A 72089-nucleotide genomic window follows, 5' to 3' on the forward strand; every position below is an offset into this window, starting at 1 on the left:
TAGTTCTCCCTCCTCGAGGTCGGATGCCTCACTAGCCGTGGATGGGGAGGGAGACCTGGCCTCTCTTACAGCCGAGGTGCTAGGGTGATCACTCAGCCCTCTGGGGGGTTCCTGGGGGGCCCTGCTCCTGGGAGCCTGTGGCTGCTGAGTTAAGCTAGAAGCCATAACCTGGGCCAGAGCTCTGGCAAATATGTCCTGAAAGCTGCTGGTTAGATCAGGCAGCTGTGGTTGAAGCTCTGGTGGTTGGGAATATTCCCTGGATTCAGGGGATAGAGGGGCTAGACGAGGCTGGGCTGGGCTGGCTGCTCTGCAGCCAAAAGGATCCGCTCTCGAATCCAGTAAGGGAGCAGGGGAGAGAGGAGGAGAAAGAGAGCTGTGCCTTCTCAGAGATCCCCCTGGAGAGGCTGGGGATGGAGATCTGTGTGCAGCCCGGGCAGAGGCCCTGCGTGGGGAGCGTGATCTGGGGGGGGAAGGGCTGATGGTTGCCCTATGGTCCCTGGCCGAGGCCCTAGTTGCTCTGGCTTCCTTCCTGGGAGCTGGATTCTTGGGAGCCCTGGCTTTGTCCCTCCTAGATGGGGATCTGCCTCTGGGAGCAGGGGAAATCGCTCTAGAGGACCCTTCCTCTGGATCCGCCCCCCCTAGGGCTCTGGGCCTAGAGTTTTTGCTCCTAGTCGCCTCCGCCATTACTCACAGTTTGTTGCTCACCCACGTGCTCCTTCTGCAGCCGGCTGTAAATAAATTCCCTTCCTAGGGATAGGATCCGCCTCTCTCTGATCGCTTGCAGGCTCTGCTGCTGCCGGCAGGCAAGGCCCTGAATCTCCCCCCGGATCACCGGTGGGGCAGAGCAGAAAGGAAGCCTCTTCCGGCTTCCTACGGCCTCGTGAGCGCTTTCAGCATCGGAACGCTGCTTATGCGCTCCCACGTGCTCCTAAAATGGCGACGATCCAAAATGGCGACTGCTGGTGCCGTCTGGAGTCTCCTTCCTTCCTTCGCTGGAACCTTCTTCAGAGTCCTGGAAGTGTTTTGGGTTCTCCAGCTTCCCTGGACTCCTCCGATCGTGGCCTGGAAGTTTTTCTGTGTTTCTGGGCCTTCCTGGAGCCTCCACCCCCTTTGGGAAAAACGGGTGGCCCTGCAGGCCTCTAAGCACGCATGCTGGCAAGCCGAGGCTTGAATGAGCGGCAAGGAGCACAGCAGAAGTCAGGTGAGGTCGCTTTAAATTGAAATTCCTTGCTGAGGCTTTTCTTGAGAGTAAAAAAACTCCTGATCTCGGATAGAGAGGAGAGCAGGAAAAACACTCCAATTAGGCCGAAGATTGAGGTTGAAGTGGGTAGCCACCGGACCAGCAGGAGGTGTGGCTTCCAAAGATTTCCTCAATCTCCAATAGGCAATCAAGATTAGGTTAATACCCAATGGTTACTCCTCCCACACCTTCTCTTCGGAAACGCTCCCTTTTCTCCCCAGCTTGCTCCAGAACTCTGCAGAGGAGGCTTCTGTATTCTTCTTTTTCGAATTCCAGTTCTTTTTGTAACTCCATTATTCTGTAAAAGAGGAAGGCAAGAGCGAAATTAGGCCCCTCTGGTTTTCCCTTGAACCATCCAACCTATTTAAAATTAAAACTACCTAAAAATACCCGGCACTTCCTTTCCCTTCCTTGCTAAGTGGTTTAGTTTTACCCTTTTGCCCAAGTCAGGGTTGCTGCCAGAGAATGTCTCACCTCCTGTCCTTCTTCTCCAGCTCCCTGCAGAGTTCTGCGTTGGTACTTGCAAGCTGGGAGTTTTTTTTAGGAGCTCCTCATTCCTCTGTGTTTGTGTTGCTGTAAATATGAGGACCAGAGAGAAATTGGCTCCTTGATTTTTTTAACCTAAATTTTGGATTGGTGGCTTCAATTTACTTTGCGCTTTCAGAAAAGTAGTTATGTAGCTCAACTCCGACCTTGATTTCCCTTTTCTGAGCTTGTCTGTCTGCATAGACTCATCCAAAAAATTTCTTCTGTAAAATATCAAAACCCGAGTATAATTAGTATCCTTGGGTTTGTTGAACCGTTGTGGCTCCATGGAAAAGGGAATTGAATTAGAAAGCCTAGGGCTGCCCCATTGGTTTTCAGCATTGGGGTTTGTAGACATGCAGTGTGGTAGACATGCACACGTAGACACGTAGACTGCCTTTAGATTGGCAAGCGTCTTTCCGGCCTCCCCAAAATGCTTGCTTGGAAAGAAGAACTAAGAATGGGAGTGAGGGGCTGGATCCCTCTGCTCCTCACGCAGGGCCCTCCTGGAGGCTCCTTGTAAGAAGCATTGCTCACAGAGCATAGAGCCACCCAAAGTGGAACACGGTCTCTTTCTAAGATCTAACCAGCCACTCATGAAGCCCCTTTGTGTTGCTTAGATTTAGATGGCTTACCTGAGTGGGATGTTTGCAGGTGGATCACTGAGGGAGACACCCTTTCTGGATTGGGGGCAACTGGCCGCCACATGATGTCTTTGGCTGACAAACAAAGGAAGATGATAAGGACATTTGGGCTGAGCACAGGGAAATCCCTCCTGCCCAGTTACCCCAAAGAGCCTGTTTACCTTCATGGCTCATCTCCTATCTAGTCTTGTAGCTATAGGTTACCTACCTCAGGGGGTCTCCATGGCCCAAGGGACGGATGCATCTCCGAAACCACTGGGAAAAAAACAGACCTCTTTAAAAACACAAACTTATTAAGGTTAGCATCACTATGTTTATAAGAGTTGGATTACTTAATGCTTTTTTACTTCAGTATTTAGCAAAGAAAGTCTACACACCCCTGTTAAAATGCCACATTTTGGAAATGTAAAATAAAAAATCAGACCAAGACAAATCACTTCTGAGTACTTCTTCCTTTCATATAACCTATAACAATAATGGCTAACCTTTTTTTCCTCACGTATCGAAATCACACCCACACCCACAATGCAACGCACCTCAGCATTCTTTGCATGTGTGCACGACCCTCCTGTGCTCCCCCCACCCCCCATCTGTGTGACCCCTGTACATGTCTGGACAACCTGCCATACATGCCCACATGACCTACTGGCCTCCCGCGCATGCAGGTGCAACTCCTGCATGTGCAGCCAAGACCCAAAAATCAGCTGGCTGGTGGGAGGCGCATGGTTGGTGAAGCTGAGCTGGGTGATGGCTTGCTTGCCCACAGAGAGCCATAGGTTTGCCATCGTAGACATATAAGATGTACAATTCAAATGGAAAAACAAACTGAAACCTTTGAAGGGGTAAAATCAAAATAAAAAAAAATAGGAACAATTTGGCTATATAAGTGTTCACACCCTCTTAGGAGGAGGAATCTGGCTGGCTTCAGAATTCACTGATCACATTCAAAGCGATGTTAAATTGTAGTAATTAAATATGTGAAAATCAATTAAGGGGAACTCTGTTCTGTCAAGTTCAGCTATTGGGACCAAAAAGGGTTTTCGGACATTTATTCAGTTGCCTCTTACAGCAAAAGTCTTGGTCTCCAAATCTTATCAACCGACTTCCGGTTTGGCATCATGCCGGTGCGAGCTACCGACAGATCCTCTGCTCGGTTCACCTGGCCTTTTGCACGATCGTGGCCGTAGCAGGCAAGGTCTTTTCAAGGTACGAGGACCAGGAAGGAGGGGAAGCATTGGAGCAATGGAGGGAGAAAGGCGATCCCCCCCCACGAAGCGAGAGGCTCCCTCAGATCGAGTGCAAAGGAGGTCGGCTGATTAATGGCCGACCAGAGGACATGACTGCCAGCCCTTAATAAGGAAGGGAAAGATTTATAGATTTATAGATTTTATTAACATTTGTAGGCCGCCCTTTTCCCTGAGGGGACTCAGGGCGGCTCACATAAAATCAGGGAGGGGAAATACAACAATGACATAGACACATATAATAAAAGTAATAAGCAACATACATTCATCATTCGGGAGGGGCAACTATCCTTGTCCCCAGGCCTGACGGGCTAGCCAGTTCTTCAAGGCTGTGCGGAAGGCCTGGACAGTGGTGAGGGTACGAATCTCCACAGGGAGTTCGTTCCAAAGGGTCAGGGCTACTACTGAGAAGGCCCTCCTCCTTGTAGTTGCCAGCCGGCATTGGCTGGCCGATGGAATACGGAGGAGGCCCAATCGGTGAGATCTAATTGGTTGCAGGGAGGTAATTGGCAGGAGGCGGTCTCTCAAGTATCCGGATCCACTACCATGCAGGGCTTTATGGGTGACTAATAGCACCTTGAAGCGCATCCGGAGATCAACAGGTAGCCAGCGCAGCTCGCGGAGGATAGGTGTTATGTGGGTGAACCGAGGTGCACCCACAATCGCTCGCGCGGCCGCATTCTGTACTAGCTGAAGTCGCCGGATGCTCTTCAAGGGCAGCCCCATGTAGAGCACATTGCAGTATTCCAGCCTAGAGGTCACAAGGGCCCGAGTGACTGTTGTGAGTGCCTCCCGGTTCAGGTAGGGTCGCAACTGGCGCACCAGGCGAACCTGGGTGAATGCCCCCCTAGTCACAGCCGTCAGGTGGTGGTCAAACGATAGCTGTGGATCTAGGAGGACTCCCAAGTTGCGAACCCTCTCTGAGGGGTATAAAATTTGACCCCCCAGCCTGAGTGATGGAATATTGGTCGGATCTTTGGGAGGGAAACACAACAGCCACTCGGTCTTTTCTGGGTTGAGCACAAGCTTGTTAACCCTCATCCAGTCGATAACGGCCTCGAGGCCTCGGTTCATCACGTCTGCCGCTTCATTGAAATGGCACGGGGCGGACAGATACAACTGGGTATCGTCCGCATATTGATGGTATCTGATCCTGTGCCTACGGATGATCTCTCCCAGCGGTTTCATGTAGATGTTGAATAGTAGGGGGGATAAGACCGAGCCCTGAGGCACCCCATATGTTAGGGGCCTAGGGGATGATCTCTGCCCCCCCACTAACACTGACTGCGACCTGTCTGAGAGGTAGGAGGAGAACCACCGCAACACGGTGCCTCCCACTCCCACCTCCCGCAGTCGTCGCAGAAGGATACCATGGTCGATGGTATCGAAAGCCGCTGAGAGGTCAAAGAGAACCAGGATGGAGGAATATCCTCCATCTCTGGCTCTCCAGAGATCATCAGTCAATGCGACCAAAGCGGTTTCCGTGCTGTAACCGGGTCTGAAGCCTGACTGGAAGGGGTCGAGATAGTTAGCTTCCTCCAAGGACCGTTGGAGCTGAAAGGCCACCACCTTCTCAACAACCTTCCCAAGAAAGGGAAGGTTGGAGACTGGGCGATAGTTATTAAGAACAGCTGGATCCAAAGATGGCTTTTTTAGGAGGGGTCTCACCACCGCCGCTTTCAGTGCGGCGGGGAAGTTCCCCTCCCGAAGAGAGGCGGTCACAACCGCCTGGATCCAGCCTCGTGTCACCTCACTGCTGTTAGTAACCAGCCATGAGGGACACGGGTCCAGTACGCAGGTGGAGGCACTTACAGCCCTCATGGCCTTGTCCACATCCCCGGGGGTAACATCCTGAAACTCAACCCAGAGATGTTCTACCTGATCCTCTTGTGCCTCGGCTGGAACTGCGGGGATGGAGTCCAAGTCCGACCGAAACCGAGCAATTTTGTCCGCTAAGAATTGGGCATAATCCTCAGCTCTGCCCTGCAAGGGTTCCCCCGCTTCCCTTTTATTTAATAGGGAGCGGGTTATCTTAAACAGGGCGGCTGGGCGGGACTCAGCGGACGCAACCAAGGTGGCTATGTGAGATCTTTTCGCTGCCCTAAGTGCCCTGGTGTATTCCTTGGTGCAGGTGGTTACCATTGCTCGGTTCGATTCGGACTTATCGGACCTCCATCGGTGCTCTAGGCATCTCCTCCGGCGCTTCATCTCCCGGAGTTCCTCGGTGAACCAAGGGGGTCTCCGGGATCTGCCGCCTCGGAGGGGCCGTAGTGGCGCAATCCGGTCGAGGGCCTCCGATGCTGCCGAGTGCCAAGCAGCAACCAGAGTCTCTACCGGACTGTGGGTGAAAGTATCAGGAATAACCCCAAGCTCTGTCTGGAACCTTAACGGTTCCATAAGTCGCCTGGGGTGGAACCACCTGGTCGGTTCCTCCTCCCTACAGTGGGGGTTTGGTCTCCGGAAGTCGAGCCTCAGTAGGCAATGGTCTGACCACGACAGGGGTATGATGTCGTTACCCCTCAGACCAAGATCACAAATCCACTGCTCCGAGAGGAATACGAGGTCGAGCATGTGACCCGCCGAATGGGTTGGGCCCCGAATTACTTGGGTCAAGCCCATGGCTGTCATGGAAGCCATGAACTCCTGCGCCCCATCAGAGTTTTCACCGAGCGAAGGCAAATTAAAGTCCCCCAGGACCATCAACCTAGGGAACTCAATTGCCAGCTCAGCTACCGACTCGAGGAGCGAGGGGAGGGCTGCTGCAACGCTGTTGGGAGGCAGGTACGTTAACAGCAGACCCACTTGACCCTTGGGGTCCAACTTTATCAGCAGAGACTCACACCTGACAAGCTCTGGAGCAGGGACCCTACGAGGAACTAACAACTCCCGGATAACAACGGCCACACCCCCACCCCTTCCCTGGGCTCTCGGCTGGTGCAGCACCTGAAATCCTTCTGGGCACAGCTCTACAAGGGGGACTCCTCCCTCTGGGCCCAGCCAGGTTTCAGTAATACATGTCAGGTCTGCCCTCTCGTCTAAAATTAAGTCCCGGACGAGAGGAGCTTTATGTACCACAGACCTGGCATTTAGCGACAGCAGCCTGAGTCCAAGACAACTGCAGGAAACATATCGGATTGTGGAAGACGGTAAACAAAAGACTTTGATTTAAGAGACTAAATTTGAATAAACTAAACAATCTGAGCTCGGATACGTAAGTGGGTGCATTGGGTTGAAGCGGCGAATAAAGACTGACAGGAAAAGATTTAAGAGAGCTGATCGGCAGATCGGATAGAGAAGGACTGAGTCTTTGAATATTTAAGTTTGGAGGATTAACAGTGGGCGAGACGGTGAAGAGAAAGAAAGACGGTTGGATTTGCCCTCCTTGTGGAAAAAAAGGGGAAGAAGATTTTTGAGTCACAAGGGTTTGAATTATCTTTAAAACTCTGGTGAGGGGGATGCCGAGACATACTGATAGAGACAACAGAGGGGCAACATCTTGAAAGCGAAAACTGAGCGGTGGGGAGGGGGGAAAGTCATCTTTCTCCCTGCCTCTTTCTTTATTTCACTGACAACAAGAAGTGATTGATGGGTGAGCTTTGAAATAACTATCTTGAGCTCTGACTTCTCCTGTCTTTTGGCTCTCCACATTGAAATGTACTCTCCCTCCCTAGTGAACTCCTCTTAGATATTATAGAACTGTTCTACTGTATAGTACTGCTCTAAATTAACTATCTTTTTTTTCTTGGGTGTTCATCATAGTGGATCAATTTGATTAATGGATTAATAACTGATTATTCTCTGGTAGGTCAAATTTCAACTGATTGCTTGATTAATTGTTGAACAATATATTGAGATTTGGGTAACTGATATATTATTAACACTATTGACTAGACATTTAACTCATTGATTAATTAATTAATTAAGTATAAGTTATTTAAGGCTTCGAGGGGAGGGGCTGCCGCCGTCGGGAGCTAAGTAAAGCTCCTGCCAGGACTCTGGTTCGTATATCTTATAAGATCTATAGATATCTCCCCTTTCTGGCAGAAAGGGGCAGGGAGAAGGTCAGTCGTTAGGATCTCTTTGTAATTCATAGCTTTTTTTTTGCTGTGAATGGAGAAGAGGTTCAACATTAGCTGAGCCTTTACTCCGGCCAGTTTTCCGCGCTGCTTTTTTTTGCAGCCTAGGCAGATTGCCTCCCCCCCAGGACAAAACTAAGCTATTTAAAAGCCAATTCGGGCGGGGAACATTCCCGAGGAACTTTCTCTATTACTATTTAAAATACCAGCTTCAATCTCGCAAAAGGCTCCCTTTCTTTTTTTTTTAACTGCGTCACAAGATGGCGATCTCGTAGCTTTTGTGTTTGATCTGACGCAGCTAGCTGACCCTACCCTCCTGAAGGCTTCTCCGTACTAATTGCTAAAAGATTATCTGAGGGGAGCACAGACTTTGATTTTTGGCTCGCTGGATTGCTTGTCTCTTATTTTTATTCTGGAATGGCTCCCAAACTTAAACAGAAGCGCCTCCTTAATAATATATCTCCAAAAAATGCCATGAAGCCGCTACCCTTGTCTCCTACACCCTCCACGGGAGATTTGCTAACACAAGAATTCCTTCTTAAAACGCTTAATGATTTCAGACAGGAGATTAATCAACTGATTTCGGATTTATCTGATGAATTTGATGCTAAAATTGCTCAGGCAAAGCAGGATATAATCGGAGTAATGACAGTCATGACAGATTATATTGCTGAAACGGAGGACAAATTGGAACTTTTGGAAGAAAGTAACCTTAATCTGATATCAAAAATTCAAACGTTAGAACAGGAAATTGAATCTGCACAAAAAGAACTTGTCAAATTAAATTATAACAAGTCTGCCTTTGCTATACGTGTTAGAGGGCTGCGTGAAAACCAACAGGAGAATTTGAAACAGACATTCTTTGAGGCTTTCAGCCGCTTGGTGGGAAGTCCGGGACTTAACTTTGATTGGCAGATTCAAAGAATTTACCGCCAGAATTCCTGGGTAGCAAAACAGCGACAGCTTCCGAGGGACATAATAATATACTTTACTACAAGGGAATCTAGAAATGAGATAACACAGAGGCTCTACGGAAAGAGGTTGAGAATTGACGGGGACGACTTGATTGTTTTTAAGGAGATACCATTTCAAATGTTAAGAACAAGGAGACAGTATGCTTTCTTAACCGAAGAACTCAGAAACTCTCAGATTTCATATAGATGGGAAGTCCCAGCTGGTATTACAGTTACATTTGGCGACCAAAAACACCGCATTAACTCTGTCTGTGAAGCCCGAAAATTTTACTACGAGACCCTGAAGGCGGGACTTCCTGATTCATCCGGATCTGGGGAGAGACAGGGAGAAGGAGAAGACAAACAGCGAGACACGTGGCTACAAGGTGGAGCGTGTTGCTTTTCTCTTCCGGAAGGGCAGAAGACTAAAGAATAAAGACTAGCGATGTTTTTAAAGCTTTATGATTTCCGTCTGGGATAAAATGGAAAAGTGGCATATCGATGATGAGACATGGAGACTGAAAGAAGCGTTGCTGATTGGGGACATATATTGTACAGAAATTTTGTTTGAACTCTAACTTTAATTGTGCATGAACTATTCTTTTAGGTGAAGAGAGCGGAAATTGTGATCTTTTTGAGTTGTGGTTTGGGACAAACGGAGTTGGGAGGTGCGTGGGAGAGGGAAGGGCAGCGAAAGTTTAATTAGATTACATGGGGCTAGAACGTAAGCTGATGTTTGTTTGAGTTGCTATATCAATATAAGGTTAAGAAAGTTTGGTCGGAGAATCTTCAGGAAAGTGGAGTAAATATGGGAGGAGCAACGAATATGGATAAAATATATATGTGGATATGGATAAAGGCAGGGTGGAAGGTTAAAAACTTATATGTGGAGGTGGGTAAGGATAGAAAGGGAGGTGTTGGAAATGAAAAATGAAAGAAGTATTTGAGTTAATGGTGTTATAGAAAGGTTTGGATACTTGGATAAAAAAGGAGATAAATTAAAGGTTTGAATAGATAGACAAAGCAAGGAGATTTTTAGTTGGGGAATTCTAACTGATCAACTTACCTGGCTCTAATATAGTTTGAAACCCTGCAAGTAGTAAAATAATCGAAATTTGGAATGAGTCACATTGATTAAGATTTATAGATAATGGGAAGCTGTGGTAACGTAGTGGGCTTATGACCCTTTTTGTTTCTTTCTCCTTTTTGTGTGTGAGTGTGGGTGTTTTTTTTTTTATTATTTCTTATTTTCTACTATTTTTCCTTTTTCTTTTTGGCTACTTTTATCTTACTTTTTTTAAATTTTAAAGTTAGTTGGCCTTATTATACTTAAATGCTTGTTAAAGAATTATGCCGGGCATGGGACCTGCGAAGCCGAAAGGGGGTTAGGGAGGGGGGATTATAGGGGGGAGGGGGGAGGGTGGAATTACAGTTTCAATCCTTAGAACAATAAGAATTCACTTGTGTACTGCCGTTTTTTTTTTCTTTTTCTTTTTTTCTTTTTCTACTTTTATTGTAAAAAACAAATTGAATTGTATGGATACACCAAAGTGGGGAGAAGAGGGAAAGAGAAGGGAGAAGTAAAGAGGGAGTGAGAGGGAATGTAAGGAGGGTAAATGGAGGGAGGGGGAGATGTCTGAGGGGGAAGGGAAGTAGAAGAGGGGAATGTTGGAGGGGTGAAAGGAAAGTTGGAGGGGGAGAAGAGAGGGTGTATGGGGGAATGAAGTGTTATGTTGGGGTTTTTTTTTTTTTTCCTTTTTTTCTTTGCACAGTATATAAGTGATTGTACAAAATGAAAATGAAAATGAAAATGAAATAAAATATTTAAAAGAGTATAAGTTATTTAAAAAGATTATAGATTAACGTAATAGAATTGTATAAATACTTTAGCAGCAATTAGAAGGTACTGGAACTACAGATCAAAGGGGGATAGCTGAACAAAATTAATACTAATGGCAACAAGAATAGCAACCTTAACTAAAGGAAGCAAAAAACAAACTTTTCTATCCACTCCGGTGAGGGAAAGGTCGCCTGAGAGCAGGCTGATGGAAGATAAGACAGCCTCAACCTCACAAGGCCAGGAGGTAACGATGGACTCTCTACAGGAAGCAATTTTGAAGATGAATGAAAACATCACCAAAGGCCTGGAGGAAGTAAAAAACGAAATGAGTGAAGTCAAAAACAATATGGGGAGGATTGAAGAGTGAGTAGGGGCTATCCAAGCAGCTTGGTCAAGAAATGAACAGGAAATAAAAGAAGTTAAGAAGAGAATGGAAATAACAGAAAAAAGAATAGATAAGACAGAGGACAGACCAGAATCCATAAATAAAAATCTGGAGGAGGCTATCATCCACCTAGAATTGGAGAGATCAGCGTTTTATTTCAGACTACAAAATGTAGAAGAAGCAAGAGATGAAAATCTACTGGAACTGATTGCAGAAATCTTGGGACTAGTACTTGACAGCCCTAAAAACGAGATCATCAATGAATTGGATGAAGTTTACAGAATTAACACAAGCTTTGCGAGACGTCATCGACTCCCAAGGGAGATACATGTGAGGGTTCTAAGAAGACAATTGAGAGAGGATATCTTAAACACAATAAGAGGGGATTCATTAACATATAAAAGCAAAGAAATTCTTATTCTGAAGCAGATCCCCCGGAGAGTTAGAGAGAAAAGAAGAAAATATAACTTTCTTTCTTCACAATTAAATAGACATAGAATCCCGTTTCGATGGCTCCTTCCGGAAGGAATGCTAGTAACATGGAGGGAAAAGAAATACCAGATAGATACTTTGGAGAAAGCTCAAGAATTTCAGGAATTCTTAACTGCAGACAAAGAGAGGTTTAGTAAAGAAGAAAGTAGAAGTAGAAAGTAGAAGACAAGAAGACATTATAACTGAATCCCAACTGGAGGAGCGAGAGACGAGAAAGTTCAGAGAACGAGAGAGATATGGCAGAGAAGAATCAAGATCAAGGTCGCCAATTGAGACAAGATCTAAAGGTGCCCTTAAAGCAAACAATAAGTAAAGAATCTGAGGAATGGGAAACGAATATACTATCAGCAAATATAAATTGTCTTAACATAACATTAAAAAGAAAACGTGTACGGTTGGACTTATTAAAACAAAAGTTAGATGTAATCTGTCTTCAGGAAACCCACATAAAAGAGAAATACAATAATTTGTTGAAATGCCCAAAATTAGGAAAAGTATTCTGTTCGTCAGCACAAACAAGAAAAAGAGGAATTGTGATGTACATAAAAGAATGGTTAAACCCAAAATTAAAATATGTAGATAAAGAGGGTAGAATATTAATGGTGGAGATAACGAATGGTGGGAAAAAAATCTTACTAGTAGGAATTTATGCCCCAAACCAAAAACAAGAAAGATTTTATGTAAATTTACATAAGAGGATAAATGAAATAAATTGGCAAAATATATGTATTTTAGGGGACTTTAACGCAGTAGTAGACAGTAAAATTGATTATAAGGGTACACATAAGAAAAGCACCAGAAGGAAATTACCGACCGCCTATACAAATATGGTGAAGGAATTAGACCTCTATAATGTCTGGCGAACAATGAATGATAAGATACAACAGTACACGTTTTACTCTCAACCACATAATTCTTGGTCACGTATTGATATGGTTTGGTCAAACCCAGTACTACTTATGGATACAGTAAATATTGAAATATTAACAAACAAGTGGGCCAACCATCATCCAGTTCTATGGCAATGGAAAGGAAAGACAAAGATAAAATCTAGGTGGACGTTAAATCAGAATATATTACAAGAGAAACAATTTGTACAATCAATAGAAAAAGAATTGGGTTACTTTTTCCAAGAAAACTGTAAAGAGCAGACATCAACACAAAACGTCTGGGATACGATGAAGGCAGTCGTGAGGGGAACATCAATAGCTTATATAGCAAGAAGAAACAAAATGCATAGGGGAAAACTCAACACATTGAACAAAGAATTGAGAGAGATAGAACTGTTGATTCAGAAAGAGCCAGACAATATCAAATACAGGGAAAAAGGAGATTTAATTAAACATCAAATAAATCTGATATCTCAAGAAGAAGTAGCCTGAAACATTAAGAGAATGAAGCAGAACTACTTTGAACATGCAAATAAAACTGGGAGATGGTTGGCTCATAAAAAAGAAAAGACAATGCAAAAAAAAAAACTATTAAACAACTGAGGGACGAGGAGGGGAATTTGAAACAAGAAATAGGGGAAAAGAAAAAGATCGTACAGAATTACTACAAGAAACTATATGAACTGGATGAAATTAGTGAACAAGACATTAGAAAATACTTAATAGAATAGAAACTTCCAGCCTTGTCGGAGGAGATGAGAGAGATGCTTGATAAGGAAATTACACAAGAGGAATTGAAAAAGGCCATCCAAAAACAAAAAAACAATAAAACACCCGGTCCGGATGGGCTTCCGTCGGAAATCTATAAAAAATTCCAAAACACTTTAGAAGACAAACTATTAGAATTATTTAATGAGGTACTACAAAAAGGTAAGGTCCCAAAATCCTGGGGGGAAGCTTTCATTACCCTAATACCAAAGGAAGAGGCGGATAACAGTAAAATTCAAAACTACAGACCTATATATCCTTGCTAAACGCGGATTACAAAATTTTTATATCAGTTTTGGCGGAAAGATTAAAAATAATATTAAATCAAAACATTCATTCGGATCAAAATTGTTTTCTCCCTAAAAGACACATTCAGAATAACACAAGAATAATAATTAATACTCTGGAATTTTATGAAACAAGATCTGGGAAACAATTAGCGTTAATTTTTGTCGATGTGCAGAAAGCATTCAATGATTTAGACTGGAATTTTTTAATCACACAACTAAAAATGATGAAATTCGGTGACAAATTTATTAAGATTATAGAAACCATATACTCACAGCAATTGGCAAATATTATAATTAATGGAGAATTAACAGAGAGGGTACAGATCGGAAAGGGTGTCAGACAAGGTTGTCCGCTTTCCCCATTATTATTTATTATGTCGTTAGAGGTACTCCTAAACCAGATAAGATTAAATCAGGAAATTAGGGGTTTGACCATAAAAAAAGAACAATATAAAACACAGGCCTTCGCGGACGACATGGTCTTTATTGTTGAAGACCCTCTAACCTCAGGACCGAAATTAATGAAAGACATTGAGGACTTTGGGCGTGTGGCCGGACTAAAAATAAATAAGGAAAAAACAAAAATGATTATAAAAAACTTTCCCAAAAAACAGATAGAAGAACTAGAAAAAGCAATGGAAATTAAGGTAACCAAAAAGGTCAAATACTTAGGGATTTGGCTATCTGTGAAATGTTCTTCTATAAAAGAAGATAACTATAATAAATTATTACGAAACATTCAAAAAGATTTTAAAAATTGGTCGAAGTTACAAATATCGTTGATGGGAAGAATCTCAGTAATTAAGATGAATGTCTTGCCAAAAATACTTTATTTATTTCAAACGGCACCGATTAAATTAGGAGAAAAATTTTATAATGACTTGGATAAAATGGTACAAAACTTTGTGTGGAACGGCAAAAAGCCTAGAATTAAATATAAATATCTCCAAGATAAAAGAACATAAGATGGAATGGGTCTACCAGAATGGAAGACATACCACCAAGCAGTAACAACAATGTGGATAAAGGAGTGGGTAATATTAACCAATAAAAGAATCCTAACTATAGAAGGTTACGACTTGCAATGGGGGTGGCACAATTATTTATGGTGTGAGGGAAACAAAGTCCACAACTACTTTAAAAGACATCATCTAAGAGGGGTACTGATAAATGATTGGCTTGAAATTAAAAGGAAATTCTATATCCAAATATCCAAATGGATATCCCCGACGAAAGCCCTGATATACCCAAATCTGATAAACTTCGACAAAAATGTTGTTTATAAACAATTTTTAGACAACCAAAATAGATTAAACTCCAGGGAAAACTTGGCTGAAATGGGAATAAATATTGATTGGTGGCCATACTTTCAAATACAAAATAAGTATAAATCAGATCTAGCACAATTTGGCTTTCAGGACAGGGACCAGGAATTGGATAAAATTTTAATAGGACCAGACGAGAAATTAATCTCGAAAATATATGACTGTTTGCTAATTCAAAAAATGGAAACAGAAAGAGTGAAAGAAGTTATGGTAACCTGGGCCCAGAATATTGGCCACACAATTAAGTTAGATGATTGGGAAAGGGTATGGGAGTGGAACGTGAAATTAACTATGTCGACGGCCTACAAAGAAAATGTATATAAAATGTTTTACCGCTGGCATCTCTCTCCGACAAGACTGGCAAAAATTTCCACAAAATCATTGGCCAAATGCTGGAAATGCAAAATAACACTGGGCACATACTACCACATGTAGTGGACGTGTCTGGTGGCTAAGACATATTGGAAGCGAATACTAAGGTGGCTAAATGAAATTATGTCAACTAAATTAAACCTCAATCCAGAAATGTTTCTATTAGGGATAATAGATCTAAAAATAATTAAAACTAATCAATATTTACTCATCCATATCTTGCATAGATAGTTTTATTTTCCATTTTCATTTTCGTACAGTCACACATATACTGTAAAGAACCGGGGCTATATAACATTAAACAATAAACACAGCCATTCCTCTTGTCAATAATACCCCCCAAAATAGAAACCCAATGTACCTCTTCGACCCTCCATACACCCTTTCTTTTGCCCCCCTCCAACTTTCCGTCTTCCCACCATCATTCTCCTCTACCCTACTTCCCCTCCCCCTCTACCACACCTCTCTCCCAATACACTCCCTCCCTTCCTTCTCACCCTCCCTCCAATCCTCTCTCTCACCCTCTCTACCCCTCTTTCTTCTTTCTCTCTACTCCTCCCTTCGGTGTATTCCTACTATCTATTAATATATTCAGCTTGTCCTATTTTTACACTGGAATTAAAGAGCAACAGTATACAAGTGCAATCGTGTTACTTTAAAATCTAGCACATACTATATATCCCCCTCCCCCCTCCCCCTTAAGACCCCACCTCCCTTCCCCCCTCCCGACTTCCCAGAGCCCGTACACGGTGTAGCTTTTTAACAAACACAGTCTAAGATATATTAAGACAAAGGAAATTTTAAAAAAAGAAAGTCAATAACATCTCTGCGTTGAACTCAGCTTCTTGCTGTTGCACAAACTTTAAGCAGTTTAAATTATTCCTAATCTTAAGCATAGGCTATCTGGAATTTCTTAGTCCTGTATTTGTTTTGTGTATAGTCAATCCATTTTTTCCAGTCTCGTTTATATCTCTCATTTGAGTGGTCTTTAAGATATGCCGATATTTTAGCCATCTCGGCTAGGTTTGTGACTTGTAGGCAAGTCTTCCTTCTTCCAGTATTGCACCACCAACAGTCTTGCTGCCGTTATTAGGTGCAGAACCAAGTTGGTCTCTACCGCTGTAAAGTCAGTACATATACCTAGAAAAAATAACTGAGGAGTAAATTTTATCCTTCTTTTAAAGATATTTTGCATGATCCACCACATTTTTATCCAAAATGCCTTACCTTTTGACAAGTCCACCATATATGAAAATATGTAGCATCGAGAGAACCACATCTCCAACATTTAGGCTGTACCTTCGGATACATAGAAGCCAGCTTTTTAGGATCTAAATGCCATCTATAAAACATCTTATAAAATTTTTCTCTCAGGTTTTGTGCTTGTGTAAATTTCACATTTCTTACCCATATTCTTTCCCACGTGTCCAACATTATTGGTTCTTCAATATTCTGAGCCCACTTTATCATAAAATCTTTAACCAATTCCGTTTCCGAATCCATCTGTATTAGTATATTATATATCCTCTTTATATGCATTAAGCTTTGATCTCTTATTTGTTTAAACAAATTATCCTCAACTTGGATAAAACCAGTTTTTTGGTCTATTTTCCACCTGGCCTGTAATTGGCCATACTGGAACCATGTTTGAACTACCTTCTCCTCTTTCAATACCTCTAAAGATTTTAGTTGTAGAACCCCCCTTTCCAAAGTGAGAAGTTGTCTGTAAGTGGTTCTATCGTGTTTTTGTTCTATATTCATATTTTCAATTGCATGTCTAGGAATTGCCCACATGGGTAACTTATCATTTAGTTTATGTTGATATTTTTTCCAGACCCGCAATAAGGCATTTCTTAAGATATGACTTTTAAAATTCTTATCCAATTTTTTGTTGAATAACAAGTAAGCATGCCAACCATATACCAGATCATGTCCCTCGATATTCAGTATTCTATCATTGGTTAAATGAGTCCAATCACTAATTGCGGATAGCGCCACTGCATCATAATATAATTTTAGGTTAGGTAATTTCAAGCCTCCTCTCTCGCGTACATCTTGCATTATTTTTATCTTTACCCTCGGCTTCTTTCCAGCCCATACAAATTTGTTGATACCCTTCTGCCATTCTAAAAGATTCGCATCTTTTTTAAGTATAGGTAGCATTTGAAAAAGAAATAAAAATTTTGATAAAATGTTCATTTTCACTGCCACTATCCTACCCAGCAAAGATAAGTGCAATTTCTCCCATTTTTCATCTCTATCTGTATACTCCGCCAAAGTGGTTCATAATTATGCTTATATAGTTTCCCATTTGAGGCTAAGATATTGACCCCAAGATATTTGACTTTTTTAACTACCTCACATACTAGCATCCCTCCTAGTTCTTCCTTTTGTTTAGTATTCATATTTATAGCTAATATTTTGGTTTTTCCTCAATTTATTTTAAAACCAGACACTTGACCATATTGATTAATCGTGTTCATTAAAACCATACTAGATTCCTACAGTTGTTCCAATATTATGACCAAATCATCTGCAAAAGTGCAGACTCTGTATTCTTGCTGCCTAATCTTGATCCCTTTTAGACCATCCAAGCCCCGTATTTTATTCAATAGTACTTCCAAAGTTATAATGAACAATAGTGGGGACAAAGGACAGCCCCGATTTGAAAAGAGTCTGTTAAACTTCCGTTGACTATGATTTGAGCTGTTTGCTGTTGGTATATTGCTTTAATTGACCGCAAAAAGCTATCTCCTATCTGCATTTTTTGCAATATCTTCAACAGAAATTGCCAATTAACTCGATCAAAGGCCTTCTCAGCATCCAAAAATATGAACGCAGCAGGGATTTGGATGTTCTTTCCCAAATATTCTAATGCATTAATGATTAGTCTAACATTACTCTTCATCTGTCTCCCCTGTATAAAACCTGTTTGGTCGATATGTATCAATTGTTGAATAACCACCATTAACCTATTTGCTAGTATTTTAGTAAAAATTTTATAATCTACATTAAGTAATGAGATAGGTCTATAATTTTTTGGTTGGGTAATATCTTGATCTTCTTTGGGTATCAACGAAATAAACGCTGTCTTCCAAGATGGGGGCACTTTACCTTCCATTTGAATTTTATTAAATAGTTCTCTAAGAGCTTCTACCATTTCTAACTGTAAGTTTTTATAGTAAACCACTGTCAAGCCATCTGTGCCTGGCGGTTTCCCTAACTTTAGTTGTTTGATTACCTGCAAGATTTCCCCTGAGGTTATTGGTTGGTTCAACTTTTGCCTGTACTCTTCTCTAACTAGGGGTATTTTCTCTTTATCTAAGTATTTGTCTATGTCTAAACCCTTAATTTTGTCCCCTTTGTACAATTCTGTAAAAAATTCCCGAAATGCCTTTTGAATCTCCTCCTGTTGAAACACCTCCTTCCCTCTATAACTCAATTTGGTTACATTTCAAATTTTCCTTTTTTTCCTAATCTGATAAGCTAACCATCTGCCCGGTTTATTTGTGTTACAAAAAGTGTTGTGTTTTGCATATAATAAACTAGTGGCTACCTGGTCAGAGATCAACATATCAAATTGGGATTTTAATATGGTGATTGCTTCCTTAGCCTTTGTATCGCCTGGATTCAATGTTAACTCCAACTCTTTTCCTTTAATTTCCTCTTCCAATTCTTTTCGTTTTTTCCCCTGTTTATGTCTATGTATTTTGTTTATATTCATCAGTACTCCTCTCATATACGCTTTGCTTGCATCCCATACAAATTCCATAGATGTACCCTTATTCATATTCAGAACAAAGTATTCAGATAATAACTTTTTACAATCATTAATGTACTTTTCATATCTGAATAAGTTTTCATTCAGCCTCCAAGACCTTCTTGCCTGCACTACCCTTCCCAATTCCATCCAAACTGGGTTATGATCCGAAAGGACCCTCGCCGCAATCTTTGTCTTCTTCACCCTAGAAAGTAAATCATTAGTGATTAGTATAAAATCAATCCTTGAAAGGGATTGATGTCTATCAGAAAAAAAGGTGAAGTCATATTCCTCTGCGTTTCTTTCTTGCCAAACATCTCTCAATTCGAAGTCGTCCATCATGTCAAAAAAAGGTTTGGGTAACTTAGCTCGGATTTTAGTATTTGGGCAAGAGGTCTTCTTATCTCTTTTAGTGTCAATCACGCCATTCCAGTCACCCAATAGTATACAAGACTTAAAGTCCCACTGTACTAATTTAGCATAAAGATTTCTATAGAATCTGTCTTGCTGTTGATTAGGAGCATAAATTCCCAAAAGTAATGTCTTTTTCCCTTCTAAGATTAGGTCTAGCGCGATATATCTTCCAAAGGGATCTGCTTCAATTAGTTCAGCCTTAATGTTTTTTCTTAAGTATACAACTATACCATTTTTCTTTTCCGTAGCAGAGGTCACAAAATGTTGACCAAGTTTGGGGTTAAACAAATATTTTTGATCAGTTGATTTGATATGAGTTTCTTGCAGACAAATTATATCATTCTTGAACTGTTTGAGATAGTGAAATATTTTCTTTTTCTTCTGTGGAGAGTTCAGTCCATTGACATTCCATGTCAAAATCTTAGTTGTCATTTTTGGTTGCCTGAAGCTTTTTTAGAGCTTCCTGCATGGCCTGTTTAACCTTTGGCCTAGCTCCTCCCATGGCTTCTGAGCTTGTTGCTGTAACTCCTTGATCAATGGCGGGTGATTGTTGAGGTTGTTGCATTGTAGCTTGTTTTTCCATTTGTCTGGTAGTCATACGGCTAGGTCTTTGTTCCATGACCCCTTGCCCTTCCGGGAGGAGAAAATGGTGCGTTTTGTCTGGTAGTTGTGTGGTTTGCTGTCTATCTTGTCCTTCTCGTTGTGTTTCTCCAGATCCAGATGATTCAGGGTGTCCCACCTTCAGAATCTTGTGATAGAAATCTCGAGCTTTCCATACAGAGTTGAGACGATATCTTTGCTTGTCCAATGTAATTATAATACCAAATGGCACATCCCATCTATACTGTATCTGACGATTTCTGAGTTCTTCCACTAGAAAAGCATAATCTCTCCTGGCTCTTAGCATTTGAGGTGGTATTTCTTTCAAGACAATCAAATCCTGTCTGCCAATTTGAAGCCTGGTGTTATAGGACTCTTGTAGTATCATGTTTCTGAACTCTCTTGTGGCAAAGTATATAACTACATCTCGGGGGAGTTGCTTCTGTTTTGCTGCCCAAGAATTAACACGATAAATTTTATCGATCTGCCAGTCAAAATTGGACCCCGGTCTTCCCACCAGACGGTCAAATGCCTCTGAAAAAATCTGCTTCAAGTTCTCCTGTTTGCCTTCGCGCAGCCCCCTGACTCTTAATGCAAGCTCCATCTGTCTGTACTGTATCATAATAATTTGTTTTTCAGCGTTTTCAACTTTTTGTTGCACCACTTCAGTTTTGGATGTCAAATTGGTGTTAGCTTCATTAAGAACCTCTAGATTATCTTTCATTCCAGAAACATGTTCTGTCAATACAGTTACAAGTCCCAGCATATCATCATTTATTTTGGCAATCCTAGTATCAAGCTTATCATATAAGTCCACCTTAAACTCTTTCATCTCGTTCTTTATCTCCTCTCTGAATTCTCTGAAAGTTTCTAAATTCTGCTCTTTAAATTCTCTAAAAGTTTCCCAAAAAAGTTCTTTTGTTAGCAAATCTCCAGTAGGGGGCATAGAGGGTGGAAGCTGCAACTTTGTGCCAGGTATGGGGGATGTGCTCCTAGGAGGAAGTTTCGGCCCAGGATTTAGTTTTGATGCCATTATATCTTTTCTTCAAGCAATCAATCAAACTCTACTGGCTCGCTGTGCAGCTTACAAGAAAAAAAGTATTAAGTCACCCTTTTATTTGTTCTTAGGGGTTTTTCAAAACATTTCAGAAAAGGGCATTGTAACAAAGCAGCTCGGCATATTCAGCACCATTTTGGACTTCTCTATATCAAATATATAAATTAGCAAAGTTAATAAGAGGAAAGTCTTGTAAACTCTTCAGAGAAGTGAAACTAATTAATAAGATACTGCTAGCCAACTTTTCCTCCCTTTTTGCAGAAAGTTTGCAGAAGGTTTCAAAAGATTAGCATTGTAACAAAACAGTTCAGCATATTCACCTCTGTTTGGAATGTCTCTATATTAGCAAAGAGTCTTTTTAAACTTTTAAAGTTGATAAGAAAAAAGTCTTGTAAGCTCTTCAGAGAAGTGAAACTAATTAGTAAGAAACTGCTGGCTGGCTATTCCTTTGATCTTTTTTATCACTGTTCTTTGCCAAAGAATTAGGAATGTGGCATTGTTACGGAGAATGCACAATCGCCATTTTAGGAGCTTATTTTTTAAGAAAAAAAAACCAAGTGCACGAAGGAAGCTCTTGTAAAAAATGAAGCTAGGATTTTTTTTTAAAAAGCAGATAAGGTTCTCAGATACGGACTCTGCTTGTATTAATTTCAGATAAATAGTTCAAATATTGTCCTAAGTGGAGGTGCCTTGCTTTGCGCCGTAATAAACAGCTAGGGATTTCTGGCACAGAGATATGATTCAGCCTCGGCTGGCCCCCCCTTCTATTCGCAGCAAAAAAAAAGCTGCAAACTTCAAAGGAAAAACTCTTACCAGCTGGATCTCTCTCTCGCTCTTCTTTGCCTGAAGAATGAGGTATCTACCAGGTATCTAGGCAGATAACGCGACCAGAAAAACCCGGGGGCAGCTCAATTAAGCTACCACCATCAGCAAGGTCCTGCCCAGGAAGTCCCTACTCATCCATATCTTGACGGCGGCAAGAATCGCATATGCGCAGTGCTGGAAGAAAGAAAATGCCCCCTCTAGTACAATGGTTATGAATAAAATTTTAGAAATAGCAGAAATGAATAGATTGACAATGCTGATTAACGAAAAAGAAGACACAGACTTCTACAAAGTCTGGGAGAAATTATACAAATGGTTTGATAAGAAAGACAATGAGAATTAAGATATATAAATGAGATATTTTATTAACTAAAAATAACTTAAGTAACAATCTAAATATACAATATACAAAGACTAAGTAACAAATGAGATAAGAAATGTATTAGAGGTGAGAATTCACCTACAAGTAATATCAATAGACTACAGTGTTGAAAAAACTTGGATGATCTGATAGGAAAAATCCGTTATGAATATCTGCATAGAATTAGTAACCTAGTTTTATATTAGGCAAGGTGAGATGAACTATGTATACATATGTATGAATTTTTGCCGTTTGCGCTGTAAATATGTAATGAGTTCTATTTCTTTTTTTTTGTATTTTGTAAATCTTGCCTTTTTTTATAACCTTCAATAAAAAATTAAAAAAAAATCTTATCAACCATCAAAATGGGAAGGAGGGAAAGAAGGAGGAAAAAGCAAATGGAAGGGAAGGGAATGTTTAACTGGCGTCCTATCCAAGAACTATGAAGGCTGCAGTGGTTTGTTGCAGATAGGAACTTTCTCTAAGGTTAAAGGATCAAGTGGATCACTCAGCTCCCTCTCAATCCATCATTTCCCCTCCTTCTGTTTTCCATCCTGGATCCTCTAGCCCACTCCTCTCATCAAACTGACTCCTTCACTTAATTTATTTCAAGATTTCTTTCCTTTCTTTCCTTTCATTGGGGCTCACACAGGCGCAGCACACAGTGCGCACGTCCACTATTGGCTGGTTGCTTTAAAAACAGTATAGCACATGTACGGGCAGGTAGGCCAAACAAGCCACCATGCTGGTACACTGTCAGCTGCTCCCGGCTACTACCGGTATGACTGGCCCAGGAGAAACCCACCACTGCACCACATGTGGTAGTAGTTGCCTGGTTGACTACAGGGGAACCTGGTCCCCATTGTGGTCCAAGGCACCTTCCGGGTGAACTACAAACAATTCTGCAAAAACCTCCCTATGACAGTGGTCAGCGGAAACCTTCAGAGCCTACTGGGGCTTGATTGGTTCCAAGCTTTGGGGATGGAAATGATAGGAGTCAACTCCGTGGGGGAGGACGCCGCTGAAGCCATCTTTAAGGAGTTTGAGGACGTCTTCGGCACCAGTCTGGGTAAGTACAAAGGAACCCCAATTTCCTTTAGTTTAGACCCCACAATAGCCGCAATTAGGCTAAAACCCAGGAGAGTACCTTTCGCTCTCTGTCCAAAAATTGACAAAGAAATTGATAAGCTTGTGAGCCAGGGCATCTTAGAACCAGTTGATCATGCACGCTGGGAGACGCCAATTGTGACAACTGTCAAGCTTGACGTGTCTGTTTGCATCTGCTCGGACTATAAATGCACAATTAATAAAGAGATACAACAAAGTGCCTACCCTGTACCCATTGTACAGCACCTATTGCATTCGCTCGGCCGAGGAAAAATATTTGCAAAATTGGATATGGCGCAAGCATACCAACAATTGCCAGTAGATGGTGCTACTGCGGAGGCCCAAACCATTGTGATGCACAGGGGTGTGTTTAAATGCCACCGCCTGCAATTTGGTGTTAGTATCACCCTGGACTGTTCCAAAGCATCATGGAATGACTTTTGCAGGGGATTCCAGGAGTCATCCCCTATTTCGACAACATCTTGGTATCGGCTGCAAATGAGGCACAACTTTTAAAACATGTATGAACAGTTTTGGCCAGAATTAGAAACAAGGGTCTCCGCCTCAAAAAAGAAAAAGAAAAATGCCAAATTAATGTACTGAAGGTTGAATTCCTAGGGTACATGATCGATGGGTCTGGAATCCACCCGACCTCACAAAAAATCAGAGCTATTAAGGATGCCCCCACACCTTGCAATCAGACCAAACTGTAAGCATTTCTCGGGCTCCTTAATTTCTACAGCATCTTTCTCAAACAGAAAGCCACTGTTGCTGAGCCGCTACATCGCCTTCTAGCCAAGAATGTGAAATGGTGCTGGGGCAAAACCGAGGCTGCCGCATTCGCCGCAGTAAAATGACTCGTCAATGGATTCTTTCCTAGTGCAATACAGCCAGACCCTGCCTTTGGTGTTGACCTGTGACACCTCCCCATTTGGTGTCAGCGCTGTCCTCAGCCACCGCATGCCCAACAGAACCAAAGCCCCCATTGCATTTTACTCCAGGACATTGTCCGCCGTGGAGCAGAACTACAGCCAATTGGACGCGAGGCTTTGGCTGCAGTGGCCTAAGTAAAGAGATTCCACAAATATCTCTATGGCCAGGATTTTGAACTGGTTACAGACCACAAACCATTGTTGGGGTTACTGGCTGGAATCACCCCACCCCGGTATCATTATCCTCCCAAATGACCAGGTGGACAATTTTTTTAGCAGCCTATTCCTATCACCTCATTCACCGTCTGGCTCCACTTTAGGGCATGCAGATGCATTGAGCCAATGCCCATTGCCAGATGTCCTTGCTGACCCCACCCCCAAGATGGTCCTCCCCATTGACTACCTGGAAACTGGACCTGTCTCATCTAGTGATGTTTCATGCCACTCTGCAAAGGACCCCATAATAAAGCAAATTTTGAACTGGATGTGGAGGGGGTGGCCCAAAGGGCCTGTTGGGGCTGATTTCAAAATGTATTTTGCCAAACGTGCTGAATTGTCAGTCATTAATGGGTGTTTGCTGTGGGGGGGGGCAGAGTAGTCATTCCCAACCAACTGTGCATTGCAGTACTAGAAGCATTACATGTAGGGCATCCTGGGATAGTCAGGATGAAGTGTCTAGCAAGGAGTTATTTTTGGTGGCCTAACATGGACAGGTAGATCGAAGAATGGGTAGCCACATGCACACCCTGTCAGGAGTCCAGACCAGCTCCCCGAAAGCGCCCTCTAAGGAGTGGGAGCGATCACAAGCACCATGGTCCAGAGAACACATTGACTTTGCTGGACCAGTTCATGGCCGAACGTTCTTCATAGTTGTGAACACTAACTCAAAATGGTTAGAAGTAGTCCTGATGAATTCCCCTACAGCGGAATCAGTCATCAAGGTACTACGGAGTCTTTTCTCCATGCACGGCCTGCCTGATATCCTAGTCTCTGACAAAGGCCCCCAATTCACAGCTATGCCATTCGAGACCTTCCTAGCATCTCAGGGAATCAGGCATGCCCTGGTCGTGCCATTCCATCCAGCCTCCAATGGTCAGGTGGGGAGAATGGTAAGATCCACAAAAGAGGCCCTCAATAGGATGGGCCCAGGTGATTGGCAAACACGAATTGACTATTCGTCATCAGTAAATTGATATTTACTGATTCAACACATCACACCCAGTGCTACCACTGGGAGAAGCCCATCTGAACTCCTCATGGGCCGCCGCCTAAGGTCGCACTTAGACCGGCTACACCCAAATTATTCCACTTCAACACACACACACCCGACTCCACCAGCAAGGTTAGATCATTTACCATTGGAGATGGTGTATACACCCACAACTACACTGGGGGAACGCTGTGGATTCCTGCCACTGTAGTTGGAATCACCAGTCCTCAATCATATACAATAGAACTTGAGGACAGTAGAAATTGGAGAAGGCACATAGACCAACTCAGTAGCCGCATGTCCAACTCCATGCTTAGACAACCAACAGAAACTCCTGCATGAACTAGTTAAAACCGAACAAAACAAAATAACAATCATTCCAGGTCCAACTCAAGCCCGAGAATATTGGAAGACTTATCTGACTTTGATGCAGGCCCTCAGCGAGCTCCAAGAGAGTTAACCTCAGAAGTTCCAGCCACAGCTTCTGAAAAGTTCCAGGAGCTTCCATCAGGCAGAGCTGCAGAGCACACAGGTCCATCTGACTCATCCAAAGGAAACACCAATACTGAACTGCACAGGTCAAGTAGAGCTACGCAAAGGCCTGCCTATCTATGTGACTACGTCACCAGTGAGATTATTCCATCTTAGAAGGGAGGGGTGTTAGATATTCTCCCCCCGCCCGACAGAGGTTTCCACCAAGGTCCTCTGTTCCAGCGGGAACAGAGGCTCAATCCCATTGGGCAAGAGGTCTGACAGATCCCTTTAAAAGGGGATGCTGCCCGACCATTCTTCAGCCGGATGTTTACCTGACTTGCAATAAACAACTGTTGTTACTGGAGCCTTTGTGTGCCTTCCTTTACCCAATCTAACACAAGCAAAGCTGGAGAAACCTCAGGGGCTGCATCCCCCCCAAAAAAAATTCAGCCTGGGGACACATAAACCAGGATAGTCTCTTCCAAGGAATCTGGGGGAGGTGCCCCAGATCCCCTCCTACTTCCTAGCCATCTTGGGCCTTTTCTATGGGTCTGGGCTTTGCTTTCCCGCGTGCCTTATGCATGGAAATAGGTGACAGTGGAACATGGGCCTTGGGCTCCCCCCCCCCTTCCCAGGGCTCAGAAGATGGAACTTGGAGGGGGTTTTCCATTTGCAACACGAGGCTCCTGAGCTCCCCTTTCTTCCCCACCCTTCATTCCTCCCTTGAGATGAGAGGCAGCCTTGATTTCTCCATCCCTTTTCACTTGGTTTCCTCTGATTTCTCCCTCTCTGTGTGTTTATTTGTGGGTGTATTTTTTTTTCAACTGAGCAAAGTTCTCATAACTACTTTTTCATTCCAGTTCATTTTATATTTGTAGTCTGGCCACACTATTGCATCAGCCCTTTTGTAGGGGTGCCCTTGAGTACTGACTTTCAAAACAAAGCAAATGTTGGTGTGGACTCAGCAGGCAGCTACTTCAGATATGTGGCATGCTCTGGCATTAACTGTCCCCCAGGGTTTTCTCTCTAACCACAATGCCAACAAATGTCACATTTCTAGTTAGCTTCAGCCACATGTGCCATTTATTCTCTCTGGGGTGACTTTCAAGCATGGAGACCCCAAACCTCTCAATTCAAGATGATGGATTTAATTCCATCTCTGCTCCTGTTATTATGAGCCACACAGGGATTATTTCCCTTTCATTTCCCTCCCAAGAGAAATGCCCAACAACCTTTGAGTCCAAGAAAGAGTTGAATTATCCAGGGATCCCTCCTGAGAGGGAGAATTGTGATAAAAAGTTTCAGCTTTGAGCAGAGAAATATGGAGTTTTGGGACAGGCAGAGTCTGTGCTCTTGAATGTATGTCTCTCTCCTTTCCAGATGAAGCTGAATGTTTCTCTGTGTTTGAATCAGGAAAGCAACTGGATCATATTCCACCTAGTGAGAGTCCTTTGAATTCTTCACATTCTTCTTTAGAAACAGAAAAGGGATTGATTGATTGATTCACATCATGAATTATGGACCTCCTGCTTCTGCTTCTGATGCTGCTTTTGATCCATCCAGTCTCTGGGAAGCTGAGAATGAAATGCCCACAGAGTTTGGAGCACCAGGATGGAAAACGACCACTGAGTTTTTACAGCCCAGGAGACCATCTTATTGGTGCAGTCGTCACTGGAGATAAAATATCGCATATCAAGTTGCTTTTCAACGTGGCTCCATCTCTTCAGTTTGTTTTTGATGATTCGTAAGTCATTCAGGGTGATGGAGTTGCACTCCCTCCATTCTAACATTCTTCTTCTTTTCTGTTTTTATTTTTCATTTTTTCCTATATTGAGGAAATATATCTAATTTCCTGAATGATTTTTATTTTCATGGCTTCTCTCTTTTGTCCGATTTTGTGAAAGAGACTCAAAAAGGGGTCTGAAAAAAAAGCTGAAAGGGCTGCAGACTATTTTCCTCTCTCGGTTCAATCCATAATTTCTCACTTAAATAATAAATTTTATTTAAAATAGTGGTTGAACTAATTGTAAGTGTCATCCCTCAGCCAATTTCCATATTTGTGTAACCGATCTTTGGTTTCAGATCAATGTTGGCTTATGGCTCAGTAGGATTCTGGAGGATTATATATTAAAAGAAGTATTTGTTGCTACTGTTGATTATAATAATACTTTTTTTTACAATAGGGATGTTGATGGTTTTTTAAACGGCTTAAGGTTCATTTTCTCCATTCAAGCAGTCAACAAGAATTCCCAGCTCCTGCACAATCTCACACTGAGCTACAACCTCCATGCCAACTATTGGAGCACTTTCCACACTTCAGATGCCTTGCTGGACATTCTCTCCACTGGAGAAGCCAATGTCCCCAACTACAGCTGTGGAAGGAAGGAGAACCTTCTGGCTCTTCTTGATGCAGCTGACAGGGACATCTCTATTCAGATGTCAACATTAGGAGGCACCTACAAAGTCCCACAGGTTTGTGTTTGTTTTTCTCCATCTGATAGAGTGAGTGGTGGGTGGTTGTGGGTGAGCAATAGATGGAATCATGTCTTCTCCATGGAATCCAAGTGTTGCTTTTCTCCATATTAGCAAAAATGTCAATATTTCACCCCTTTATGTTCATGTTGAGATTAATCATAAAATGAAATGCAGGCAATGCATTCCCTGGAGAAGACATTCTACCAACTATTTTGTTGCAGAAAATTAAAGAACTCAGACTTCGGGATCAAGGAAAAGTTTTATTTGGCGCCAAAGGTTCAGAGAAAGCTAGACAAGGCAAGCATTTAACATCTGAATGAGGTTCTTAGAGAGAAGCGTGTTCTTATAACTTCCTCAAAACAGTTAACACGAAAATGTGCTAAATAATTTCTATTGGCTAGGCTCATTTTTGCTAGGCAGAGAAGCATGCAGGATGCACTAGTTTCATTCTGACTTATGTGGTTTTAGCTCTGCACTTTTGACTCGGAGGTGAGAAAGCTAGTCTGTGGTTTGACATTTTAAACTTCCTGTTCTTCTACAAGACTAGAAAAACATCTTTCACTTTACAATAGCATGGTAGAAGGGACCCCAGGAGATCATCCAATCCAACTCTGTATCATTTCACTCTTATGTCCAAATCACACTTTCTGTCCTACCTTATTCCCCCCTTCAATACTCTATGTTTAGCTACAATTGAGTCTTGCCTCTTATTGAGTCTTGTTTTTACACTTGACATTGTATAAGACAAGATTAATATTTCCGCAGTACATATTAAATAATGCAAGCATGTAATACAATCAGTTCAGGATAATGATACATAGCAATGAGAAGAAAGAGATAAGTAATGCATATAGGGTGTTTCTCAGACCTCATTCTTTCAAGGCACCTTCTCCAGCCCCAAGGGTGCATGTTCTAGTCCAATTGCTAGGTAAGCATAAATATGCATTTTTCCCACATAAGAAGAAGACTCCATTTTCTCCTACATACATGCCTATGTTTATGGAAAAGGCATGGGCCAGGAGGTTCTTTTCATTAATCCAAACCCCCAAGGTCCCTGCCATGAATATGCCAGTAAGCGGTTGTAATGGAGTTTCTTGCTCAAGGTCCTTTTACTTATCCCTGAGAACTGGACCTTCACAGAGATAATGGGAACTGGTGTTTCCAGGGGGGAATAGAACACATAATCCTGATGAGGGTTGCATGGCGAGCCAGATTGGGAATTGGGGTGGCTGAAGTAGCCTTGGGCAGTTTTCTGTTATCACATTCCCTCCCCATCTGGTAACGGTGAAAGGTGGCAGAAGCAAGAAGGTGACCTTCTGTTGGAAGAGGTTGTGGGCATAAGGAGAAATACTGTGGGTTAGTTTTACATCCATAAGTGTCTCTCTAGGGCTAAGGTATACTTCTGATGGACATTGTTCTTCTGCCAGTGACCCTACAGGAATGCCAGGTTCCTGATATCATTTGACACACAAGGAGGCCGACCCTGGGACGTCCACACCAATGGCTATAGGGCCAACAATGGGGAGGCAGCTCATCCCCAGCCTTTTGAATGCATTGTAAAAGTCACCTTGTAACTTGGCTTCTGCCGCTTTGGTTAGCTAGCAGTTAGCAGTTAGACTTATATATTGCTTCATAGGGCTTTCAGCCCCCTCTAAGCGGTTTACAGAGTCGGCATATTGCCTCCACAGTCTGGGTCCTCATTTTACCCACCTCAGAAGGATGGAAGGCTAAGTCAACCTTGAGCTGGTGAGATTTGAACCGCTGAACTGCAGATAACAGTCAGCTGAAGTGGCTGCAGTACTGCCCTCTAACCACTGCGCCACCTCGGCTCTTAATAGATGGTTCTCCATCTACCACCCTTCCCAAGGACCACCGTGGCCCTGGTCTTTACCCAAAGGTCTGGCTCTACTGGAACAGCATTGTAGGATGAAGGGGCAGCAGATAAGCACAGCCAGCATTTCTGGCCTAGGTCAGGGTCTGACTGATTAATAAGGCTTTGACCCAATTCCAATATTTTTAACATATAGTTTCCTTTTCTCAATTGTTGCAGGGGTCCATTCTTCCTTTGTTCTACCCCATGCTTCAATGGAATTGCCAGACTCTTATCTTTAGGACTTGGGGTTGGCTTAGGTCCAGGGTACCATCCCCACCGATCAATAATGCATCGTTGGTGGGAGCGAGCCTGCCTCAATACTTCTTTGTCCACCAACTCCAGGCCTCCCATGCCCAGCGACAAGATCCTGTCCTGTTCTTTGGGATTTCCACCATCCCTGGAGCCTCCTTCAAGGACAAAGGGAGTCACTTGGGAATTCTCATAACATTGGGAACTACTGTTCAGGATGTTATCACTCAGTAGGCCCTTTGCCAATAACAACTAGAGCCACAAAAAGCTCATAGTTGTCTCTTAAAGGGAACCTTTCCAGTCACAATTTCCTCAACTCACTTACTTATGAAACTATCATGTCAGGAAGAAGGTGGGGATCTGATATGACTTGTGGAAGGGCAATATCAGTTTTGGGAGTACCACAGAACCAAACCTTATTTGTTAGATACAATGTCCACAGTCCTAGGACTACTATTGTACTATAGAGAGCCCACTCCCAGGTTTCCTCAAACATAAGTGTCTCCAGGGGATTCGTACTGGTCTCTGTCACAGTCAATGATTTTTGGCATGGCACCTGTCTCTCTCGGGAGGGGGCGATTCCAGAAGAATGAATATCCAATACAGCAAATCACAGTAAGGGCGAGCAAACTCACTAAAGCAATGCAAAGTGCAGTTATGGCTATGTATGCTCGACTTTCCATTCCCTGACAGGTACCCAGTCTTCCTAATACATTTTACACCTAACAAATAATAACTTGTCTTCCTCCTCCAAATCTTCAGCCATATGTTGAAGGTCAGCTTCCAGAAGTGACTACCAGTAAGGCCTCTTCTGCCCCGTTAGTTGTTTACCCATTGCCGGTAGGACAGATATAAGGGGCGTTTTTTCAAGCGTACCACTAAAGGACGGGCTTCATCCTGGTCTGCCTCCCAATACTCATCAGCAGCTGGATTAACTCAAGTCCAGTGAATCCAAGACTTCAATTCCAACCCTCTTACTGCAAGTGGAGAACACATGACCACAGTAAACGGGCCCTTCCACTTGGGTTTCAAGTTCTCTCCTTTCCAGTGTTTGACCTATACTTGTCTCCCACCTGAATATTATGACTAGAGGTGCTCAGTCATGGTGGGCTAAGGGACATACAATATTGTTGGGTTTCTTATATCTGTTTGTTTAATTCTCCCCCCATCTGACTCACCCATGAGGCCCCTAGTTAGGCAAGAGGGTGGCCAGATTTAGGGCATTTGTCTGTTTCAATGTCACTTGAGGATTATAAGGGAAGAGAGTTTGATACTTATAAATTGGTTGGTTGTCCAAAAGTCAATTTACTAGCTTCCTCTATCAGAAGAGCAGTGGGGCTGTATATTCTTTGAGTCCACATACAAATTAAAAGGTTTCTCAAGGTTGGGAAGTCCCATAACAGGAGCTTATGACAATTTTTAGTTCAAGGTTTCAAACACTTGTTTCTGTTCCCACTCCCAAACAAAGGGTTCTTTTTCACCCCCACTTTGTAGATTCATAAAGTGGTTTGGCTAGCAGGAAAAATTTGGGATCCACTCCATCCTGTCTTTGGGTTGTTTTGTGCACAATAGAGACAGGCACTTTCTTTCCAAATAGCCTCATGAGCATGTAAAACTCTAAATACATATTTTCTATCAGTGTAGACATTAAACATCTTCCCTTTTGCCAACTGGAGGGCTCTTCCTCTGGGATTCTAACTACCGATCCCTCCTCGTACAATTCTTCCAGCCGTTCCTCTGGCATCCCACTATTTTTGTCTAAGAGCCTTGGCGAAGAAAAAATGTGTTTCCTCTTGCCTTTTGAAGTTCCTTCTTCTCTGAAATTTGAGCCCAATTAATATATATTTTGTATGCTAATTCCACAAGTTCAGAAATGCCTTTCCTGGGGTCCTCTCTGTCTTCTGTATTTTTTGCCCTAATGTCATCTGCAGGCTGACCAATGAAGATCATATTGACCATTCTCTTATTTTCTTCAATCTTGGGATCTAATTCGTATATTGCCTAAAGGTTTGATAAATGCATTCTAGGATTTGCCCTGGATTTTCATCCTGTTTCTTTTGAATGTGATAGACCTTCCCTAAGTTCTTAACTTTTGTTTGAGTCCTAACAAAACTAAGGTCCAATAGTTTTGCAGCTGAATGGACTAAAGTTCCCAATCTGGTTCCAATGTGGTGCCTGAAGGTTGGGCGAGACAGCCTCAATTGGACACCAGTCGGTCCATGCTGTCCTCAGCGAAATATTGCCCCAAGCCCCACATTGGGTTACCATAAATGTTGCAGAAAATTAAGGGACTCAGACTTTGGGATCAAGGAAAAGTTTTATTTGGCACCAAAGGTTCAGAGAAAGCTAGTCAAGGCAAGCATTTAACATCTGAGGTTCTTAGGGAGAAGCTGTTCTTATAACTTCCTCAAAACAGTTAACATGGAAATGTGCTAAATCATTTCTATTGGCTAGGCAGAGAAGCATGCAGGAAACACGAGTTTCATTCTGACATGTGGATTTAGCTCTGCGCTTTTGACTCAGAGGTGAGAAAGCTAGTCTGTGGTTTGACATTTTAAACTTCCTGTTCTTCTACAAGACTAGAAAAACATCTTTCACTTTACAAGCATGGTGGAAGGGACCCCAGGAGATCATTCAATCCAACCCCATATCATTTAACTCTTATGTCCAAATCTCACTTTATGTCCTTCCTTAATTTGACTGATCAAAAAATATCCCTGGTTGATGGAGCCTCTATTGGCGTCTTCATTTTCACATATAAATAATGCCTGCATATCCAGTTGGATTGAAGTTGGCAGTAGTAGCATTTTATCTATCTAAAAAGGGGAATAAAAAGAACTCTAGCAATTATAGACCAAGTAATATTGTGGCTAAAATTTATGCCATGATCCTCTTAGTTAAACTTGAAAAAAATGCATTCCTTGCAGAAGAACCAGAAGGTTTTAGGTAGTGAACAGCTATATAGATTTTATAATAAATATTGTATGTCAATAATATAATATTGGCAACAAATTTGTCTTGAAATAACTCCTCTATATCAGGGAAGTAAAACACAGTTTGCTGGTTTTCTAGATGTTAGTGAATTTGTCATAATTAAAAGAGAAATATTATATAGGAAATTGATTATCCTCAAAATGGAGCTCAGCTTGTTGGCCCTGATCCAAGCTCTTTCTCCAGGTCCTTGTTTAAGAGGGAGGTTTGGGCTCAATGGGGCAAAGAGAAGAAGGATTGATACTTACCAAGGAGGAAGGGAAGGATGCATATTTGAACCCTTGTTATTCAGTCCAGATATTAACAATTTACTTCAACTAATGAAGGATCCAAAAACAGATCATAAATAAATGTTATTTCATTCTTTGACAAAAATTGCTAAATTAGTGGACCAGTGAAATGCAGTGAACATAGTATACAGTACTTGAATTTTAGCAAGGCTTTGACAAAGTAAACCACAACCTATTTCTCGGTAAGCTAAAAATACTGTATGTGAGATAGACAGCATCACCCCCAGATGGACTCAACCTGTGGTCCTCAATGGAACTACATCTGCATGGAGGGAAACAAGCAGTGGGGGACCTCAAGATTTCATTTTAAGCCCAGTAATCTTCAACATCTTCATCAATGATTTGATTGAGGAATAGATGGGGAACTCATCAAATTCACAGATGACACTAAACTGGCAGGAATAGCCAACACCCCAGAAGATAGGCTCAAGATCCAGATGGATCTAGATAGACTTGAACCCTGGGCCTATCTAAGAAAATGAAATTCAATGTAGAGAAAAGTAAAGTCTTACACTGAGGCCGGAAAAATCAAATGTACAGGTACAGATTAAGTGAAACCTGGCTCAATAGCAGTAACTGTGAGAGGGATCTTGGAATCTTAGTGGACAATCTCTCAAATGTGAGCCAACAATTTGTGGCAGCAGCCAAAAAAAGCAATCCTAGGCTGCATCAATAGAAGGATAGAATCAAAATCACGTGAAGTATTGGTACCGCTTTATAATGCCTTGGTAAAACCACCCTTGGAATTGTGATGGTGAACCTTTTTGGCACAGTGCTCTTGTCAAGGATGCGATCTGGAAGAGGAGTTGCCCAGTGTGCATGTCGGTGCGTACATATGCACCAGGCAGCTCCTCTTCCAGTTCCTGGCACTGCAATGAACACAAAGGCCAGCTGATCATTGTGTGTACATGCACACCAGAAACCCAGAAGAGCAACAGGCAAGGCCATGTGTGCCAGGCGACATAGCTCTGCATTCCACTTAGCCCGAGCTAAGAAGCTGAGGCAGAGGGCGCCATTTGGCCTTCGGTCTTACTGTGCAGCTTCAGTCCATGGGGTTGCAAAGGTAAGGCAGGATGATTTGGGAGGGGCAGCCTCGTGATTCCACATGGGCCGGATTAATGGCTTTGGTGGGCTCTATTCAGCCCGCAGGCTGTAGTTTGAGGACCCCTCAAACTATGGTCTCCTTCTTGAGCAGGGGATTGGACTAGAAGACCTCAAAAGTCCTTTCCAACCCTTCAATTTTGTCAAAGGAGCTCAGTTAGATCAAAAACATGAATGAAAGTGGTACTTAAATGAAAACCTCATAGCTCTCCAGCTTCCTCAGCCCCAATTATTAAAGTATCTGAGGCCAAGATTTCCCCCATGTTCTTACATTAATCTGATGTTTGGGGCTTCAGAGAGAAACCACCAGCAGAACCAAGTGAATCCCAGCCGCTGAGGAGTATCTTGGGGTGGACAAAAGGACTCCAGCTGCTGCCCCTCAGAGCTGATTTGGGAATTTACACATTTTCTGCTTTGTCTAAAATCAGAAAATATGGGTATTGGCATTTAATCCATGGAAACTGACAGACTCTAAAAATTGTGGCTGTTAGAACAGACAAAACATCAATTAAAGACCAATCTTGGCTTATACAACTGACAAATTGTATTAGGAACTGAGGTCTCCCTGCTTCTTGTACAACTGGAGAAGAAGCTAAACGGATTCCTCCGCAAAGAATCTGGGCCATAGAAGCATTAAAATATGTGGAAATCCTCAAAAAGTATAGTAGGCCCTTTATTGGAATAGAATACTTCAGTTGGCATTTGCACATGTTAATCTAATTGCAATAAATTATAGGAATGAGATACAGTAATATGATTTACATTGTTTATAGTTTTTTAATTTATTCATTATTGTCCACTTTTATTATACAATCTTGCTAACATTCTGTTTCTAGTATTTTAAACAATGTCCAATTAACAAATTATTCTAATGCTTTCATGAAAAGAAGATTGGAATTATTAAAATCTAATATTGTGGACTTGATCTGACCCCAAATATAACACAGCATTCTTCATTGTGGAAGGTTTTTGAATGCAGCTCAGAATCTGATAAGTCCAGTGAAACTCTGAAGATGAGACTACGGATTATCAGCTTTTATTTCTGCAAAAAGCAAAGACTGGACGACCTTTTTGTCTCCCACCTTAACAGAGCAGGTAGAGAGAGAAAAACAGGCATGCGCCAAAAACTTTTCCAAATATCTTACAGCTCACACAGTTTGAACACAATGTCATTGCTATAGAAACATAATTTGGTATCACACAAATTTCAGAATTTTTCTTTGAAAACAACAGACTTTAAAAGGGAAAATAAATACATTTTCTGGTTTATAACTCAGAGCTTTGTTAGGGAATGCTGAATCCACATTTTAAGTTACAAGCAAGGCTACTTGGCAGAATCCACATTTTACTTTTCACATGAAGTTACTTTGCCAGGCTAAGCTTGGGAATTCACCTAGAGGTTTTATCTATGTAGTTGCGCCTTAGGTTACAATGGAGCATCTCTCACCAGCAATTTAACAAAAGCTGAATTAAGTTACACTCTGTGTATGCTCTAATTCAGTGATGGCAAATCTTTTAGAGACCGAATGCCCAAACCGCAACCCAAAACCCACTTATTTATCTCGGAGTGCCAACACGGCAATTTAACCCGAATAATGAGGTTTTACTGTAGAAAAACAACTCATACGTGATTAACGTCTTTTCTGTGAACCCCCCCACCCCCAATAACAGTATTTTCAATGATAGAAACACTTTTTTCTTGAAAGGTAAACATTTGCATTTGGCATGCTTTTGATTAATGTGACTTTTGTTGTTGAATGTACACTGATATTTTTTCTAACCTTGACTTTGTAAGTTTGAGAGCAACACAACACTGCTGGTGATCAAGTGCTAAGGCAGGATCTACTTCAGACCCTCACTCTCTCTCTCATTATAATCTCCTTCCTTCCCTTCTTTTTCCTTCCCTCTTCATTCTTCCTTCCCCTCTTTACTTCTTTTTCTTTGCCTTTCCTGTCCCTTCTTGGATGCTCCAATGCAAAAGGGGAAAAATTCCTTGCCTTGTGATCAAATGCCACTTTTGCTAGTAGTTTGTGGCCATTGAAAAGACTGAGAACAAACCAAGATCACTTTATTCCATGCTTGCATTTCATGGGGACAGACTACAGGACAGCAAAACTGTCACAATGATGGCTCTGGTAGTTGATCAGAGCTCCTCTGTTTTTTATGTGCAAGAGCTTTAGCATTTAAGAACAGAGCTAAGTTAGTTGCTTTTCTACTAAAACATAATGATCCTTAAAAGAACTTTTCTGTAGGGACCCTGCCATTGTCTAATTCAGACTGGAAATATAGCAAAGGAAACGATCCCCCCCCCCACACACACACACAGCTTGCTTTGTCCTGTTTTCCCCACTGGAAATATCTGTTTGCAACACACAAGGAGGGGATACTTTCCTAAGCTCACAATTCAATACCAATGTGCCCGTGAGATATCTCAGGGTGGGGAAGGCCATGGGGGTCCTAGTGATAGAATAGACCCTCAAGGCCTCCCCAATCCACTAAGATACCTCCTGCTTCTCCCTCCCTTCCTGCAACAAGGCCTCACTCACTTTGCTAACCTCTGTCTCCTCTCTTGTTTCTCTGCTTCTTTGCCTTTGAAGAAGGGAGAGGAGAGTTGGCTGGGAAATGCTTTTCATGCCGAGAATAGACACTCCTGGGTGCTATAATATTATGCAGATTCAGGCACCCATCCTCTTTTGCAGAGTCAGGGACCCAGAAACTTTCAATCTCTGCAGGGGGGGGGGAGTGGTTGCCTGCAGGTCTCCTGCTCCTCCCTTCTCCCCAACTACTTTCCATTTAACTATTTAATGATGCTTCTTTGTCTCATGGAACATACTTGCAGGCAAATGGTATGAGAAAGAGACAGGGAGGGTAAGAGAGCAATCCAAGTGTGTGTGTGTGCATGTGTGTGTGTGTGTGTGTATGTGTGTGTGTGTGCCAATGGTGTGGGCCACACCTGAGCAGTGAGGTTTGTGTCCTCCCCATTTAAGCAGGGCCTCTCATTCCCCCCCTGCCCAGCACAATCGGGGCATGCAGGCTGCTGCCACCTAAGCACCATGATTCCCCCCTCTCCAGCCAGCCAGTCAACCCCACCTGACCTGCTCCCTGCCAGCTCCTGCAAAGCCTCGCTATTCTCCTCCTCCTCTTCTTTGTTGTCCCAAGTGGCAGTGGGCTGCACAGGACAGGCTCACATTTCTGCCCTGGGGCAGCGAACTCCGGCAGCCAAAATGGGGTGCAGAAATCACAGTCGCTCCCCATTTTGACCCTGAAAAGCCTCCTGCACCAATCTGCAAACAACCCCCCCCCCCTGCAATTATTTGAAGGCTGAAGGAAGCCTCCAACTGAGCGAGGAAGCACTGGGGGGCCAGGCCATTCACACTCACTTCCAGCCCTCCCTCCCCGGAGTTTACTGTGCAATGCAAGAACCCTCCCCCACTGCATTCTCACACATCCCCCGCCCTGGCCCTTGGCATAGGCCCGAAAACCAGCTGGCCGGCAGCAGGTGTGCCTGCATGTGCATGGTAGTGGAGCTGGGCTGGGGTGGCTGGCATGCTGGGAGGGGAGGAAGGGTCGACGGGGACGGGGACAGGCCAGAAAATTCCAGTTACGTTTGGGAGAGGCAGGTACGACGGGAGTTACAGGGCTAGCCATTACCGGGGAAGGAGGGTTCGCTACGTCACAGTGATCCCTCCTTCCGGCCCTGATAGCTCAACTCAAGGACCAGGTGGCAAGAGATGTCAGGGCCCTGGTCTCAGGTTGCTGTTGCTAAGTGCCAGGTCTGTGATTCATAAAGCTCCCCTCGTCCGGGACTTAATATTAGACGAGAGGGCAGACCTGGCATGTATTACTGAAACCTGGCTGGGCCACAAGGGAGGAGTCCCCCTCTCAGAAATGTGTCCAGAAGGGTTTCAGGTGCTCCACCAACCACAACAACAGAGAAAGGGGTGGGGGAGTGGCAGTCATCATCCGAGAGTCATTAGCTCCTCGTGGGATCCCTGCTCCGGAGACTGTTGGAGTCAACCCTTCCGGTTGAAGCTGGACCTAGGGAGTCAAGTGGGCTTGTTTCTAACGTACCTACCTCCCAACTGTGTTACAACAGCCCTGCCTGCACTCCTTGAGTCAGTAGCTGGACTGGCGGTTGAATTCCCCAGACTGATAGTACTGGGGGACTTCAACCTGCCATCTCTTGGCGAACGCTCGGATGGAGCACAGGAGTTCATGGCTTCCATGACAACCATGGACTTGACCCAGGTAATTCAGGGTCCGACTCATACAGCGGGACACACACTCAACCTCGTGTTTCTCTCAGGGCAGTGGAGACGTGATCTGGAATTGAAGGGCATAGAGATCTCGCCCTTGTCATGGTCAGATCACTTCCTACTGAGGCTTGATTTTCAGAAACTACTCCCCCACTGCAGGGAGGGGGAGCCGATTAGGTGGTTCCGCCCCAGGCACCTTTGGGTGGGATGGACCCTTTGGGATTTCAGACAGCGCTTGGAGAGATACATGACTCCCTTGCCCACAATCCGGCAGAGGCCTTGGTCGCTGCTTGGAATACAGCGGTGGCTGAGGCCCTGTACCGGATTGCGCCTTTGCGGCCTCTCTGCGGCAGTGGATCCAGGAGGGCTCCTTGGTTCACTGAGGAACTCCGGGAGATGAAGCACCAAAAGAGACACCTAGAGCGATGTTGGAGGGCCAGTAACTCCGAATCTGACCGAACGCAACTAAGAGCCTTTATTAGGACTTATTTATTGGTGACACGGGCGGCAAAATGTGCTCATTTTTCCGCTCTTATTGCGTCCGCAGAATCTCGCCTGGTCGCCCTGTTTAGGATAACCCGCTCCCTCCTGAAAGGGAGGGATGCGGGAAAACCCTTACAGGGAAGAACTGAGGAATTTGTTCAGTTTCTGTCGGACAAAGTCGCTCAGATTCAGACGGACCTGGACTCCACTTGGACAGTACCAGGAGAGAGGGCCTTGATCGGATTTCTTGGAGCGAGTTCCAGCTTGTCACTCCTGAGGAAGTGGACAAGGCCATGGGAGCAGTGAGTGCCTCCATCTGCTTTCTGGACCCGTGTCCCTCCTGGCTGGTCTCTACCAGCAGGGAGGTAACACGAGGCTGGCTCTAGAGGATTGTTAACACCTCTCTACAGGAGGGATCTTTCCCGCACTCTCTGAAGGATGCGGTGGTGAGACCCCTCCTTAAGAAGCCTTCTCTGGACCCAGCTATCCTTAATAACTACCGTCCAGTCTCCAACCTCCCTTTTGTAGGGAAGGTTGTTGAGAAGGTGGTGGCCTTTCAACTCCAACGGACCTTGGATGAAGCAGACTATCTAGATCCCTTTCAGTGGGTTTCAGACCTGGTTACTGCACTGAAACTGCTTTGGTCGCGCTGACCAATAATCTCTGGCAGGCCAGGGATAGAGGACATTCCTCTATCCTGGTGCTTCTTGACCTCTCAGCGACCTTCGATACCATCGACCATGGTATCCTTCTGCGACGGTTGCGGGAGGTGGGAGTGGGAGGCACTGTTTTACGGTGGTTCTCCTCCTACCTCTCGAACAGATCGCAGTCGATGTTGGTTGGAGGACAGAGGTTGACCCCTTGGCCCCTTAAATATGGGGTGCCTCAGGGCTCAGTCCTGTCCCCCCTCCTATTTAATATCTACATGAAGCCACTGGGTGAGATCATACGCCGGCACGGAATTAAATACCATCAATATGCGGATGATACCCAATTGTATCTGTCCGCCCCGTGCCAACTCAGTGAAGTGGTGGAAGTGATGTGCCAGTGCCTGGAGGCTGTCAGGGTCTGGATGGGAGTGAACAAGCTTCCACTCAATCCAAACAAGACCGAGTGGCTATTGATGTTGCCTCCCAAGGATAGTCCAGATATTCCATCCCTTAGCCTGGGGGGCCAAATTTTACACCCCTCAGAGAGGGTCCGCAACTTGGGTGTCCTCCTGGATTTTCAGCTGATGTTAGAACACCATCTGTCGGCTGTGACTAGGGGGGCTTTTGCCCAGGTTTGCCTGGTGCACCAGTTGCGGCCCTACCTGGACCGGGAGTCACTTCGAATGGTCACTCATGACCTTGTCACCTCAAGACTTGATTACTGTAATGCACTCTACATGGGGCTGCCCCTGGAAAGTGTTCGGAGACTACAGTTGGTCCAGAACGCAGCCGCGCGAACGATATCGGGTGTACCTAGATACACCCATGTTACACCTATCCTCTGCGAGCTGCACTGGCTTCCTATCGGTCTCCGAACATGCTTCAAGGTGCTGGTCATTACCTTTAAAGCCCTACATGGTCTAGGACCTGGATATCTGAGAGACCGCCTCCTGCCACATACCTCCCAATGGCTGATAAGATCTCACAGGTTGGCCCTTCTCCGGGTGCCGTCGACCGGACAATGCCGGCTGGCGACCCCTCGGGGGAGGGCCTTCTCTATAGCTGCTCCAGCCTTGTGGAACGATCTACCCGTAGAGATCCGGACCCTTCCCACTCTCTCGGCCTTCCAAAAAGCCACTAAGACCTGGCTATTCCGGCAGGCCTGGGGCTGTTGATTTCACAAACAAGGTCCAGCCCCACCAAGATTGAGTGTATGATGTGTTGTTTTAAACCTGTTGTCTTTTCCCTATTTTTCCCTATTTTGTAACGTTTTATCTTTTAATCTTGTTCTTGTAAGCCGCCCAGAGTCCTACAAGATTGGGCGGCATATAAATTTATTAAATTGCAAATTACAAATAATTCCCCATCACGGCTCTAATCCTTTCAATTGCTTTTTCAGATCAAATATGAAACAGTTTCAGAGGCTCTGAGTGATAAACGTCGATTCCCCTTTTTCCACCAGACGTTCCCCAAAGAAGGATTCCAGAACCCAGCAATTGTCCAACTGCTCCTCCATTTCAGATGGACCCTGATTGGCCTCTTTGCTTCAGACACAGAGAATGGAGAGAATTTCATGAGGATTTTCACTCCTCTGCTTGTCAGGAATGGAATTTGTGTGGTTATATCACAACTATTCTCAAAGACTGGATATACAGCATACCTCAGGGATTCCCTCTCTAAGTGGAGACAAGTCAATGTCTTTGTTCACTTCATAGAATATGATTTCCTTTGGGACAGAATTCTTCCTTTCCATTTAACATTTATGCGTCTCCCAGGACCCATTGAAGGAAAAGTCTGGATCCTCACAAATTCTGCATGGTATCAAATAAACAAGCGCAGACTTCTCAAATACATCCATAGTATTTGTAACTTTGGTTATCTGCCAAAAGGAAGGCCAAAAGATTCTGCCTTTAAACGCTATTTCTATGTGGAAGAAAAGTTTCAAGATCCTTATTTCCACTGTTCTCTTTCAAAGAATGTCTTTTCTATCAAAGGGCGCAGAAGATGCACCCAAATAGCCCCACTGGAGACCCAGGAGAAAAGGAACAGAAGATGGATCCAAAATGACTACCAATATTACAGTCTCATGAAGACTCTGGCCCAGGCCTTGAATGCCGCTTATTCCTCCAGATCAAAGAGAAGGAAAAAGAAGGATGAAAAGATCTTGGGGTCTCCAAGGCTGCAGCCATGGCAGGTATGGGGGTCCCAATATGGATCCATTAATTTTAGGTCCTTTGGAGGAGGAATCCAGAGGAGGAGGAGGGGAATCATCTCAACAGATTTGGTCAATTTAATTACATAGGGAATAATGGTTTCAAATAGTAGACACCATGACATTATTAAACATTGCTGATTTGAAAATGCTTTATTCTTTTCAAAATAATTTTCCCGTATGTGTGGGTTTGTGATGAGCATGGTGGAATTCCACCTTTTTTCTGTCCCCATTGCATGTGGGTCTGTGTGCAGCTCCACAGGAAGCTAAGCCCCCCTATTTTCCTCCAATGAAAGGGAGCCTGGCATGGACATGGATGCTTTATTGGGAGAAATGGCAGGTGAAACTGAGGAGATGCAAATAGTGGAAATCAAATGTACATACGAGATAGGCAGCATTAACTAACAGCCAGCAAAGAAGCAGCTGGAACCTCTCCAGTAATGCTCCGTGTGAGGGACGGAGGCCGTCTCCGGATGACCAGGGGTCTCGGTCACAACAGCTGCTTCCGTCTTCTCCAAAGGCCGACAGAAAATGGAGTCTGGCTTCAGACCATATAGTTAGGCTTATCTGCCACTGGCCACCAGGTGGGGCTAGAGCAACAACAGCCCCACAGTTACATGTTGTGACATGACAACCTTTATAAATTTGTAGGAGACCCTGAGACCATCTAGCCCAACCCCTCCTCTCTGCAGGAATCCCAGCTCAAGCTTCTCTGACTGATGGCTGCTCAGTCTTTGCATGCAGATAATCCATGAAGAGGAGACTGAACTTCTCTGCTTTACAGGCTCAGCTCTAAAACATCTCATCCTTTTATGAATTTTTTTTCTTTCATTCAGCTAAAATTCTCCTGTCTTGTAACTGAATTATTTTTTCCATGTCTGACACTCTGGAATAATAGTGAGCAGATCTTACACTTGTGTGTAACATGAGTCAGTTATTGGAAGAGGGCTGTATCCAGTGGTGGGATTCAATTTTTTTTACTACCTGTTCTGTGGGTGTGGCTTGGTGGTCATGTGACTAGGTGGGTGTGACCAACTTGATAGCACTCACATCAAAGGGTGTCTTGCCTGGCCTCTCCTCGCCTCAATGAGATACAACTTCCCTGTCTATTTATTTACTACTACTGACCATCCAAAATACAGAATTTAGTCCTTTGTATATATGTCATATATGTACATACTTATTACATAGAATAGATACATTATCTACTATATATCCTGTATGTGTATGTACACATGCAAACAGACGCACAGGGACACATAAACACACATACACACAGGGTGCCCTTCTAAAACTATGCACATTCAACCTCACTTACCATGTTTGGAAAAACACACCCAAAGTCTACCACACATTTAATTATAATATCTGCACATTAGAACATTACACAGGTCTACAGATGTTCTTCCCTAGCTTGCACATGCCTGTTAGAACCAGGAGAGGTCATGGATTGAGTAAAATGTGGCAAAACTCACTTAACAACGCTCTTGCTTAGCAACCAAAATGTTGGGGTCAAATGTCATAAGTCAACGTCTATGACTGCCTTCTTCTGCATGGTAGCCTTGTCATAGTATTGGCTGAAAAAACAGTTGGTGAGACATTTGTTCTTTCAGATATGTAAAAGTTTATTAATGTCACATTACAATCAAGGGGGTGTTTTCCATCAGGATGACCAGGGAGAAGATTAGCCTGATAGATTTCTTCTTGATCAACCCATGCTTTCTGGGAATCTACCTGTTGTTTTCAAAGAATTTATGGATCATCTTTTTTTTCTCTGTTCATTATATTTGTCATCTGCTCTGGAATGTTCCCTAAAATTGACCAATTGTGTCAATTATATTTCCTCTATATTTTGTCAGTATATGATTGACACATTTTTCTCAAACTTCTTCATTTACTTATGAAGATAATGGCAGTATTTGTATCCTATTTAACCATACATGGACATTAGGCGATTGTAGAACAAAGATTCAATGTGGAATAAGAAACAAAGTTTTCTGCTTTTCAAATTCCTGGATGTTCCCATTCTAGTTTCATCCCTTTCTGAAGAAGAATGAGTTTCTCAATATTTCCCACAGAAAACTGTACTTGGACCAAAATGGAGAGATGAAAGCAGATCTGGCTATTTTGCGCTACTTGCTTCTCCCCAAGGAGGATGCCAGGTTAGAGTTTCTGGCGTATTTTGAAGGACAGAGACTTTCTATCAAACAAGATGCTCTTTCAGGGCTAAAGTTGCTCAATAAGGTGGGAAAAATTTTGGTGTCTTTTCTCTGTTTTCCAAAGCCTGAGGTCCCATTTCAAGTGGGCAAAGCCTATATAGTCTCCAGGGTGGTTGGCCTTCCATGCCAGTTGGTATCATCTAATGGAAGTTCTTCAACAGAGGGGACCTAAGTGGAGGGGCTTTGCCATGTTTTATGGAAATCTTTCAAGATCTTATTGGTCAGAGGTTTCTTTCTTCATCACAGTTTTATTCTACATTAAAAAATCTAATGGAATAAAAGTTTCCTAAATCTTTTATAGTAAACTTTATTCTCATTTTTAATATATCATCATGCTTAAACCTTTTTTCAATTCCATCCCTCCAGACTTTATTAAGTAGAAAAGTCCTTTATTGTAATGTAAAATGCCAAAAGCAAAAGGGAGGAACTAAATGAAGAATCTGTCAGTTGTTCTTCCTCCTGCATCTGTTTAGAAGTAGTCAAGAGATTTCATATTTACCTCAGTGAAGACCAGAGGCTACTTGTCTCCATCCACTTCTACCTCCATTTTCCATGGACGGAGAGTCCTAACACATTCTCTTTGGCATTCTTTGTTTTTCTGCTCAGTCCCTGCCTGAGTCCAAATGTGTGGAAAGTTGTCATCCTGGATTTGTCAAGAGGGCTCGAGAAGGAGAGCCAGTTTGCTGCTATGACTGTGTTCCTTGTCCAGAGGGGACCTTCTCCACTCAGCGAGGTGGGTGACATTGAAAAAAATGGGAGGCTTTGTGGAACTGAATCCATCCAGAAGATTTTCATGAAAGTGCAAGTTAGAAGAAGTTCACCTGGTTTTTTATTTTTACCTGCCCAATTTCTTATCTAAAAGGAAGTAAACCAAAAAGACTTTGAAAAAGGGGCTGGGAGGAAATGGGAGGAGGGGTGGCAGACTGGGCAAGCTTTACTAATAGCAGAGGAAACATCTCTCCTGCTTTCTAGTCTGGATAGGTGCTGCTAAGTTCACCTTTCTAGGAAGATCTGAGTTCTTTGAAATTTGATGAATTGTTTTAGGTCCACCTTATGAAAAATCTTGCAATTCACTATATATTGGATCCTCCCCTTAATCACTGAGAAGGTGTCACTGGTCTATAATATGGTGCCGTGGGTAGTTATTGGAGGGAACTAATTATATAAATAGTCTGCCACTTATGTAGATCAATCAATCAATCAGTCAATCAGTAGAGAGCTGGAAGGGATCTTGGAGGTCTTCTAGTCCTACCCCCTGCTCAAGCAGGAGACCTGATACCATTTCAGACAAGTGACTGTCTACTCCAGGGGTCTGCAACCTTAAACACTCAAAGAGCCACTTGGACCCATTTCCCACAGAAAACAAAACACTGGGAGTCAAAAAACCTGGGTGGGCGTGGCCAACTTGACATCACTCACTCACACCCAGGAACATGACACTCACCCCAGCAACGCCTACCCAGGTTTTGTGGCTCCCCATGTTTTCTATTCTATGGCAAATAGGTATCTCCTCTCTCTGTCTCTGTCCCTCTCCTTTATCTCTCTTTCTCTCCCTCCCTCCCTCTCATCTTTCTCTTTTTCTCTCTACCTCCCTATCACCCTCTATCTCCCCTCCTCTCTCTCATATCTCTCTCTCATGTCTCTCTCTGTCTCATCTCTTTTTCTTTTTCTCTGTCTCTCATATCTCTTTCTCTCATCTCTCTCTTTCTCTTTTTTCTCTCTATTTCCCTCCCTCTCATCCCCTCTCTCCCTCATCTCTCTCTCCCTCATCTCTCTCTCTTTCTCCATCTCTCCCGCATACTCTCCCTCCCTCCCACTCCCCACCTTCCCAATCCACACACCCAGGGAATAACTGTAAGGAAATTCAACCACTCTCTCTCTATCTCTGGAAAGATACAAAAATAAATCTTGCTTTGCAAAAGGAAGGGCTACTAAGCTGTTACATCACAGCGCCACAAGGTTACTGCCTTACATCACCAAACACACTTTAGAGAAGCATCATCCCAGTGGTGGGTTGCAGGCGGTACGCCCCGGTACAGGTGTACCGGAGCTTGCCCGGAGCACTGGGTACCATTCCTGTACAGTGCTTCGGAGGGCCCACCTGCCCACCTGAGCTCCTTACCTGTCCTTTAAAGCCTTCGCACTTCTGCACATATGCATGGCACATACAGCGCCTGTGCAACGCTCCACTGAGCAGCTAGAGCATTGCGGAGGCTTGCTGAAGCATTGCTGGCAGCTATATCACCTGCGTGCTCCATGTGATGTGCATGCAGGCTGCACTCATCCATGTGGGTGACGCCGGGCTATACTAACTGTACCAGTTGGAACGGAATCCGGAACCCACCATTTGTAAGTTAAAAGGAGAGAATATTAATAAAAAATATTGTTTTGGGGTTTTTCAGATGCAGAAAAATGTACCAAGTGTCCAGATGAAAAATATCCAAATGAGGAAAGAGTCCAATGTATCCCAAAAGTTGTAACCTTCCTGTCTTATGAAGAACATCTGGGAATCATTCTGGTCTCTTTTGCCCTGCTCTTATTCTTAATCACAGGGTTTGTTTTGATCATCTTTATTAAATACCGAGAAACTCCCCTTGTCAAAGCCAACAACCGGGATCTCTCCTACATCCTCCTGGTCTCCCTCCTGCTTTGCTTCTTATCTTCTTCTCTCTTCATTGGTCAACCAAGGAAAGCCACCTGCCTTCTCCGACAAACAGTCTTCAGCATCATCTTCTCAGTTGCCATTTCTTCTCTCTTGGCCAAAACCATCACGGTGGTGCTGGCTTTCCTGGCCACAAAACCAGGAAACCAAGTGAAGAGATGGCTGGGGAAGAGCTTGGCCAACTCCATCATCCTTTCCTCTTCTGCAATCCAAATTATCATCTGCTCCATCTGGCTGGGAGTTTCTCCCCCATTCCCTGACTCTGACCTCCACTCCCAGCATGGAGAGATCATCCTGCAATGCAACGAAGGGGCTGTTGTCATGTTCTACGTCACCCTCAGCTACATGGGCTTCCTGGCTGCCATCTGCTTCACGGTGGCTTTCCTGGCCAGGAATCTGCCTGGGGCCTTCAACGAAGCCAAGCTGATCACCTTCAGCATGCTGGTCTTCTGCAGTGTCTGGGTGACTTTTGTGCCCACCTACCTGAGCACCAAAGGGAAATACATGGTGGCTGTTCAGATCTTCTCCATCCTGGCCTCCAGTGCTGGTCTGCTGGTCTGCATCTTCATCCCCAAGTGCTACGTTATCCTTCTGAGGCCAGACGTGAACACAAAGGAGCATCTCACAGCCAGAACAAATGTAAAAGCATGAGATATAACACCATTGTGATATTGGAAAGATTGTTAAAAGTTTATTTTATTTAAAAGGAGATGTTCTTTCCATTTAGAAAAAATGTTGAATGACTGGAATTCTTGTAGCTCCCTTTCCTTTCAGCTCAATAAATCTTGCTTAAGAGAACTCTGTAAAAGTCATTCAGAGGAATTTGCTCTTCAGTAACAACTACTGAATGTGACACCTCATAGAAAATAATTCAGACACTTGCTCCTACAACTAAATGTGTGTGTGTGTGAGAGAGAGAGAGAGGGAGGGAGAGAGAGAGAGAATAAGCAGGAAAAGAGGTCAGGAGGAAGCTGTGGGAACCAAACACCAGCCTGGTTGCCTGATCTTCTGCCTGAAAATGCCAGAATGATGTGAAATGCCATGTTTGACTGGCTCTCAGCTGGGGAGGGAAATCTTCATCCCTTTTATAGAATTCTTTCTTGATTTCCTGATAAAACCTCCTTTGCAGAAAGTGTTCAGCAGAACAGCTGTCTGGGATTTCACTTTGGGATTGTTTTTATTTTGGTATGTACCTCACACCCAAAAAATAATAAAAAGTAAAAAAAAAAATGTAATTTCCACTGTATTTTTTTTTCTTTCATCAACCAGAGAAATAAAATAGCAATTTTCAGACCCTTTAATTTTCCACTCTATAATTTCTACCTAAAGCATTTTCTCTGCTCCTCTTCCAAGCTTGTCTTATCTGTGAAGGGCTGGAGAAGATGTCCAGAGAAAGGGGACCTGGAGACTCTCCCCAGGAGGAGGTTGAAGGGCAGTCTGTATGAGCCCCCTCTCCTTCTGCCACTTCGTCACTGCAGAAGCCTCCTCTGGACTGGCCGGGATCCTCACCAGGAAGCCGGTTGGAGTGCAGCAGGCAGGAGAAGAGCTGGGCGGGCGAGTGACTGGGCAGAATTGAGACTCTGCATCGGCATCCAAGATGACTCCATGGGCCCCACCAGCTCATCAGGTCCCTGCTTGTGCAAACTCTTAACCTCTCTGCGTCTTCAGTCCCCATGATGGAATTGATGCAGAGCAAGGGCTACTAAGGACAGATTTTTCTGTACTTTACACAACCCCGCCCACCCTTTCTTTAGCTGAAGAGGACTAATTACTCGCCCAATCACAAAGAAAGGGGGTTGGCCACAATCCATGGCCATCAAAGGTAATCCGGTGGGAGTCAGGAGGTGTCCGCATATTCCAACTCTAAATAGCCTTCCTATTTGTTTACATATTTCAGAGTTAAAATCGTTGGAGCCCTGCCATACATCATCTCAAATGGGGATAAGTGATACTTCTTACGAGGGGCTGTCCTTATATTGTATAGGGCCAAGGGTAGTGCATCCACCCAGCTCAAATGGGTTTTTATGCATATTTTGGTTAGTTTGTCTTTGAGGGTTCGATTAACCCTTTCAACTTTTCCTCCAGACTGGGGGTGGAAAGCACAGTGGAACCTCCACCGTGTCCCAATTGCCTTGGCCAACAGCTGATTGGTGTTATGGACAAACTCTGGACCATTGTCCGATGAGATAGCAGATGGGCAGCCAAAGCGGGGAATGATTGAGTTTAAGAAGACCTTAGCAACCTCCCTTGCCTGTTTAGTGGAGGTGAGAAAAGCCTCCGGCCATCCAGTAAACGTGTCCACGATCACCAATAATGCCTTATAATGTTTGCATCGGGGCATGTCAGTAAAGTCCACAGTTACTATGTCCATGGGAATGGCGCCTACAGGTTGAATCCCCGGGGGCAAGGTAGGACCCTGCCTTGGGTTAGTAGAGGCGCATGTTGTGCATTGCAGAGAGGCCTTATTGGTCAATGCATGGACACCATCCAAATAATATTCCCTAAGGATGGCCTCGGCAAGAGCTGATTTACCTAAATGCAAAGTCCAGTGGGCCTGTTCTACTACGGTCCATGCTAACAAGTGTGGTATATACGGTCGGCCATCTGGAAGAATATACCACCCCTCCTTCAATTCAGCTTTGAAATCATGGATTGCCCTTTGAACTTCTGAGGCTGAGTAGGTGGGAGTTGCCATGGTTGGAATGACACCTACATCCATTACTACAAAGACATTAAGGTCTGGGGTTGCTTCGTGTCTGACCGCGGCTTGACGAGCCTCTGCATCTGCCTTCCTATTACCAATGGCTATAGGGTCTGAGCCCCGTTGATGCCCCTTACAGTGTATTACCGCTACTTCTGATGGCAGCATCACCGCTTGAATAAGATGTTTGATCAAATGACCATGTTGGATCGCCTTTCCCGTTGAATCAGTATACCCTCTCTCCTGGTAGAGGGTGGCATGAGCGTGTAAAGTCAAGAAGGCATACTTGCTATCAGTCCACACATTCAATCTTTTGCCATCAGCTAACTCTAAGGCCCGGATAAGTGCCCACAATTCAGCTACCTGAGCGCTCCATCCTATGCCTAGAAGGCCACTTTCTATAACTTCGTCAGAGCTAACAACTGCATAACCAGCCTGTCTCTTGCCCTCAAACATAAAACTAGAACCGTCTGTAAACCAGTTATAGTCCGCTTCTGATATGGGACAGTCCACTAAATCTGGCCTACAGGAATACTGCTGTTCCAGGATGTGTAAGCAATCATGTATAATGGGTTCAGCCTCTAGAGGTAACAAGGTTGCCAGGTTCAGGCGATTTGCCATAGTTAGACTAACTTGCGGGTTTTCAATCAACATTGCTTGATACTTTAAAAGTCTTGAGTTGCTGATCCACAAGTGTCCCTTGTTTTCAAGGATCGACCGAAGTGAGTGCGAAGTGTGGACCAACACGGGACAGGAAAAGGTGAGTTTATTAGATTCTTGCAGCAACGCTAGGACTTTTAGGCAGTGTGGCCATCCTTGGGCAGGTCCATCTAGCTGCTTGGAAAGGTATGCAATCGGCCGTTGCCAGGAACCCAATGTCTGAGTCAGGACTCCTACTGCTATGTGAGTGCGTACATCTACATATAGGTTAAAAGGTCTATCCAAGTCAGGTAAGCCTAGAGCTGGAGCTTGGCCAAGGGCACTTTTAAGCGCTTTAAATGCCTGTTCCTGTTCTGTTTCCCACACAAAGGGTTCGATCTCCGCCCCCCCTTGTTGACTTATATAAGGGGGCTGCTATTACTGCAAAGTTCGGGATCCACAGTCGACAAAAACCAGCAACTCCTAAAAATCCTCTAAGTTGCCTCCTATTTCGGGGTGCTGCCATCTGTGTAACAGCAGCTTTACGTTCTTCACCTAGGGATCTTTGGCCTTTCGAGATGTAGTATCCCAAATATTTGACTTTCTCCTGTACTAACTGGGCCTTTGTTCTAGATACACGGTATCCGGCATCTTGTAGAAGTAACAGAAGGGCCTTAGTATTGTCCCAGCAGCTGTCCTTGTCCTTCCCTGAGACTAGGACGTCATCTACATACTGTAATAAGACATCACCCTCTTGGCATGGAACGAAATATTGGAGGTCAGCACCCAGGGATGTACCGAATAAAGTTGGCGAATTCTTAAAGCCCTGTGGAAGTCGGGTCCAAGTATATTGGGTGCGTCTTCCGGTATTCGGGTGTTCCCATTCAAAGGCGAATAACAGTTGGCTAGTAGGGTGTACTGGGATAGTGAAAAATGCATCTTTTAAATCCAGTACCGAGAACCATTTCGCCGTAGGTGGTATTGTGCTGAGCAGGATATAGGGATTTGGTACTACCTGATGTAAGGTGACAGTGGCTGCATTCACTGGTCGTAAGTCCTGTACTGGGCGATAAGTACCATCAGGCATTTTAACTGGTAAAATGGGAGTGTTCCATGGTGACCGTGTTGGTCGTATGATGCCAGCTTCCAAATATTTATTAATTAGTTCATGAATAGATGCAGTGGCTGCCGGAGTGTAATACCTCTGTTTTATCCTCACTGGCATTGCTGATGCCTTCAATTCTATTACCACAGGGTTTTGGTACTTCACACATCCGGGGGGGGGGGGGGGTATCTTCCGCCCAAACTCCGGGGACTTCAAACTCTTGCCATAAATTATCATCTGAAGCTATTTCTTGTACCACCATCAGTCTCCAAGTATGCTCAGGATGGTGGGCCAATGTTAATTGATTGCCTTCTGGTGTGAAAGTGACCGTTGCTCTTAGTTTAGTTAACAAATCCCTTCCCAAAAGCGGAATAGGGCACTCTGGCATATATAAGAATTGGTGTTGCAAAACAGTATTCCCTAATTGACATATTGCAGGCTTAAGAATCGGTCTCCCCAGAATTTTTCTGGAGACTCCTTGAATTTGAATCTGTCTACCAGTAGGTGGTGCTATTGCCTTATTTACCACCGACCGGCTGGCTCCTGTATCCAGGAGGAAAGTTGTATCTGTATTTCCCACCCGTATTTTTACCAAGGGCTCGGGTGGTGGGTCCTCTGAGCCCTGACCCCTTCAATCAGACCAATTCATTTCCGCTAATCCTATCAACTCCCTTGTTTCCTGTTGACTTACTCTTCCCCCTCTGGCTCCATATCCTCCTCGTCCTCTAAAACTCTGGCCCCTTTGGGCCGCTGGAGGCAATACCCTGCCTCTTCCTCTGAATCCTCCACGTCCCCTAGTCCCCATACGCCGTGGGCACTCTTGCTTCCAATGTCCCTCTTCCTTACAGAGAGCACATTGGTTAGGTCCTAGTGAAGTTCCCCCTATAGCTGCCGCTAGAAGCTCTGCTTTCTTATGCATTCTATTGTCTCTTTCCCTCTTCTCAACTTTATCCCTGTTTACATAAACCTTTCTAGCAATCTCAAGTAATTGGGTAGTATTCATCCCTAATGCTCCATTCTGCTTCTGAAGTTTCCTTCTGATATCATCTGCGCTCTGGGCAATGAACCTCTCATTTAGCATAGTTAAATTTTGGGGTGCACGTATGTCAATCTGGGCATACTCTTCATAAGCTGCCACCAACCTTTGAAAAAAGGATTCAGGACTTTCCTGTGGTTCTTGAATAGTGGTTGCAGGCTTAGAAAAGTTTACAGGAGTTTTGCCTGCTCGCTTTAAAGCTTCCATTGCCAGAGCCCTATATTCCACTAATTGGGTCATATGTACTGGGTTATTCACATCCCATTGAGGATCTTGTTCCGCAGCTCTGACTCTTCTTTCATTTATATCTGCTGGGGTCTCATTTGGGAACCGCTCCTTCAGAATTTTATCTCTTGCTGCTCTCCATTTTTCCCTATCTTCGGGGCTCAACAATGTTCCCAACAGCTGCTCAATGTCACCCCATGTCGGAAGATGGGTCTGCATTATGGTTCGGATCAATTCAATCACTTCCCGTGGCTTTTGTGAGAAAGGACCATAATGTTGTTTCTAGTTAAGGAGATCAGTCGTGGTAAAAGGAGTATATTGGAAGACTGATACCAATTGTGCCTGGTTCTGTGCATCTATGATTCTCTGGTCCATTTGTCTCAGTGGAGCCATCACGGTGACTTGGTAGTTTTACTTCTAGTTCTCCCCGCAATTGGGGATTTCTGGTCTGTGTCAGATTCTATTTTTAATGGGGCTGATGCTTCCCTCTGTTTGGGCCTGACAGGACCTTCCCTCAGGGCTGATTCACACACCATTGGGGGCGTCTGGGGCAATTGAGGGTAGTGAGGGGCATAAGGGGGAGGACAAGCCTCCTCCTCTTGGCCTCCCATTAAAACTGCCACTTCTCCCTTTCTTATATTTAAAATTTTCTGTTTTCTGGCAGATTCTAAGGTGCAATTTACACAAACTCTCAGCATTTCATTTTTGCACTTCTTAAGCCAATCTGGACTTTCCGCAACTGCAATTTGCCATTGATCAATATATTGGTACTGATCTGGGTGTCCAGTTCCTGGATTTGTTACAACTTGATGGACTAAGCTTATAACCCTAGGATCCAGAGTTCCCTCTGGGGGCCATCCTACACCAAAAGTGGGCCATTCTGACTCACAAAATATTTTTAAATTAGCCTGGGTTGCTGGGGGGTCCCCATAATCCCCATTATATGCCTTCTTAAAATTCTTCAACATACACTGGAGGGGTGTCCTCGGGACACTACCTCCTCCCCCCATGTTCTAAAACACTACCACTGACCCGCGGTGCTGGACACTCGACAGGCAGTGGTTTAACCTCCCCACAATCTAACACGGACTTCTTTAGGATCGACGTCCCGAGTCCAGGGTGGTGATCAGGCACCCTCTTCTACTCTCAAGTGGAGTAGGTACACAACACTATATTATACTTGCCTTATCTTGTATTCCCTCTCGTCCTGGCTAGGATTTGTTCAGATTTTGTCCTTTCCCTTTTCACACAAAGGGTCCTTGGGCTGACTGGGATTTCCCTTGACGGTGGAAGGTGTCCTCCCCCGTTCCTCTGAAGCAAGAAGCCTCGTGGCGCCTGAGGTACCCGGGGCTCGGATCCTTCCGCCGGCAGGGGGTCCTGGTCGTCCGGAGCGAAACATCACCTGGTTGTCCCACTCTGGGGTGCCAGAAATGTAGCAGAAAATGAGACAAAACCAGCTCTTTGTCAGAGGGAAAGGTTTATTTGCGCAAAGGTTCAGCAGTTGGTCAAGCAAAAATCTGAACACCGAAAGGCAGTCGTTTACAATCTTTTATACTCTTAGCCAGCTTATCAATCATCCCCAAATACCTGGCCTTCCTCTGTCACGTAGACCCCTTTCCTGTGTCATGTAGACCCCTTTCCTGTGTCATGTAGGCCTCGTACACAATCTCCCAAAACAGAGACATTCATTACTCATTTACCTCCCCACAGGGGGTATTGATACCAATATCCTATTTGTTTTAGTTAGGTGAGGCAAACAGGACAACTAATCTTAAAGGTAATCATTCCTTTTCCCATTCCACATGGTAAAGAAACTTTTAATACCCAAAAGAATCTGTCTAGTTGACAAATTCTCTTTTAATATGACCAGAGTAATTTAGAATAATTAGAATACGAAGAACAAAGACTTTTTTGGGTATAAGAAAGGACACAGTATCATCGAGTGTTTGTGGAACTTTCCTCCCATGTCTCTTGTGCATGGGTTTGGGACTTCTTACCCAGAACTTTCACTTTGATCAGAGAATAAAGTCTCTTTCCTCTGTTTTTCAAGCCTCCGTTTAAGTCTTCATTTTGATTCATTTTTGGCTTAAGCGTATTGCCAAACCTTACACCTTCCTCTGCATGGATCCCCCACTCCATTGGAAACGAGGCGGCTGTCGAAGAGAAGGGAGCACACTCCACATGGGCTTGTTCAACAGCCGAAGAAAGAAAGAAGAAAGAAAGGAAGAAAGAAAGAAAGAAAGAAAGAAAGAAAGAAAGAAAGAAAGAAAGAAAGAAGAAGGTCCACCCAAGACTGAGCTCAGAGGTTCATCCCAGCATAAACTGCGCAGCAGAGAGGGCCAATGCGGTGGTGGAACAATACATCCGATGTTATGCGGATTATCAGCAAGACAACTGGTCGGACTTGCTACCCTTGGCCGAAATGGCATACAACAATGCGGTCCACAGCAGAACTGGATTTACTCCTTTCCAGATTACCAGTGGCATGGAATTTGTTCCCATGCCTGAGCTAGAGAACCTCCCTCCTCCTTGTCTTTGAATGAATAGCAATAGCAATAGCAATTAGACTTATATACCACTTCATAGGGCTTTCAACCCTCTCTAAGCGGTTTACAGAGTCAGCATATTGCCCCCAACAACAATCCGGGTCCTCATTTTACCCACCTCGGAAGGATGGAAGGCCGAGTCAACCCTGAGCCAGTGAGATTTGAACAGCCGAACTGCAGAACTGCAGTCAGCTGAAGTAGCCTGCAATGCTGCATTTAACCACTGTGCCACCTCGGCTCTTTTTGGATGGATGGACACACTAAAGAAAGGATGGGAGGATACGAAGAAAGCTCTAGCAGATGCGGCAGAAACCTACAAGAAGCAAGCTGTTAAACACCACTCGCTCCAAAACTCCTTTGGTGTGGGGGACAAAGTTTTTGTATCTACCAAATACATGAGATTAAGAATGCCTAGCAAGGAATTTGGTCCAAAATTTCTAGGTCCATTCCCAATAATGAAGATAATTAACCCAGTTACAGTTCGACTCAGTCTACCCAGAAGTCTAGGGAAAATTGGCCCAGAATTTCATTGCAGCTTGTTGAAGCCAGTAATTGGGTCTAGCATAAGACCATCCACCTAAGCTTTCTCTCCTCCTGTAGTGATAGAAGGGGAAACACAATCTGAGGTGGAAAAAAATCGTAGACTCCAGGCTGAATAGGGGTCGCTTACAGTATTTAGCACATTGGAAGGGTTACCCTTTGTCTGAAGCTACTTAGGTGAAAAGCTGGAACCTAAAAGTGGAGAAGTTAGTAGAACAATTCCATGAGAAGTTTCCCAATAAGCCAAAGGATCCCCCTGATGGGGGAAGAGGTGGTTACTTGTGTTATGCTAACTTTTATATTATTCCCTTTTCAGGAAACATTTTCTTCTGAGGAGAGGCTGTCTGTCAGGCCTGCAATTATATTCCTTTTAGGATTTTTGGCCTGCCACACTCTCTATTATTTTCCTATGCTGTTTCACTAGCGTACTAGTTGGGAAGGGGGAATAGAAAGGAGTAGAATTGTGGAATGTGTTGTTGTCATTCTTTTCTAGAAGCCCAAGGTCATCTTTTGTCTCCGCACCTTTACATCTGACCGGAACTAGATGGGTGGAAATGCCAGCGTGTCTGAAGAAGATTGGAGCATGTGATGGATTTATGGGTGTGAGGTTAAGATCATGAACTTTCAACTGGATGAAATCCCAGAAAATTTTCAGAATTGGGATTTTCCACAGATGTGCCAACATGTCTGACTTATTAAATTGGAACTTTAATGGTACTATTGCCTTGGACTCTGATTTAATTCTGCATGATATTTGGAACGCTGACTATGGGATTGTTAAAAGATGATGAATTTCCCAGAGACGTTTAAAGCAATGGTTTTCATTTAATTTGAAGGACCCCATTTTCACCGCTAGGCAAATGTGGGGGGGGGAGGTTCACAACCCAATCCCACGATCTGTCCCCTGATGACTTTTATTTACCATATTTTTGGAGTATAAGACGCACCAAGGTTTTGAAGAGGCAAATTTAAAAAAAGTTTTTGCACTATGAAGACCTCCCAAAAACGGCCCATTTTTCACAAAAAATGGGGCATGAATAGCCTTTAGGAGGCTTGTAGAGTGCTCATGGGGGTGCCCCCCCAAAAGAGCAAAAAATGGCCCATTTTTTCTCAAAAAAAGAGCATGCATAGCCTTTGGGAGGCAAAACATGCTGTATTCAGTGTATAAGATGCACCCAGATTTTCAGCCTCATTTTTGAGGAAAATAGGTGTGTCTTATACTCTGAAAAATATGGAGCATTAAGCTTTTCGACCACTGGCTTCTGCCTGCAATATTCGAAATGGCCACGAGGTGGCAGGCTTTTATTGGTCCCTCAATTTCCAATGGAATTTTTTTTTTGAAGCAATTATTTTTATTACTTATTCTTATTTATATTACATTTTGAGATGACTGCTGTCAGTCTGTCATACTCAAAATGGCCACCAGATGGCAACCCAAACACAAAATGTATGCCAGGAGAAGATTCAGGGTCCAATTTTGTGGTTAAAAATGATGCTAGTTGCTGTTTTTAAAATTAAGACACGTAATCATGTACAAAGGAAAACAAGGAAGTCCATTTGCCTTTTGAAAAAGCACCATTGGGACATTTTCCATTGAGGGTTTTTTCATATTTGTACCTAGTTGATTGCTCATTGGTTGCAATAGGAATTGATTGACAAAGATGAATTGATCAGCTGGCTTGTTACCTGAACCTGGAATTCTGGGGTGAGAGTGACTGTAGTCATCCAGATGGTTTTTAATGCCTAAGGATAGAATAGACTAGAGTAGACTAGAATGGAGTGGAGTGGAATAAAATAGCAATAGCACTTAGAGGCAGCCTATTGCCCCCAACAATCTGGGTCCTCATTTTACCCACCTAGGAAGGATGGAAGGCTGAGTCAACCTTGAGCCTGGTGAGATTCGAACTGCCAAATCGCAGTCAGCTGGCAGACAGCAAAAGGAAACTGCAGGACTGCATTCTAATCACTGCGCCACCATTGCTGAGTAGAGTAGAGTGTAGTGTAGTGTAGAGTAGAGTAGAGTAGAGTAGAACAGAACAGAACAGAACAGAACAGAACAGAACAGAACAGAACAGAACAGAACAGAACAGAACAGAACAAATAAAATGGCACCAAATTCTATAGCTCTGGGTGACCTTCCCCAGCAGTCTCTGGAGACAAGAGATCATGTTGAAGGACAGCAGAAGGTCAATATCCTTGTTATTCAAGCTTTTCCTTTTTGGTTGAAGCTTAGCTTCTCATCTTTTGAATCATGAAAGCACCTGGATATTCCACTTTGTAAGAGTTGTTATATACCGTATTTTTCGGACTATAAGACGCACCTTCCCCCCCCTAAAAGAGGGTGAAAATTTGGGTGCGTCTTATACACTGAATGTAGCCCCACCCACCCACCGGCCCCAACCCTTTGGCCTCTGCCTCCCAGCAATTTACCTCTTTGCAGCAAATGGGGGCTTGCAGGGGCTTCAACAGGCTATAGCAATCCCTGCAGCCTGAAAAGCTGATGATCGGAAGAAATTGAAAGTGAAATTTGCTGTTTGCTCCGTGGCAAATTGCGCTAATCAGGCTGTTTGCTGCAAGGAGGCAAGTCAACAACTATAAATGCCTATAGAATGTTCAAATCATTAGACTTATTTTTTAAAGACTGCTTTATTATTCTAGACAATTTATCAAAATGAAGAAGCTTTTTAAAATAAATGCTTGATCTGAAGAGGCCCCGTGCTATTGTTTTAAAAAGCGCTATTCTTTTAAATAACAGAGAATAACTATACTTCCAGAAAGCACATCAATTTTAACAGCATCTGTACAAGTATAGTCTGAAATATAACACTACAAGCAGTGTATATTGTCTGTACTGTTTGTTGCAAGGAGGCAAATTGCTGGGAGGCAGAGGCAGATATTTTTCCCTTGTTCTCCTCCCCAAAAGCTAGGTGCGTCTTACACTTCGGAGTGTCTTATACTCTGAAAAATATGGTATTGTTCTGTGTTTCCCCCAAAAGAAGACAGGGCCTTGTTTTCTTTTAACCCCTGAAATAAGTGCTTGGCCTTATTTTCAGGGAGGTCTTATTATTTTTGAGGTACAGAAGGTGTATAGTGTATAGTTGTCAGTTGAAGTTTTCATTCTGGTCCTCTGTGGGAGAGGGAAAATGCTCTCTCCTGATTGGTTGTTCGGGTGATCAGTTTCCTTTAAAACGTGCTGTGACAACCAGGGAGTTGATACCTCGCAGGCAGTATTGAATACAGGGCTGTTAGAATTCACTCTGGCCTCGCCTCCAATCTTCGCCCAGAACATAACAGGAGTCCTTTGAGTTCTTCTAATTCTTCTTTAGAAACAGGAAGTGGGTTGATTGGTTCACCCCATGAATTTTGGACCTCCTGCTCCTGGTTCTGGTGCTGGTGGTGTCCCAGCCAGTCTCTGGGAAGCTGAGAATGAAGTACCCGCTGAGTATGGAGCACCAGGATAGAAACAATCCATGGTGCTTTCCCAGGCCAGGAGACTGTCTCATTGGGAGAATCCTCAGTTTCACCAGAAGATTGCATACAACAAGGACTTCCAACCAGGCTCCTCCTGGTCAGTTTCCTTCCTAAGTCATTCCCTGTGCTGGAGTTTCCTTTCCTCTGTTTGCATTCCTCTTAACACTTTCCTTCTTTTCTCTTTACTCCACTTACTCCTATATGAAAGGACCTGTCTCTAATTTCCTGCATGGTCTGGATTTCCAAAGCTTCTCTCTTGTTCTATTATTTTGTGGAAGTCGCTGAAATCCCAAGATGGGACGGAATAAAAACTGTAACAACTCAAGATTATTTTCCTTCTTTCCATCCAAATTTGACTTCATCACTTGAATGCTAACTTTTGTTTAAAGTAGTGATTGAAACAGTTGTCGTAGTCCTTGCCCAGGCCAGTTCCATATTTTTTATAATTGCTGATCGATATTACAATTCTTGATCATTGTAGAAACAACTGATTTTTTTTTAAATTGGTAAATGTTTCTCACAGTAAAAGAATCCTCATACTTTTATGATAGGTCTGTTTTAATGATTAAATTATTTTGAATCCCCTTTAGTAGCCAGGCAAAAAATAGTACTTTTACAAATAATGGTGTGTTTGTGACTCTCAATAGCTCATGTTTTTACATTTGTTCTGGCTGTAAGCTGTTCCTTTGTGTTGAGGCCTGGCCTCAGAAGGATAATGTAGCACTTGGGGATGAAGATGCAGACCAGCAGACCAGCACTGGAGGCCAGGATGGAGAAGACCTGAACAGCCACCATGTATTTCCCTTTGGTGCTCAGGTAGGTGAGCACAAAAGTCACCCAGACACTGCAGAAGACCAGCATGCTGAAGGTGATCAGCTTGGCTTCGTTGAAGGCCCCAGGCAGATTCCTGGCCAGGAAAGCCACCGTGAAGCAGATGGCAGCCAGGAAGCCCATGTAGCTGAGGGTGATGTAGAACATGACAACAGCCCCTTCACTGCATTGCAGGATGATCTCTCCAGGCTGGGAGAGGAGGTCAGAGTCAGGGAAGGGGGGAGAAACTCCCAGCCAAATGGAGCAGATGATAATTTGGACTGCAGAAGAAGAAAGGATGATGGAGTTGGCCAAGCTCTTCCCCAACCACCTCTTCACCCGATTTCCTGGTTTTGTGGCCAGGAAAGCCAGCACCACTGTGATGGTTTTGGACAAGAGAGAAGAAATGGCAACTGAGAAGATGATGCTGAAGACCGTTTGTCGGAGAAGGCAGGTGGCTTTCTTTGGTTGACCAATGAAGAGAGGAGACAGGAAGCAAAGCAGGAGGGAGACCAGGAGGATGTAGGAGAGGTCCCGGTTGTTGGCTTTGACAAGGGGAGTTTCTCGGTATTGAATGAAGATGATTAAAACAAGGACTGTGGTTAAGAAGAAGAATAGGGCAAGAGAGATCAGGATGATGCCCAGAAGTTCTTCATAAGACAGGAAGGTTATGACTTTGGGGATACATTGGACTCTGTCCTCATTTGGATATTTATCATCTGGACACTTGATGCATTTTTCTGTGTCTGAGAAACCAAAAAATAACTTTCTTTGATATTCTGTCCTTTTATCTTACAAGAAATACCTTCTTTGGATAATGTGATAGCACAGCCATTGCCATCTTCAATTTCATTAAAAAGACCGTAAGATGGATATATTTTTTAATGTAGCTAGATGTATGAAGTTGAGGGGAGTCCCAGATCCTAGGATGTTAATTATTTCCTATGTAATGTGTAGAAGCTTCATAACAACCTAAATTATTAGAGGTTAATAATGTATCACATAATAATTTTAGGCAAACCTCCTGAGTCCTGCCACATGGCAGTTAATATACTGGACTTGGAGGATACTTATAGTATCCTGTAACATCTGTATGTATGTGCTAACATCAGTAGCACATATCCTAACAAAAAAGCAGGAGAGAGATTTCCTCTACTGTGAGTAAAACTTGTCCAGTCTGCCACCCCCTCCTCCCATCTCCTCCCAGCCCCTCCTTCAAAGTATTTTTGGTTTACTTCATTTTAGATTAAAAAATTGTTCAGGTTAAAAATAAAAAAGGTGAGCTTGTGTGTTTTAACTTGCACTTTCATGAAAATGTTCTGGATGGATCCAATTCCACAAAGCCTTCCATTTTCCTCAGTGTGACCCACCTTCCTGAGTGGAGAAGGTCCCCTCCGGTCAAAGAATGCAGTCATAGCAGCAAACTGGCTCTCCTTCTCGAGCCCTCTTGACAAATCCAGGATAACAACTTTCCACACATTTGGATTCAGGCAGGGACTGAGCAGAAAAACAAGGAGTTCCAAAGAAATAGCAATAGCAATAGCAATAGCAGTAGACTTATATACCGCTTCATAGGCCTTTCAGGCCTCTCTAAGCGGTTTACAGAGAGTCAGCATATTGCCCCCAACAATCTGGGTCCTCATTTTACCCACCTCGGAAGGATGGAAGGCTGAGTCAACCCTGAGCCGGTGAGATTTGAACTGCTGACCTGCTGATCTAGCAGTAGCCTGCAGTGCTGCATTTAACCACTGCGCCACCTTGGCTCACCTTGGTCCTGTGTTAGGACACTCCATCTATGAGTAATGGAGGGAGAAATGGATGGAGACCACTGTTCCCTCTAAGGTGTGTGGCTGCGCGGCCACGCACGTGGCAAGAAACCCCCGTGCAGCAGTTTCTAATTGCCGCGCAGAGATTTCTACCAAAGCAAATGTGGGGAAGTCCTTTGCAGGCGGCTAGAACTGGCCGCCCGCAAAGGACCTCCCCAGACTTGTTTTGATGAGCCGCCCATGGCAGTGGTGCCTCTCCCTCCACGCGGAGCACGTGAGCTGACCCCCACATTATCCCTCCCCCTTCCTCCTCTGCCGTGCTTTTGTGGAGCCATGAGGCCACGGGAGCTAGTAGGAAAGTAGCAGAGGTGGAGGCGGTGGCAGGGGTAAACCAGAGCCCAGCTGAGGTGCTCCAAGCAGAGGGGGAGGCACCACCACCACTGCCATGGGCGGGGGAGCCAGCGGGAGCTTTGCCGGCTTCACCGGCAAAGAAGGAGAAGAAGCAAGAGGACTGGTGGCTTTGCAATGCAACCCCCTGGTCCCGCTGGCCGCAGATTTGATTTGGCGTAAGCGGGGGCCGAACACATGCTGCGCCGACTTTGCGCCGCGTCTTTGCTGTGAGGCGGAGTAATTCAACACCCCCGCCAAAGAACGTCTCTCTCTCTCTCTCTCTCTCTCTCTCTCTCTCTCTCTCTCTCTCTCTCTCTGTGTGTGTGTGTGTGTGTGTGTGTGTGTGTGTGTGTGTGTGTGTGATTCCGCTTGATGAGATGGTGGTAGAAAAAATATACGAATTGCGAATTGGATCAAAATTGGTGGCCAAAGGAGTGGAGGGAAGAAAGGAAGGAAGGAAGAAAGGAAGGAAGGAAGGAAGGAAGGAAGGAAGCCCTGCCCCCTGTGAAAAAAACTGAAGATGGAGCAGTGAATGAATAAACCATAAAAGCAACAAACAGTTAATGCGTAAGTAAGCTGAGGAGCAAGTTCTCAACTAAGGAAGCAATATAAGAAAGAAATATAAAAAGCTCAATATGCCAAAACACTTATTTTAGTCTTCATTTAATTACTTGTATTGTAGTCTGATGTAACATCTTTTTAAAGTTAACGTTAGTTAGAAAAGATAGGGTACAAAACTTAAATAATAAAAAAATTGTACATTCATTTTGAAAAATAAATGCAATACTTGATTAATTTCATATCTTTATTTAAAATAGTTTTGGCATGGCATATGATTTTATTGACACAGTTGGAAATGATGTGGATGTTGTATCTGATTCTGAGGTATATATATTCTTAAGTAACATAACATATAGCATATTGTCCAAACTTGCTAGACTATTTAATTGATCTTACTACTTTAAAGGGGGAGAGTTACATGATAAATTATTTTATTACATTTATGTTGCATTTATATATTATATTTATTACATTTATATTCCACATTATATATTTGTATTGTTATTTTAGTGTTTATTGTCAATTTCGATAGATATTATATTGATATAGCAATACTGATTTTAATCATACTAAATAACAATTACTGCTATTATTTATCAGCATTAAATATTTACAGTTTTAATATTGAGAGTCATATTTTAGAATAATAGCATTATCTTTTAATAGGATAATTGGCAAAATCTAATTCAAATGTGATGGGTTGCATTCCAAAGGAATGTGAGAGGACAGGTTGCCTGCAAAATGCCAGGACCCAGGCTGTTGGTGCCATGTCTCTCTCTAGCCAGTCTAACAATCTAAAAGCTGAGCAGAGAGCCTTTTTTTTTCAGGGTGAGCGGAAAAGTATAGTGTTTGAGTGGCACTTTTCATGCCTGGCATTCATCAGGCTGAAACCTTGCTAGCAATCGGCGCTTGACGCTTGGAATGTTGCACAAATGTCCAGCAGACGTGACAGCAGTTCAAACTGTTGCTCTCTTAGGTGCTCAGGCATGAAACTGTGCAGCTCAAACACTATACTTTTCCGCTCACACTGAAAAAAAATTAGAGGGAACATTGATGGAGACAAATAGTCCCTGGTCTTCACTGAGGTAAATATGAAATCTTTGACTACTTCTAAACAGATACAGGAGGTATAACAACTGGCAGATTCTTCATTTAGTTCCTCCCTTTTGCTTTTGGTATTTAACATTACAATAAAGTACTTTTCTACTTAAAGTCTTGAGGGATGGAATTGAAAAAAGATGGAAGTATGATGATATATTCATTTTAAAACTGAGAATAAAATTTATTGTAAAAGATTTAGGAAACTTTTATTCCATTAGATTTTTTAAAGTAGAATAAAACTGTGATGAAGAAAGAAATCTCTGACCAGTAAGATCTTGAAAGATTTCCATAAAACATTGAAAAGCCCCTCCACTTAGCTCTTGTCTGTTGAAGACCCTACATTAGATGATACCAACTGGCATGGAAGGCCAACCACACTGGAGACTATAGGCTTTGCCCACTTGAAATGGGACCTCAGGCTTTGGGAAACAGAGAAGAGACAGCAAAATTTCTCTCACCTTATTGAGTAGCTTAAGCTGTGAAAGAGCATCTTGGTTGATAGAAAGTCTCTGTGTTACAAAATACGCCAGAGTCTCTTTCCTGGGATCATCCCTAGGAAGAACCAGCAAGCTGACAATAAATAGATCTCCTGTTATGTCTCCATTTTGGTTCAAGTACAGTTTAAAGTAGGAAGTATTCCAAAATTCATTCTTCTCCAGAAAGGGATGAAACTAGAATGGGAACATCCAGGAATTTAAAAAGCAGAAAACTTTATTTCCTATCCCAGTTTGAATTTTTCTTCTACAATTGTCTAATCTCCAAATATAGTTAAATAGGATACAAATAACTGCCATTATCTTCATAAGTGAATGAAAATTGTTGAATTGGATGGACTGAAACTTAATTTGCTGTTGGCATCCCTGAAGAAGGAGTCTGGTTTGAAGGCAGGCTGCTTGGAGATGGCTGGAGGGTCCATGGACCCTGAAGACTCAAAGTGGACCGAACGGAGGACTGATGAAATGGATTCTTTCAAGAAGATTGAGGGAGATTTGGGAATGAACTTGCCATATTTAACTGGAAAACAAGTCTTAAAAGTCATTGTATTTCAATTTACAGGAGGTCCTATGACTTTAGGGAATGGAAAAGTTGTTGTGAAAGATTCTAATTAAAATTTTAAGGAAATGTATTATTATTAAGGATCAAACAAAAAATGTTTAACCCTGGACAGATTCTGGATGGATCAGAAATAATGATTGTGGTGGTCTGTGGTAGTTAAGAAGCCCCTGTAAATTTTCTGTGAGATGGTCTCAGGGTCTCCTCCAAATTTATAAAGGTAAAATTCCACGATGCTAATCACAAAGACATACCATACAAACACATAATGTATCCTTTTTTGTGCCTATACGCACACTATACTATGTAATATGTACTGTATTTTTCAGAGTATAAGACGCACCGTTTATCCTCTAAAAAGAGGCTGAAAATCTGGGTGCGTCTTATACATCAAATACAGCATTTTTTGCCTCCTGAAGCTCCGTCCCTTCACCAAAATGGCTGTGCATACCCTTATGGAGACTTTCAGAGAGATCCTGGGGGCTGGAGAGGGCAGATATGAGCAAAAAACTGGCCGTTTTTTTGCCCCCCTCCCAGCCCCCAGCAGCACTGTATAAGCCTCCATAAGGCTATGCATGAAATTCTTTTTGACAAAAAACGAGCTCATTTTTGCAAAAAAGGGGCCATTTTTTGCTCATTTTTGCCCCCACCCCCACCCTCCCAGGAACACTCTGCAAGCCCCCCCCCCCCAAAGCTATTTATGTCTTTTTTTGAAGAAAAAATGGGCCCGTTTTCATGAAAAACGGGCCTTTTGGGGAGGTTTGCAGAGTGCAAAAACTTTTTTTTCCTTTTGGAAAGCTCTTTAACTGATTATGAGAATTACATTGATCAAGTGCTGTGCCAGCAGAAACACCTACCTATTTACTGTATTTCTCTCTATCTCTATTTCTCTCTCTCTCTATCCCTCTACCTACGTACCTACCTACACACACAGTCTCCCTACCTACTGTATTTCTCTCTCTCTCTATTTCTATCTCTCTATCCCTCTACTTACTACCTACACACACTTTCTCTGTCCCTATCTACCTACTGTATTTCTCTCTCTCTTTATTTCTCTTTCTCTCTATCCCTTTACCTACCTACCGACATACCTACCTACCTATCTACCTACCTAACTACTCTCTCTCTCTCCCTACCTATCTACTCTATTTCTCTCTCTTTCTATTTCTCTCTCTCTATCCCTCTACCTACCTACCAACTCTCTCTATTTCTCTCTCTCTCTATCCCTTTATCTACCTAACTAACTACTCTCTCTCCCTACCTACCTACTGTACTTCTCTCTCTTTCTCTCCCTATGTCTCCTCTATCTACCTATCTACTTTTTTTAAAATTTGCCTTTTCAAAACCTTGGTACGTTTTATACTCCGAAAAATATGGTAGATACAAAAATTTATTTAAAAAAGAATACAGCATTTTCAAATTAGCAGTGCTAAATATCAAAATGCCATGGTATCTACTCTTTGGAACCATTATTCCTTGAGTAATTAAATTGGCCAGATCTGTTGAGATGGTTCCCCTCCTTCTCCTCTGGATTCCTTCTCCAAAGGATCTAAGATTAAAGGATCCATATTGGGACCCCATACCTGCCATGGCTGCAGCCTTGGAGACCCCAAGATCTTGGGATCCACCATCCTTCCCCTTCTCGATCTGGAGGAATATGCAGCACTCAAGGCCTGGGCCAGAGTCTTTGTAAGACTGTAATATTGATAGTAATTTGTGATCCGGATCCTGTTCCTTTTCTCCTGGGTCTCCAGAGGTGCTTTCTGGGTACATCTTCTCCGGCCTTTGAAAGAAAAGACGTGCTTAGAAAGAGAACAGTGAAAATAGTGATCTTGAAACTTTTCTTCCACAAAGAAATGGGGTTCAAAGGCATCATCTTCTGACCCTGTTTTTGTTAGATAACCAAAGTTCGAAATACTATGGATATATTTGAGAGGTCTGTGCTTGCTTATTACGTACCCTATAAAATTTGTGAGGATCCAGACTTTTCCTTCAATGGGTCCTGGCAAACCCATAAAGGTTAAATGAAAATGGCTAATTCTGTCCCAAATAGAATCAAGTTCTATGAAGTGAACAAAGACATTGACTTGTCTCCACTTGGAGAGGGCCTCCCTGAGGGGGGTTGCACGTTCAGTTTTTGAAAATTGTTGTGATATAACCACACAAATTCCATTCCTGAGAAGCACATGAGGAAAAATCCTCATGAAATTCTCTCCCTTCTCCGTGTCTGAAGCAAAGAGGCCAATCAGGGTCCATCTGAAATGCAGGAGCAGTTGGACAATTGCTGGGTACTGAAACCCTTGTTTGGGGAGCATCCGGTGGAAAAAGGGGAACTGACTTTTATCACTCAAAGCCTCTGAAGAAGGTTCATAACTGATCTGAAAGAGCAACGAAGAAAGCTGTTTTATATTTGAAGTCAGATCAAATGAAAAATATTACTTTTTAATAAATCCAAACTGGTTCTCATGAATGTATTAGAATAGTTTCCTAAACATTTCCTAGACATAGTTTAAAATATACTTAGCAATATTGTATCATGATAATGGGCAATAGCAAACCAATTAAAAACTATAAAAATATAAATCATATTACTGTATCACCCCTATATTTACTGCAATTACCGTATTTTCACCCATATAACCTGCCCACGCAAATAACCCGCCCACGCGAATAACCCGCAGGTTTTCAGGATCATGTAAAATATTTTCCCTATACCGCGCCCACGCATATAACCCGCGACGAGTAAGGGAGAAGGAAAACTGCTGAGATCGGGGGAAGGAACGTGAGACGAAAGCCTGTGCAGCTGCGGAAGGGTTGGAGGAACGGAGGAGAAGGAAACTGCTGAGATGGGGGGGGGAAGGAACGTGAGACGAAAGTCTGTGCGAGCTGGGAAAGGGTTGGAGGAACGGAGGAGAAGGAAACTGCTGAGATGGGGGGGAAGGAATGTTTCCAACGTGGCCAGCCAAAAGCGAAGCGTGTGAAACGAGGCACAAGCCCGCGACCCCCAGAAGGAGGACTGGGGTACAGTCAGCTGGGTGACGATGACATTAAAGATACTTCCTTATGGCATAGTTTATACTCCTTCACTTCAGAGCGGGGCTAGGAGAGCTTTTCCTCCCACGGGGGGGAGGAAGGGAGAGAGGAAGGGTCCCTCCCTCTTACTTTCTGCCCATTGAGATGAACCAGAGCCCTTCTTGAACCAGAGCCGCTTGCGTTGATATACTGTCCATCTATCCGTCCATCCATCCACCCTTCCTGAATAACACCGAAACCTTTTACAAGAAAATCCGCTCAAATCCTCTTACAAATATCTGGGGATATGGATTTTTTCTTCTTTGGGGAAAAATATTTCCTTCCACTCCCCTCCAGAAGAATGGAGCTGATCTCGGAGTTTGGATTCTTAGGACTTAGGGCGGTTTTTTCTCCCCGTAAAATCCCCCTATTCTCCCACGATCCTTGCAGGCAAAGCGTTGACTTCCCTGGCAAAGAACAAATGGCAGGAAGGGAGAATCCGGCTCCTTTATCGTAGGAAACGTTTCTGAGGTTTATGGAGCTTAAAGGTTCAAGTGCAAGAAAACGGGAAAGAAAAAATGAAAGAGAGAGGGGGGGTGCTGTTCTTGACTTCCGCAGGACTTCTTCTTGTCGTCCTCCCCCCCAGTTGTAATACACATGCTCGTTCAAACACACACACACACGCACGCACGCACACACACACACAAAACACGCAGGCGCGCGCGCTGCCCGTCTGCCTTGCTAGCGAAGGGTGGAGCGCTCTCGTTTAGCAGGCGCGGGCAGGGAGGGGGTTTTTCGGGGCGAGAGAGGGGTGGTCGAGAGGTGAAGAAGCGGAGGGTGAGGCGTTGGGCTCCGGTTGGTATGGAGAAGGGTGAGCAATTGTCTTTTGGGGTCTTTTTTTTGGGGGGGAAGCGTTTTGAAAGCATAGGTTTCTGTTTTGGGGGGGTTGGTTGGTTTTTCTTCTCCCTTCGTTTTCATTCCTGGCCCTTTCCAATTGTCAAGCTTTTTGCCTCATTCTTCCTACTTCCCACGGAGAAGTAAAATTCCTTAACTGCTCAGGTTGGCAGCTCAAAAGGGAAAAATTATATGCTGGACCTTTCCCCCTCCTCCCCATCAGGGCCCTTTACACATTTCCCCCTCTGTTTATGGAGCTATTGGCAAAAGGGGATCCCTCTCGGTCCCTCCCGCTCTGCATTCTGCTAGGCGGATTTCGCACCGGTGCATTTTTACGCATACAGCAATTTCTCTCCAGCTTTTGGCAAATGGAATAGATTGAGGGGTGGGAAGGCATAAGGAAAGGGTGCTTGTCAGGCGACCCTCTTATTAACCCGATTTGTGGAGCAGTGGAAACTCCACAGAGACGAGCTTAATGATCAACATTTGTAATCGTCGACGTCCGAGGCTGGTTTCTCCGCCTTTTTTTTTTAACCCCAAGCTGGAACTGCTGCGACGACTGGACTCGAAGCGGTTTAAATGACTTTTCGAGGGAGATTTCCTTCCTGTGGGGCTGACTTGCTGCTCTTTGTATCTTTTGCTGCTATTTGGCACGAGGGAGCGGAGACGCGGTTCGGATCAAAGGGGCATCGCCTGCGGGCGGAACTGCACAGCTGAAGAGGTGATCAGAAGGAAGAAGGAGAGCCCAACCGTGCCAATCTCCCCCCCCCAAAAAAAAGACCCCAAAAGACAATTGCTCACCCTTCTCCATACCAACCGGAGCCCAACGCCTCACCCTCCGCTTCTTCACCTCTCGACCACCCCTCTCTCGCCCCGCAGGAAGGAAATCTCCCTCGAAAAGTCATTTCCGTCTGGATTCCCGTTCTTTCCTCCTTTCTTCCGCTCGCCTCTCCACATTATAACCAATTGGCAAACATTACGTACATTAGCCATTGGACCCCCCCATTATAACCAATCGGGAAATCTCCCTCGAAAAGTCATTTCCGTCTGGATTCCCGTTCTTTCCTCCTTTCTTCCGCTCGCCTCTCCACATTATAACCAATTGGCAAACGGACCCCCCCATTATAACCAATCGGCAAACATTACGTTAGCTCTATTCCATCGACCTCCCCATTAAAACCAATCGGCAAACATTACATTAGCCATCGGACCTCCCCATTATAACCAATCGTCAAACATTACCTACATTGGCGCCATTTCATCATATTACCTCAAGCTAACCATGCCTAAGCGAAAGTCATACACGGCCGAATTCAAACTTAAAGTAGTAACACGTGCTGAAGCAACCAGCAACAGATCTGCTGCCCGAGAATTTGAAGTTGACGAAAAGTCAATAAGAGAATGGAGAAAAGATAAGGCTGCATTAGAGAAAATTAATCCTAGGAAACGCGCCAGACGAGGTCCTGGAGCAAAATGGCCGGATTTAGAGGTAGAGCTTAAGAATTGGGTTTTAGACAGGCGGGCGAATAACCAAGGAGTTTCTACATTGGCCATCCAAATGAAAGCTAGGCTTATTGCCGTTGAACGAAAAATATCCAATTTCAAATGTGGCTTAACCTGGGTGAGCAAATTTATGAAACAGAACAATTTATCCGTGCGTATGCGCACAACAGTTGGACAACGTTTACCAAATGATTGGGAGCAACTAGTCGCTAACTTTAGAGATTTTACCATTGGGAACATTAGAGAATGCGGAATTTTGCATTCTGAAATAATTAATATGGATGAAGTTCCGATGGCCTTTGACATTCCTGCCACGAGGTCATTCGCTGAAAAAGGAATTAAAACGGTGGCAATATTGACTACCGGTCATGAGCGGACCTGCTTTACTGTGGTTCTGGCATGTACAGCAAGCGGAATAAAACTTAAACCAATGGTTATATTTAAACGAATCACGATGCCCCGTGAAAAATTTCCACCCGGTGTCTTCGTACACTGCAACAAAAATGGTTGGATGGACAATGAAGTCATGCTGTTATGGATAGAGAAATGTTTCTGAACCCGACCTGGCGGATTTTTCACAAAGAAATCTTTGGTAATATTTGACAGCATGGCTGCACATAAGTGCGAAAACGTTAAAAAGAAACCGAACGGCCTTGGGGCCCATCTTTCTGTTATCCCTGGTGGTTTAACTTCCAAACTTCAGCCACTTGATATTGCAGTAAATCATCCGTTTAAAACTTATGTTCGCGCTGAATGGGATGAATGGATTAACAAGTTCAAATGCCAACTTAAGTATTCTATTCCAATAAAGGACCTATTATAATTTTTGGGGAGTGCTGCATCTTTTTCTGTTTCTATATCCCAAATTCTGCCTGGAGGAATCTTTTTAGCTTCTTCTCCAGTTGTACAAGAAACAGGGAGACTTCAGTTCTTTATACAATTTGTCAGTTGTATAATACAAGATTGGTTTTTAATTGAAGTTTTGTCTCTTCTAACAGCCACAATTTTTGGAGTCTGTCAGTTTCCATAATTCAGTTTTATACCAATATCCATATTTTTTTATTTTAGACAAAGCAGAAAATGTGTAAATTCCCAAATCAGCTCTGAGGGCAGCAGCTGAAGTCCTTTTGTCCACGCCAATATATTCCTCAGAGACTGTGATTGGGTTGGTTCTGCTGGTGGTTTCTCTCTGAAGCCCCAAACATCAGATTGATATAAGAATATGGGGGAAACATTAGCCTCAGATACTTTAACAATTGGGGTTGAGGAAGCAGGAGAGCCCATGATTTTTTTTAATTTTTAGCACTAGATTCACTCTTGTCCATGCTCTAACTGAGCTCCTTTGATGATGAGGGATCCAAGATTCGAGAAAACAACTACAGGTAAGGAAAAGTGTTACTTGCTCTACTGAATTACCATCAAAATGGTGTCTGTTTATGATGTTGTTTCCCAAGGACCATAACTTTTGAACTTGATTTATTAATTATCAGA

The 72089-nt window shown here is 43.5% G+C and overlaps 1 protein-coding gene across 1 annotated transcript; it reads left to right on the forward strand.

Annotated features, from left to right (window-relative positions):
* The first annotated feature begins 27301 nt into the window (after window positions 1-27301).
* LOC148042469 (vomeronasal type-2 receptor 26-like) lies at window positions 27302-47896 on the forward strand. Its single transcript, XM_087702401.1, has 6 exons — window positions 27302-27528; window positions 27968-28256; window positions 41552-42346; window positions 44396-44608; window positions 45190-45316; window positions 46986-47896. Exons 1-6 carry the CDS (start codon window positions 27302-27304, stop codon window positions 47894-47896), a joined length of 2562 nt encoding a protein of 853 aa, XP_087558527.1.
* Window positions 47897-72089: the final 24193 nt, after the last annotated feature.

This window comes from Thamnophis sirtalis, unplaced genomic scaffold (assembly GCF_051295495.1).
Source record: "Thamnophis sirtalis isolate CommonGarterSnake01/CBP01778 unplaced genomic scaffold, rThaSir2_p1.2 scaffold_15, whole genome shotgun sequence".
In the NCBI taxonomy this organism is placed as follows: Eukaryota; Metazoa; Chordata; class Lepidosauria; order Squamata; family Natricidae; genus Thamnophis; species Thamnophis sirtalis.

Bases quoted from the DNA above. Each gene is read 5' to 3' on its own strand.
- LOC148042469 (XM_087702401.1), top strand. From the start codon at position 27,302: ATGGACCTCCTGCTTCTGCTTCTGATGCTGCTTTTGATCCATCCAGTC. The intron at 44,609-45,189 runs GTGGGAAAAATT...TTTTCTGCTCAG, and splicing joins GGCTAAAGTTGCTCAATAAG to TCCCTGCCTGAGTCCAAATG. The intron at 45,317-46,985 runs GTGGGTGACATT...GGGGTTTTTCAG, and splicing joins GACCTTCTCCACTCAGCGAG to ATGCAGAAAAATGTACCAAG.